We start from the raw sequence: 72,089 nt of genomic DNA on the forward strand, positions 1-72,089 counted from the left end.
CTTTATTATGAATAAATGAAATGTTATGATGAATTGTGATGATCTTCTGAGTTGATTGAGATAGCCAGTTATGAATCTATAGATTTGGCTTTTCTATTATAGCATGATTATATATTGAACTCAAATATGATAATCAGATCTTTATTGATTTTAGATCTTGATATGAGGTTATGATTGTGACGCTTATGTTAGCGTATATGTGAATGACACATCACGCCTACAAATGACTAGTTTTGACTTATTAGGTGAATAATACATCATGCCTACATAGTTTCATTGCAAATGATTGCATTATGATTGTCTAAGTAAATATATCACACCTATGTATCATGATTGATGTGTATCATGAATATCTAACTAAATTACTTATACGGTATGTGTGTGTGTTTCACGTTGGAATGATCAAATGTGATTTGACTTATTGTTTATAAGAATTACGAATGCATATTAAAATGATGCAATGATCTGAATCTCTTAGATGCATATATATATATATATATATATATATATATATATATATATATATATATATATATATATATATATATATATTTATTTATTTATTTATTTATTTATTTTATGCGATGACTTGTATGACTTTAATGCATATAGATTATCTTTATTACGTGAGTTAAGGTTGAATAGAATATTAAGTGATGAAATGCTTTTAAATGCTTTATGATCGAATGCTTGAAATGAATGACTCATAGGACGTTGTTCCCTTGTCTAGCATTTGACGATGGATGAATAATATATCTTTAGCTTTAAATGCTTGATATGTTTTCTTTAAGTTAGTTTAGGTTGCTTTACCAGACTTTAGTGAGTCTGGCCCCATTTTATGTTGGACAGGTAATGCAGGTAAAGTATGATGAGTAGTTGGAGCGAAGGGTTGGTCGAGCTGCATCCTCGAGGGTCCACTCTTACCTTGTGATCTTGGTATTCATGATCTTTTCATTTTAAATACTTGATTATGTAGAGACTGAAGTAGTTTTTCATAATCTGATTTGAAATGAAATTAAAACTCTTCATATTTTAGTCTTATATTGTATGTGGTTTGAAATGTGTATATCCCGTACATTTTAATTTGATTGTTATCTTTAGTGTAACCATGCCCTAAGTCTTGACCATTTTTAAAAATCGTTTCCGCATTATAAGATCTGATTTACTTATACTTATCAAAAAAAAAATTAGTCTCGAAATTTTAATATTTGAACTATAATTAAGGTTAAAATTTTTGGGGCGTTATATTAGGTGGGGGAGTGACCCGACCCAACCCATTGTCTAGGTCTAAAACCCTGATTTATTTAACCTCTCTTCCTCTTTCTTTTTTGCGGCAGAGCAACTTCTTCTTTTTTCTCTTACGACTTCATCTTCTTCTTCTTCTTTTTCTTCTTCTTCTTCCTTGTATTTTTCTTTTTTCTTTGTTCTTTTGTGTTCCTTCTACCTTTGCATGATGGATGGTGTTTGATGCTAATAACCTAGTTGTTTCACATCGTACAAAAAGATCTGTATAATCTTTGATGATGATTATAGTGGTTATCTTCTATGGATACATCGATATATTCATGACACATACGACTGTGTCGTATTTGTCGTGAAGTATATCGAAGCCTACACAGTATATAACGACCATAATCATCCTCAATCTTTGTCGCCATACCGAAGCAAGCACAGATATTCTGCATGATAGACAGGTGGGTGCTGATGACCATCTATTTGATCTATTCCTACTGTTGGACTCTCAATCGTTCGCAAACCATACTTTTCAGTTGAAAAAATATTTGCCTAAATCTTTGATATACTTCATGACAAATATACTAGTCGTGCGGGTTTCATTTTCTCTGCCTGTTAGGATTTATACCTTTATCTGTTGCCAATACACATCGTGAAAAAAACTTGCAAAAAGATAAGGACCTCCATTGGTAGATAGATTTGCTTTCATTCGTTCCCAGTGACTAGTGAAGGCCACTGAGTAAACTAAAAGTGTTGATGATGTTGATGATGTCTGTTTTGAAGCACATCACTATTTAGATGTGGATTGATGTTGATGATGATGTCTATTTTCTTCGATGATGATGATGGTCATGTATTGTATCTAAGCCAAACCATTGGTCATGATGTATTGTAACTAAATACTCATGTAAATGAATGTGGTTGTAATGTATCGTTCAAAATATTTATAATAACGAGTGCTAAATATCTTACGACTATTACTAAGAATGCTAACAATTACAACGACTTACACTAATGAAACTTAAATGCTAAAGCGATAACGATATGTACTAAGGAACACAAAATCCTGCAACGATCATTACTTATGAATGCAAACGATTACAACGATTTACAGTACTGAAAGTTAAATACTAAAGGCATAACGATATGTACTAAGAAATACAAAAACCTGCAAAGAACATTACTTAAGAATGCAAATGATTACTACGATTTACAGTACTGAAAGTTAAATGATTAAGCGATAACGATTTGTACTAGGGAATACAAAATCCTGCAATGATCATTAATTATGAATGCAAATGATTACAACGATTTATAGTACTGAAAGTTAAATGCTAAAGGCATAACGATATGTACTAAGGAATACAAAATCTTGTAAAAATCATTACTTAAGAATGTGATCATGCATATAATTCAGGATTAATTAACATTAAAATATGCATGATTTTATAAAATAATGTTTCAAAAAACCCAATTTTATGTTAGTTTTTGAGTAAATGTGCTAAAATGATTTAAAAATAGAAAATGCATGAAAAATAGTTTTATTTTACATTTTTATGCCTATTTTAGTTTTTGTTATAGTCATAGTAGTTTAGTTTTAGTTTTTATTAAAAATAAAAATAAAAAATGGAGAAAATAGTTTTATATTCATTTTAAGTGTTTGTTTTTTAGAAAAGAAAAAAAATATATAGTTAGAATAGTTTTTGAGTTTCTTTATAAATAAATAGTTTTGTTTTTTTTAACTTTTGAAAATTTTCATAATAAACCGATTTATGCGGTTTTCTTTACTTTTAAAAATGAAAAAAAAAATCTGTAACAAACCGGTTTACACGGTTTGTTTTTTTTTTTAAAACTAAAAAAAAATAATAAGCAAACCGGCTTGAACCGGTTTGCATTTTTTCAAACTGAAAAAGTCTGTTTCAAACCGGTTCCAGCCAGTTTGGGGTTTTTAAAACCCCAAGAACTGAAAAAAACCACGCGTCTCCCCCATACGGTTGAAGCCTCCCTCTTTCCCCTCTTTCCCTCTCTTCCCTCTCTTCTCACCTTCCTCCACCATTGCCGGTGGCTACTTCCTTTCCCTAACTTCCCCTTCTCCCTCTTTCTCTGTCTATATTCCGGCGACGGCAGTGGTGGTGGACTTTCCCTTCCGGCGATGGCAGTGGTGGTGGAGGTCGCCCTTCTCTTCTAATCCTTCCGGCTACGGTAAGTTTGTTTCTGATCTTCTACTTCTTCTTCTTCTTCTTCTTCCGATTTCTTCTTCTACTTCTTCTTCTTCTTCTTCTTCCTCCGATCTTCCAATTCTTCTTCTTCTTCTTCTTCTTCTTCCGATCTTCATATTCCCCTTCTTCTTCTTCGATTAATTCTGTGTAAAACAGAATAAAAATTTAAAAAAAATAAATAAATCTAGTGTGATCTTCATTTACTACTTCTTCTTCTTCAGCTTCTTCTTCTTCTTCAGATCTTCTACTTCATGTTGTGCTATTTCTGTAAAACGAAAATAAAAAGAAAAACTGAAAAATAAAAAAAGAAAGAAAAAAAATCAGTAGTTAATTCAGATCATCGTACAATCTTCTGTTTCTTTTATCTGTATTTCTTTAAGTCATTAGATTTAATTGTTTGTTAACATTTAAATTTCATTAGTTTAGCTCATTAGTAGTCGTTAAATCATGTTTTTCATTCATCGCATAGAGTAGATTTTTGTTTTCAGTTTTTTCTTTTTTCTTTTTTTTCCTGTCTTTTAAGTATTTTTTCCTATTTTGATAATTGTTTACTCTGAAATTCCTGTTTTGATCATTGTAATCTCCTATTAGCCTTTGATTTTCGGTTATTCATACTTTGATTTCCTGTTTACTGTCATGTTCTAGTTTTCTGTTTTCTATTGTCATGAATTTCCTGTTTTTTTTTATTTCCAGCATATTCATTCATTGAATTTCTGTTAGTTCATGTTATTTTTTTAGTTCATTCTTATGTTTTTCTTGCTTTAACATTACGGTTTCCAGTTGCTTTTATTTTACAAATTAAATTTCTGTTTTTCATCTTCAGTGAAGTCTTGTTCTGATTTTCTTTATTTCATGTTTTGTTTGCATTTTTTTCTGTTTTCTTTGATTCTTTGAGTTACTGTTTTTTTTCAAATTACTGATTTCTTGTTCTTTTAAGTCTTTGACTTTTTGTTTTTTTTTTACATTCATTTCCAATTTTAATTTTAGTTTCGTTTTTATATTTTTCCTATTTTCTTTTTATTCTTTTAACTACTGTTTCTGAAATTTTAATTTTCCTGTCTTTCATATTTCCGCTTGCTTTCATGTTGAGTGTAAATTCATGTTTTGCTTAAGTTTCTTTTGCTTTCATGTTGAGTGTAAATTCAGTTCATTTTCTTGTTTTTGTTAAGTAAGCATTAGTTATTAGTTAAGTAATTGTTAGTTAATTGTTTTCTAATTAGTTAATTGATTAGTAGATTTAATTAGAATTAGTTTTTCAATTGTAATTAGTCATTTAGATGTCTTTTATCATTTCTTTCATGTTCTAGCTCTGGTACTGCTCGTGTTCATTTGAATTGTGCAGGATAGCACAGGACTGGAGCGGAAGCGATTACATGACACGAAGTACGAAAAATAAAGCTTCTTTTTACTTTTTAGTTTAGAATTAGGAATTTAATTGGGTTTGTAAATATTATACTTTACGCCCTCTGCGAATGGTATTCATTTGTTGTAATAGTTAGTTGTTTTTACTTTTCTTGAACATTTTACATTTCAATAATTCGGCAATAAAGGTTAGTTTAGATTTGTGTACTTGAATACGAAATATTCCCGTTCCCTGAGTTCGACCCGGTCTCATCCACTAGTGAGAACCGGTTTTTATTATTTGATGTCTGGTTTTCACATGTTTTTCATATAAAAAAATCTTTTCAAAATTACAACGATTTAAAAGAAGACATAAGAATGCAAATGACTACTATGCTTTACTGTACTGGAAGTTATATGTGTAAGCAATAACGATTTATACTAAGGAATACAAAATCCTGCAACGATCATTACTTAAGAATGAAAACGATTACAATGATCTACAGTATTAAAAGATAAATGCTAAAGCGATAACGATTTGTACGAACGAAGACAAAATCCCGCAGCGATGATTACTTAAGAATGATAGACATTTCAACGATTTATACTACTGTATGATAAATGTTGAAACGATTGTAAACGATTTTAAACCATTTACCTCAATTAATTATAGACCATCTAAAATGACCTTAGCATTACTTGCTTTACATTAATTTTATACCACCAGCCGATCTTTGGAAAACCATAAATCGCAGGGCCAAACTTATGCCGCAACTTCACAATATGCTCCCACGCCCAGGTCTACAAAATCAATATATTAGTAAGATTATAACCTTTAACAATTTTTTCTTTACTATGCTCCCACGCCCAGAGCGATGTACACAATGACGTCTGTATCGATCAAGTTAACTTGATTTATTCTTTACTAAGTCTAAACATCATGTCGATTTGTTTATTTTTTCTTTTCCACTGTTTTCGAATGTCATTGTGTAAATCGCAATGGAAGGTATCGTTCCCTAGGACAAAGCTTGTGAAGGAAAATCGCAATAGGATATTCAAACAGATTTGGCTTGATTATTTGATGGGTTTAGGTGGGATGGTTGTATACATTGTGATAGAACACCTTCTATAAAAAACAAACCGCGATCTTTTATATACAACTTATTGCAAGCCAATCGTGGTCTTTTATAAAAAAAAATGTGATCACTTTTATTTATGAAGCTCGAACATTACAACGATCTGTTCAGTGGCACTTGTGTGTTACAATTATTAAAAAAAGAATTAAACAATTAAAGAATATCATGTTACAAAAAATAATTATAGAATTACAATAAATAATTAGCGGGATAAAAAGAATTGTTATCGTTTATTCAGTGACACTTGATGACTCATATGGACCATGACATATAAATTGTCTCTTTCTTTTTCTTGGTGGACTCTCTATCCTTGGTGGCCTCTTGGTTCCCTCGATCTTATTATAAACATTGGTCATCATCTCTACCAGTGACTGCATTTGTCTCCCCAAATTGCTCACATCCTTTCGTAAGTCCTTATTCTCCCTCTCCAACATCTGGAACCTTGTGCCGGAGACTACATTCTCTTTTGTGAGCTCTGTTCGCTCCTCATCGTGTATTGTTACTGAGGTAATCATTGTTGTAGCTGGAGGGAGATGATGGACGGATTTTCTATGTTGGGATGCGACATGATGGGGGACAGGAGGGAGGCATGGATTCCCAATATTCTCAATCTTCAAATTTCGATGCATGGGTTCTCAATATTTTTGGAAATAGTCGGGATCATATTGTCGTTTTTTATAATCATACGCTAGGGAACGAACACCTCCTTTGTTCCAGCTATCCAATTATTCCCTGTAGTGTTCGTGTCAATTCACGTTCCTGGCCCCACCATTATTCATCTTCCTTCTCACTCCCACAGGCTTCTTTGGGATAGACTGTCCCAAGCCAGATTGTAGGAGAACTCAACTACCATGCTGCAACTCGGCTTCATAATTGCTAAACAGCCAAATATCGCGGTCAGACAGTCTCACACCCTCAGCAACAAGCTCTTGGTTCTTGTCCTTCCCATCTTCATACGGTCTCCACACAACCTGTACATTGGAGATTATAGTTTAGGTACAGAAAACTATTCATGCTAATGAATGCTAAATATTAAAATTATTTATAATAATGAGTGCTAAATATATTACAACGACTGCTACTAAGAATGCAAATGATTACTACAATTTACAGTACTAAAAGATAAATGCTAAAGTGATAACGATTTGTACTAACGAAGACAAAATCCTACAACGATGATTTAAGAATGTTAAACATTTCAATGATTTATACTACTGAATGATAAATGTTGAATCGATTGTAAACAATTTTAAATCATTTACCTCATTTAGTTACAGCCCATCTATAATGAACTTAGCATTATTCTCCTTGACATTTAGTCTATACCACCGACCGATTTTTGGAAAACCACAAATCACAGGGCCACACTCAGGACGCAATGCGACAATATGCTCCCATGCTTCGGCCTACAAAAATAATATATTAGTAACACTACAACCTTCAACGAGCTTAGTCTATAAGTACTAAATATCTAATAAATAAATACTTGAACAAATGGCCAAAACCCCACGACGATTTTCGTACCCTTACTCGCACGGTAAAGTTGACTATACAAGTGTGTGAACATAGCAGCACCCCATGCATAGTTGTTGACTTCGTCTAAGTCTTCCAGGTACTGCAGCCACAAATAACTTATTCTCAAACCAGAACAATCAAAAAATAAAGAAGGAAGTCGCGCAACTCTTGGTCAGCTCTTTCAGATGCAAATGTAGCGGACCAACCTTCCCATTTATTACGGAAAGAAGAAAGTTCCATCCATGTGGAATTGCTTCCACCAGAAATACATTGACTACAGTCGTCCATCGACATTCTTAGAAGAGCCGTGCACTTTTCCCTTGCTTTATAGTTTGAATCCCGTAATAGGACAGCACTGTCATGGCACTTAAGGTCAGTAATTTGCGCCACATCTTTTAAGGTTATGGTGATCTCAAAAGAATCAAACTAGAATGTGTTCGTCTGATGATTCCACTTATTTACCAAGTGGTTCATGGTGTTCCAGCACGTTTCAAAATAATGCTGGTCCAGAAGGCCACCGAAGTGCATATTTTGTAATCGATCCTTTTGATATGCACTCAGTTGATCATGCCATGATAGAACTACAGGTCACTGACACCGCCCTTCGAGCTTTTCACCTAATGATCTACTTCTCTTTTGACCTCACTGTAACACAAAATAGCATATTATTTGTATCAATTGTAAATTAGTCTCATTTGTACTTATACACCTAGTTGTAGACAGTAATCGCTATAAATAATAATCGTTGCACACACACTATCACAGTAATCGCTATACATAGTAATCGCTATACATAGTAATCGATATCATAGTAATCGCTATACATAGTAATACCTATCACAGTAAATCATTCACAATAATCGCTATATATGAATCGCTATCACAATAATCGCTATACATAGTAATCGCTATCACAGTAAATCGTGATGGACAAGATCAATTTACGTACCTTGGTCACAATTTTCTCCTCTTTATCCCCTCCCTCCATCCTCTGCCTTTCTTGTTGCTCCGCCATATCTCACTGCTTTTCTACTTCTTTTGTCCTTTGCTCCATTGCCTCCCTTCTCTACTTTTCAATTTCTTCTTTCCTTTCATTTTCCTTCTCTTCCTCCTATTTTTTCCTTTCCCTTATCTTCTTTTCCTCCTCCATCTTCTTCCTTTCACTTTCCTTATCTTCCTCGTCCTCCTTCTCCTTCTTTTGCCTTTTATTCTTTTCCTCGTCTTCCTTCTTCTTCTTTACTTCTTCTTCCTTTTTCTTCCTCCTCTTGCTTTTTCTTTTCCCTTTCCTTCTCTTCTTCTTTCTGTTTTTTCCTTTCCCTTTCCTTCTCTTCCTCCTGCTTCTTCATTTCCCTTTCCTTCTCTTCCTTGTCCTCTTTCTCCTTCCTTTGCCTTTCATTATCTTCCTCGTCCTACTTCTCCTTCCTTTGCATTTCCTTCTCTTCCTCGTCTTCCTTCTCTTTCCTTTGTCTTTTCTTCTCTTCCTCATTCTGATGCTTCTTCATTTGCTTTTCATCATCCATCTTCATCATTTGCATTTCCTTCTCTTCTTCATCCTTCTTATTCAATTGCCTTTCCCTATCCCCCTTCGCCTCCTCCTTATTCTTTTTTTGCCTTTCCCTCTCCTCTATCTCCTTCTTTATTTGTCTTATCCTCCTTTGCTTTTCAAAATATTTCTGCTTCATCAGTTGCCTTTTCTTCTCTTCCTCCTCCTTCTTCTTTAATTGTCTTTCCCTCTCCTCCTCCTCATTCTTTTTTTGCCTTTTTCTCTCCTCCTCCTCTTCCTCCTGTTCCTCCTTATTCTTTTTTTGCCTTTCATTCTCATCCTCCTTCTTCCTTTGCCTTTCCCTCTCCTCCACCTTCTTCCTTTGCTTTTGCTTTTCGTTCTCCTTCTTCTTCTTTTGCTTTTCCTTCTCTTCATCATGCTTCTTCTTCTTCATCTTTAGTTCTTCCTCATTCTTCCTTTGGTCTTCAGCCTCAATATCTGATAGATAATTCTCCGCATAATACAATTCCAACGCTTTCTCCTTGTCTTTATCATTCTCAATCTTCATTATATTTTGGTACCTTTCATAACACTCATATAGATAGGACTGGCGGATAACTTCTCTAATATTCATTCCATAGAACGAAGGGTTATTTCTTGTCTGACGAGCTGTAGACATTGCTAACCTACACAACACATAAATTTAACCGCATCATTATACGTTATAACCGCCTCTCCAAGTATATAATAATACAAATTATCCCATTCGTTAAATAATCACCAACATTACAAATCGTCATAATATTTGGCTTCATAAGTAAACATCGTTGTAAGATTTAGCAAACTTAAGTACAAATCGAGGTAACTTCATAAATACATATCGCGAGTGCTTTAAATGTATAAATAGTTGTTGCTTCAAACTTACAAATCGTTGTATAAATCGCAACCTTCATATATATTGTTGTAACATCTGGCTTTATACGTATACATTGTTGTACGATTTATCAAAATTAAGTATAAATCATGGTAGTTTCATTAAATCGTTACTGCTTCAAACATATAAATCATTCATGCTTCAAACGTACAAATTATTGTAGAAAATTAGCCTTCCTAAGTACATATCGTTGAAATGTTTGGCTTTCATAAGAACAAATCGTGCTAACTGTTTTTTGTATAGGTACAAATTGATTTGTTTTAGTATAAAAATACGTGTTATTTAGCATGAAGACGGCCACCCAATTGTAAGATTTAGCATTCAGATTTACAAATTGATTTGTTTACGTAACGAAACCTTACACGAAACTCACCAAAATGATAGGAGTTTTGGTAATCCGATAGTGGAGGAGAAACACCTAGAAGGGAGACGCAGTCGATGGTGGCAACGATGCTGCCACTGTGCAGACGACAGCAAAGGATGCTCTGGCAGCAGCAGACCACGTCAAAGGGTGCTCCGACAGCAGCAGACGAAGGCAAAGGTTGCTCTGATGGAAGCAAATGACTGCAAAGGGTGCATCATCAAAGGGAGCTCCTGTTACAGCAGAAGTTGTAAAAGTTTAGTGTTTCGGGCAAAACCAGAATGTTTGGACTATTTTAAGAGTTAAGATTATCCTCCCTTTTCTGGATCGAGGACAATTTAGTCCTTTTCTTGAACCGGTGTTTCACTTTTCTAGATGGAGGGCATTTTTGTCCTTTTCTCAAACCGATGCTTCACTTTTCTAGATGGAGGGCATTTTTGTCCTTTTCTTGAACCATCGTTTCATGGCAAGCATAGCAAGAAAGAGTACTTTACAACCGCACTAGATTCTGATGCTAAGTGATGCCGACACACACGGGGATACGAGCCCCACGTGCTTATATATATGGTGCTCATTCAGACCCCCAAACACAAGATGTAGCTAACGGCCATCTTCAGGGGGGGGGGAACATATAACCTGCTTCATGCTTGCCTGGCTTGACATTGTTGTGTGGTGTTTCCTTTTTTTTTCCTGTTGGACAGTTGTGCTTCACCTTTATTCAAGTGGGTACATTGTTTTAGCACAGAAAAAAAATTGGTGACATGGGATTGGCTTTGTAGCATGGCTTTCCACTAGGAGATGTGTGGCCTCCTCAACCAAGATTTCTTCCTTGTGGGTTCCTTAAAATGAAAAAGGAAAGGTAACTGTTCCAAAAGTTGTCAGTCGTAGGATTTAAACTTTAAGAGCATGTTTGTAAGGCTTTGTGATTTTTTTATTTTTTTCAAGATCCTATGATTGTAAATTCACAATTATAACACTTTCTCAAGGTTAGTGAAATATGAGAAAAGTGCAAGTTGTGATTGTAATTGTTAGTTGTGATTGTTTTTGTTCTAAATCTTGTGAAGGTCACAAATAGACTTTGTGAGCTACTTTTTCAACTGTGCTTGTTCATTCCCACCTGTGTTCAAAGTAAACATGTAAATGTTTTGGCAAGCATTTTAATCATTTCTTTTACATTACACGTGATGTATACTTTAAAAAATATATTTATTGCATGTTAAAAAATAAATACTTTATTTCAAAGCTTGAAAGTACTAGATATGTATTTATTGTTATTTAATGAGCCCATACGAGTTGAGTCCAGTCTAGCAGAATATCTATTTTTGTGCATATGAAGTAACTAAATGGATATATTCTGTGACCCAAAGAAAGCATGATCTTAAAGATGGAGTTTCTTTTTTTATGATAGGCAAGCTGGGGTTAGGCAAACCCTTACCAGTTATACAACTATACCATTGGGTTTTGAACATGCAACGTCCCAAGACATGCAACGTCCCAAGACAAGGTGATGTGCACTAGATGCTCCTACCAAACAACTGGAGCCTTGTTGGTAAAGATGGAGTTTATGGCAAGACAAAGTTTTAAATCTCTTCCTACCTGCTACATGTTATAAAATTATAGATCCATGTGGTCAGCTGCCTAGCAAATTCGATGTGGATTGTGGTCTTATCCTTAAATGTCATAATTTTATTATTGTTGCTATGTCTTAAGTAGGGATGCTAGCCGAGTAGAAGTTCAAGCTTGACTCGTTTTTGTGGCATGTTGAGTTGAGTTCAAACTCATGGTGAGTGATGCGGTTTTTGAAGACAATAATTTTAAAATCAAGAACTTTGTATCAAATAATAATTTTCAAACCAGTTCTTACACTCATGTAGAGTGACAATTCGGATCGTCTCCTCAGAGAATGGGATTAAGGTACCCAATTTCACTTACAAACTCACTTTATTAATATCTCAAAGAAAAAGAAATTTACAGTATCTCTGAATTACAATGCAAATAAGAAAATAAAAAGCAAAAGTTAATCCTAATGTAAACTTGGGACCACGCTCATGCACAGCAAGAAACCTCAATTGATATCCACCTTAGCCCGCCCTCCTCCTTGTCCAGTAGCACGCCGTAGAGGAACCACCTGTCAATGCAAAACTATACTACCAATTAACATTATAACTAAAAACAAAATAAGAGTTAATCAATTAAATTATTCTAATCTAAACTAGAAATAACAGAAAATACAATAATTAATTAAAATAATAAATCATCTAAGTTACCACTAAAATAACTAAGCAAGAAAAAAAACACTTAGAGAAACTATAGTAAAATTAATCTAATCTAACTTGATCAACTAAACCCCTTTGGTTTTCTGACAAAAACTAGAGCATAGACTCTACTAAAAACACTTAAATAAACTAGAAAAAATGCATCAATATCAAGGCATAAATGGGAATTAATGAAAATTACTTAACTATCCTAAACTATGCAAACTATCTAAAAAATGGCTTAGACAGGGACTGTTCGGGTTGGACAGACTATGGGCAAGGTTAAAATAGATTGAAAAGATGCCAAATTTGGCTGAGATCTAGCTTAAACCTTAAACTTATGTGCCCAACTTACCTCTGTATTAAAATTTGTCAAAAACTAAGTCAAACAACATTAGAAAAGATGAAATACCCCTACTGTTATGAAATAAGGACTGTAGTTTGACAGAAAACCGGTTTTCGAAAACAAGATGTAGCCACAGTCAAATCGACTCCAATTTAGATGAAACTTTACAGAATTTAAGTCAACATCTTGATGAAGCTAACAAAACTTACTTCAGGTCAAAACTTCATAGAAAACCACATAAAATGATGACCCAAAGTCTGATAAAATTCTATCAATTTTTTGCAACTACACTGTTATTACCTACACTTTAATTATAATTAACATAATTACAAATATAATTAAATACAACTAATTCAAACTAAATTACTTCTAAAACAGAAGATTAAAGACTTATATTCTATTCTAAAACATGAAATAAATAAAAAAAAATCAATTATACCATTGAAAACAAGTAAAACTAAATTATCTATACTAACTATAATATTGACAATAATCAAATACTAACAATTAAACGTTACCAACTAAACTACTTAAAGCAATTGAAGACTAATTAATTCAGCAATTGAAACAAAGAGTAATGATAATGAAAAGCAAATAAGTAAAATAAAAGTAAACCATCTAAATTAATCTATCTAATTAAAGCTAATTAATGTCTAAAAACCCCACGACTAGACAACTCAACTAACTTAAATTATTCAATTAAAGTAATTAACAAGAAAAAAATGAGAAAGTAACTATCTAAACCAAATTACGAGGCAAATTAGAAACTAATTCTCTTCTAAAATTGTAGCACAAAACTTTCTAAAACTTAATTAACTAAATTAGAAAGTAAATATTTAAGAAAAATGGAAACTACCTAAGCACACACTACTTACCAATCAAAATGCAGGATTTCTAATTTAGCAACTTCCTAAAATTAATTGCACAACCATAGCAAATTAGCAACTAATCTAAGCTACTGCAAAAAGAACTTTTAATTACCTTAATAGAATTAAACTAAGACAAGAAACAATTTTAACTATAAAAAGACTAAAACACGATTTTTGCAAAGATTATTTTTAACTATGTAAACTCGATTTTTTGCAGGAAAAAGAAAAGAAGAAAAAATGACCTATAAAACCGACTCAATAAATAAATTAAAAATATAAACACGACTCTCTTGAATCCTAAGAAAATACAGAAGCAAAATTCACCAGAAAATTCAAAGTATTCTGTACTGGAAAAATCAGGGATCAGAGTCAGATCGGATCTTAATTCTACAGAAATTGGTTCTGTAAAATCAAGACAGAACCCTGATAGAATGTTGATATCTCTCAAATGACTGATTCAATTGATATCAAATTTGGATTATAGATTTTAGACATATATATTAGACTACTTTCCAAATTTCAGCCCAAAACATCTTCGAGATTGGCGTGGAGAAGCAAAACAATTTACAGTTCTATTTCAGGCATGTTGCCTGATAGGTTCTGGACAGATCCGGTTCTTGAATCCACCACCGATAATCTTGCCAAAGAAAAAACTCAAAACGTATTTTTCCTACAAATTAGACATATTAAACTGCTAGACAAAAAACAAAAATTAATCACTACAGAAAGAAGGCCAAAATGATTTTTGACAATGGTGCAAAAATCAAATTGTACAGAAATCTAATTATGCAGAAATCTAAACACTATTATGAAAGAAAGAAACAAATTTTCCTTTTCTAAAAACTCTTAAACCAAAAAAAAATGTGATAAAAGATCTAATCTTATATATATAAACTATGATGCAACAAAATAAATAAATATGCATAACTTTAATTATACTTTATCTTAACTACAAGCAATGGGTGAGAATACGCACCTCAAGGGCTACCCGACGAGTTTTGGGAAGAAAAGAGTGATATGAGGCTTCAAAAATTATGTCATACATATCTTAGATCTGCTGATACATGTGTTACCTTGCTCGATCTGAGGCTGGACCCGAATTGACGAGGAGGGAGATCAATGGAAAAGCATAGAGGGTTGGCGGTTGCAAAGGAAGAAGATTCTCGATCGTCGACTATGGAAGTAGATGGTGTTCTCATGCCAAATCCAAACAAGAAGCTCCAGCCACTTTGATCTGCAATAAAAACACAGCAAAGCAAACAAAACTACCGAGAAAACACAAAGAAAAACGAGAATAAAGAAAAGAGAAGAAGAAGAAGAAACGGTAAAGAGAAAAAGGATGGCAATGGAGAGAAAGAAGGGACGGTTTTGGAAAAGAAGAAGAAAGGGCATGAATCCCTAGGCTTGGATGGCTTTACCTAATGAAAAGATTAGTTTCTATATTACATATTTTAACAAAATTCTAAAACACACCTAGGTTAGAAAATATTTAGAAAAACTACTTAAATTCCAAAAAATTGCAACTTACCTCTAGGCACCACTTTTAGAGGGGATTTTCCTGAAATTTCTCACCTTGGATCTTTGGATCTAGGATTAGATTGACTTTGGGTTTGGTACAAGGTCTAAGATGGAGACTTTAGATTAGATCTGGATCCAAACCACCTCAAAACCAATCCAATTACCTTGAAATAGCTCTATCTTTCTCATTTTAAACGGGTTTTAAATGAAATTTGAATCGTGGCTTCTTTGTATTTAAAACAATACAAACATGGTATAAAAGCACATATCAATGTATGAATTTATGATAAGAATGATGTGCATTTCATGCATCATCAGTGAGCCTGAGCTTGAGCTAGCTTATTTACCAAAAAATATATTTGTTAAATAATAAAATTTGAAGTATAAACCTACTGAGCAAAGTTTGTGTTGGCTCTTTCTATAAAACGAATACATAGATGTTTTTCGATAGGAAAAAAAGTTTCAAAGTTGTAAGTAATAAGATTTGAACTTGCTTATTGACCAAACACAACCATCTATACTTTATGATATAAAATATGGGTGTGTTTGGATTCACTTTAGAAGAATTCTCATTCCACAAAAATGTGAAAGAAAGAAATTTCTTAATCATAAGAATTCTCTTGTTTGGATAACCTAGGCATGCTATAAAGAATTCTTAAGTGGGCTTCACCTTTTTTAAAATCACCCTCTTTTGCTCTGGAAAAAAAAAGTGGCATACCTATCTTTTAATATTTCTAAAGGACCATAACAGTAACTTTAGGGCATGCTTAGGAGTGAGAAAATAGTAAGAAAAGTGAAAGTAAAAAAAAATAACCCCAAGTGGGGTTGACATAGTGGGGTGAGGCCTTGGCTACTAGATAGGGAGTCAAGGTTTGATTCTCATGAGTGTCGCCCCTCTACACAAACCAACGTGTAGCATAGGCCCCGAGGGTAGGGGTCCTAGCCTCAAAGTTTTACGTTGCCAATACGATGACCATAGGTATGGTAGGTTGAGCCAGCACAATCAGGTCCTTGTGTTGGGTGTAGTTTCTTCAGGTAATAAATAAAAAAAATACATCTTTTCCAACAATTCCCAATGAGAAATTTTCTAAAAGGAAAGTTTTTCTAAAAAATATAACTTTTTATACAAAAATTTCCTCCACCTGGGGGCAGAGGAATTTTTCCTATCAAAAGTTTCCTCTCTCATATGGAACCGTCAATCTCCATCAACCCTTTGCTCATTGTTATCGTCGCAAAATTTTTTCCTTCCCTGCGGGAGAGAGGGGAAAACGTTTTTGCGGGTCTAACTTGACCAGAGTTTGAAAATTGTTTTGAAATACTCGCCTCCATTTTGAAATTGCGAAAAATACTCCATGGAATGGGACTCGAGTTGTCGGTATGAGGTTCGACCGTTCCTGGCGCCTTTACCAGGGGTAATCGAACCAAGGACCAAATGTGTGCTTGACTTAGCTAAATTATCAAAATCATGTTCTATCCTAAATGCACAGAGAATTCAGGCATGTGATATGAAATGTTGTAAAATGCCGGTTGGGAAAACATGATGTATGCTTGGAAAATGATATCTTGAAATGGAAAATGTTTCTAAGGAGAAGATGGAAATTGATTTCTCAAGGAAACCCTGATAAAAGGATTTGAAAATCTTAAGAAAGTTTCTAAAGATTTTGAGAAAATCACGAAGGAATGTGAATCCTTAGAAAATAGTGTGAATTCTTGGGAAAAGATAGGCATTTGAATGGAAAATATTCCAACTTTGAAAAGTGATTGAAGATTCGTAGGAAAACCATTTTTTGAGAAAGGAGATCAAATCCTAAGAAATTGAAATTCTGAGAAATACAGCCTTAAAGACTTGAAAATCGATTTTGAACTTTGGAAAACAGTTGAGAATTCTTAGAAAAATCCTTTTAAGAATGGAATATTCAAATCTTTGAGAAAATCACATTTTGAAGAGGTTTCAAGATATCTTTGAGAAATCGATTTTCTTGGAAAAGAATCTTTTTTATTTTATCAGAAGGAAAAAGCATATGAACTCATGATGCAAACTATCCTGAATGAATGAATGTCTTTTCATGAAAACATCTTTTCAAGAAAATATGTAATTTTAAAATTAAACTAAGGTAAGATTACCACATATTCCGACTATGGCCATAAATATGCTTGTAATTTACTTAGTTAATTCTAAAATATTTGTAAAAATTGAAGATATGCAGTGAATTTTGGAAGATAGCCTAAGAGTGTAGGCTCGGTGTGACTATTAGGAAGATGTTGAATCTGGGTCTCGTCTATATTCTGACTAGGGCCGTAAATATGGACTCCACCGAGTTCATCAACTCCCTAAGAGTTGGTGCATGTGTCATTTGTGTTCATCCATAGTGATCTTCTAAATAAAATGCATGAATCACATAATCAGGATATTGCAGAAATTCAAACTATATGATATGCATCCTAATCTAAGCGGAAAAGTAAATCTCTTATTCCAAAGTTACATTATTACATCACTAAATAAAATGAAAGAAATAAAAATTGCAGATTCCAGCTCCTTCCTTTGAATATCTCTGCCAAGCTTGAAATGGGGTTAGCTCAAATATGTGGGTTTTTTCCAAGATTTTCCAATAATATCCTGAAATTATTAGATTGAGTTGGATATAAACCTGATTTTCGTACTTCCTTGATATTTGAATGATGCAAATGCATGAAAATCATGTAATAAATAGTTTGAAATTCAGAATTGTGGTCAAAATGACCAAAATACCCTTAATATTGAGGTTATACTTTTAAAATCAAGATTTTTGAAGGAGTTTTGACAAAATTTGAGGATTTTAAAATGCAAATGGAATCAAACGATGATGAAATGCATGATGGCATGCTACTAAATATGATGGGACTGCAAAGATCAGAATTGACATTTGAAATTTGGCCAAAATAACGAATTTTGCTTGTTTTTTGCCAGGATCAGGGTCCTGAGGGAAACCTGATTTGATGATACGACTAAATCGGTCAACAAACGGTTCTCAAATCATGCTAAATTCGGGAGAGAGCATCCCTCTACCCTTAGCAACAACATAGAATGATAAAATGCATGGAATGACATGGCCTAAATGCAAAATTTCAAAGAAAACTCTAAAATAAGCAAATTTCACCTACGGGTATGAACCAAACATAGCATTTAATGCAATAATGCATAAATCCACCATAGAAATGTCTGATATTTTGCAAGCTGCTAAAGGACATAAAAATGAACATCTTTGGATTTTACATCTCTGAGATTTGACCTACGGTGAGTTCGGTAGCAGAGATTTAAATCTAATGGGACTGAAATCAATAGAATCTACTGTGAAAATAGATAAAAAATGATAATTAACCACCAAAATTTCTGAAAATTAAATGCGAAACTACTGAGATGCATATGAACAACTTTTATTTATATGAATTTGGCATTTGACTAACTGGATGAGAAATAAAAATATCACATTACACGCATAAACCAGAAGAGAAAATATAAATACCAAAATAGTAGACCGAAATAAAAAATACTAAAAGGGAATGCAGACTATTTTGAAAATTACAAAATTTTGGAATAAAACAGAGGACATTTAGAACATAAAGTTCACATTTTACAAATCAGGATTTGAAGTTATATCAAGAGAGAACCAGTTGACTCAAATCGATCCATTGTCTTAGAGGCTCAAATTGGGCTCTAACACGTGTCTTGAACTCTCAGATTTGTTTCAGATAGCATGAAAATTAAAAAAAAATCTGATAAAATCATATTACATACTAGAATCAATTCTAAGTTCAGGGCATTTTTTAGATAGGGAATTGGATCTCCCATGAGGGAGATCTCGATTTTACAAGTTGAGACCCAATGTTCTGAATGTTTCCCAGGTCATAAAACCCGACTTGGCATTTTGAATTTTGAACGAAGCAAATGAACTCAAACGATTCCGATTTTTTTGCAAATTAGAGACAGCTATACGCCCATAATGTAATGTTTTTGGCATTTTTGGAGAAAAATAAAATCATAAAATAATGAGTGGACTGACTAACAAAAACAGAGAATTACAGAAACTAAACAGAATTGAAATAAATGCTAAAGAAAATCTAACTAATTCCTAAAATATGCTAAATCAATGAAATAAAATATAAACTAAATCTAACTAATGCATGAATGCTGGAAAATCATCAAGAAAGCATGATCGTACTTAATATATGTCATTTTATGGGAATAGTTTGATCCATCATTCAGACGAATCCTTTCTTTAAAACAAAAATTCATGTGATTCAGTATGTAAATTAAAATAAGAACATTATTTTAGTAGAATCAACTCGAATGGGAACTCACCTTGTGTTCTTCTGGTATTTTTGGAGCTTCAGGTGCAAAGTTTCAGGTGGGACCAAAGGGGGCGTGGACTCAGAGAAGAAAATGGGAATTTAAAACTCAGGTTGAAATTCAGATCTAAAGAGAAAAGTCTCTTCCATACTAGGCGTGGGCTAGGGTATTTATAGATTTTGAGGAAGATTTTAAAATTCAAACAGAATGAATCTAGACCCTCCATGTGCCGCCATCTCAGAGGATGCTACTTTGGATTTTTTTTGAAATAAATAAAATGCAAATTTTGTAAATAAGACACCTCAGCAGAATTTGAAAATTTTTGAAATGAGGTTGGCTTGAATTTCTCTACAGGAGCTTCTCATGTGGCACCACTTATGTGTGGGCTCACTTTGTTATTTTACAAAGTGAAATAAATTAAATGATAAAATGGAAAATTCTGGATTTGTGCCACCTCAGTAGAGAATTTAAAATTTTGAACTTTTCCTTTTGCTGGAGGAAGCAGAGATGGACATGTGGCGCCACCTCAGGGTGGCTCCACACTGACATGTGTCAGAGGGAAGGAGCAGAGGAAGCACATGGCGCCACCTCAGGAGCCTTTTGAATTTTGGTTTTGCCTTTTCCTAAAAGCAAGCTGCAGAGCTATTTTTGAGGTGATCTCTTTTCAGAGATGGCGCCACCTCAAAGAGGGGTGTCAGCTGCAAGAGGAAGTATCTCAGATGGCGCCATTTCAGGAATCATTTGAAATTTAAACTTGGTGGGTTCTGAAGGAAGAGAGGATAGCCATGTGGCGCCACCTCAGGGTGGCCCCACATTGACAAGTGTCAAGTGAATAAGAGAGAAAGAGAATGACATGTGGCACCACCTCAGGGAGACCCCATACTTACACGTGTCATGAAAATAAAAAAGGAGACTGAGGACATGTGGCACCACCTCAAAGAGGGCCCACACTGACACATGTCAAAAAGTAAAAAGAGGGAGATGTAGGGAGGACAAGTGACAACTAATGGAGGTGCAAGGAGGAGGACATGTGGCGTCACCTCAGGGTGACCCCACACTGACACATGGTAGAGAAATAAAATGGAAGGTGAAAGAAAGTGACATGTGGTGCCACCTCTGGGTGAACCCCACACTGACACATGGCAGAGGATGGAAGGAGAGAGAAAGGGCCAAGTGGCGCCAATTTAGAGACAAGGCTCATACATTTGAGGCTTTTTGAATTTCTGTTTTTTCTGAAGGAGGTCACATGTGGCGCCACCTCAGAGTGGCCTCATATTGACACATGGCTGCAAGAAATGGGGAGACACCAGATGGTGCCACCTCAGGGGAGGCTATATATATATATTTTTTCTTTTTTTTTGGCCTTTTCAAAAGCTAAACCTGATTTGAGAAAGGCTAGTGTGACGCCACCTCAGGGTGATCCCACATCTAGGTCTTTATTGATTGAAAATCGGAATTGAAGGCAAAAGGTAAAACAAAAAATCTCTTTTTGGAATTTTTATAAAAAACTAGACTAACTAGCAGATAAGAAATAAACTTGGCCTAGTTATGAAAATCTTGAAAAGAGAAGGTGGCCCCTGTAGGGCGATTTTGTAAAAGAATGATATTTGAAATTGCTGACAAAAGGGCAAAATCTGAGATAAAATTGATAAATTCAAAGCTTCGTCCCCTTTTTCAGACAAAGTTGATCCAGTTGATAAAATTTGAAAATCCATATTAAAAACTATCCAGATCGTTTTCTTGAGAAAACTTTTCAAAAATCTAGGGTCCTGGGGTTAAAATGGAAAAAGATAGCAGTTTTGAAGACCCAGGGGTTGGAAATTGATTTCAAAAGAGTTTGAAATTCAAATCTGGATTGAAAATTTTGAAATCACGAGTTCTGAACCTTGAAATAACATGATGTGCAGTGAAATGGTATGAAATGCTCTGAAATGTTATGTAATGACATGTCTCAAGGAATTCAATGTTGCATGAAGAACTGAAGATTTCAATCTCTTGATATGAATAAGACTTTGAGATTTTGTGACTGGAGATGATTCTGAGCAAAACAATAGAAAATTTTTTAGAATCGGGGATGAAATCTGGAGTTTTTCAGGATTCAAGCTCAGAAAATGACCATTTTGCCCTCCGATGTTCCTAAAGGATGGTTCACAACAGTTGGTGGAGGTGAGTGAAAATTTAGAGTGTTTACTCATATCGGTCATGGCAGACAAAGTTGAACCAAAGGATGTGGATCCTTAATTAGGCCATGTTAGGGTACCCTCTTCCTTCCACACCAGATCCATCACCTCGACATTGAGGAGCCAGCAATCATCTCCCTGAAGCTCAATTCCATCGCAATCTAGCGGCCAGCAGATCAGGTTCTTTGATGATGTCAGATTGAAGGGGTGATGGAGGTTCTAACTGCAAATCAGAGGCCCGATTAGAAGGGTTAACTCATCAAGGATGAAGTCGCACACGATGAGGCAGCGATTTAGGAAAATGATCATGATCTTAGGTCTCATCGTAGTGTTCTTGCTGAATTGGGGGTTGTTATCCTGCATCGAACATGAACATGAATTATATGATTTTATGTTGATCGACACCCCCCCCCCCCTCATTTTTCTCACATTTTCATTCGGTTTTTCTCATGCTACACAAACAAGTGAAAAAAATTCATTCAAAAAGATATCATATCAAAACTTCTCATCGGAAAAAATTCCTTTTGCTATGAAATTTTTTCTTACTTTCAAATATGCCCTTATGGATATCATCCTCAATACTAAAAATAACAACCCTAAGCTCTAGTCTACACCAACAATAACCATCATGTGTGATGTGTGCCTGGGCCTAGGGTACAAAATTTTGGGAAGGAGGTAGGCTTGGTTAGGTCAAGAGGCTAACTTAGGTAAACAGGGATAGGTTTTCTGATAGGTTCGGGGAGAAAATTATAAACTCCCAAACGGTACCACAAAAAAAATCTAAATTTTGTGAGATGGTTCTAGACACCTTAAACTAAGTTCTGACCAAATTTGAAGGTCATAGGACTCCTAACCAGGGAGATACAATGTTTGGAAGTGGTAGATAAATTTAGGGTTAAACAAGGTAGGTTGGGTTTGAGACTAACAGACCTGAATTATAAAATTGAGTTCTTTATACAGAGATCTCATTAAATCATGAAATTCGAGGGGTTAAAACTAGACACCCTAAAGAACCAAATTGCATACTCAAATTCTTCACAGTTAGTCAGGGATGGGTGAGTACACAAAGACTGACAAAATTTTGGGTTTGTCAGAATTCACGATGGGCTGAATTGGTTTGGGTAGGTTCTAACTCAGGTTTGGATCAAGGGAAGGGCTTGGTTGACTTGTTGGGTTTAGGCAGACTCAGGTGGGGTCTTATATAGCAATTGGGTTGACTAGTGGAGGTCGGGTTCACCAGGGATTTGGCTTGAGGAGATGATGATCACCGAGAACTCGATTTTGAACACACTTGTTCAGTGAACCTTGGCAATAGCCTAAGCCCCACTTAGTGAACTATACCTACTAGAGGTCAACACACCAAGGTAAGAGAGAGGGACAAGTCCTTGAGAGAGAAAGAGAGAGGAGAGGGGCAAAGAGAGCTCAAGAGAGAGAGAGAGAGATGTCCTTAGAGAGAGAGGGGCATGAGATAGAGAAGAGAAAAGAGAGAGAGAGAGAGAGAGAAATGAGTTTTAGAGAGAGATTCAATTCTAAATTTTCATTTGATTTCATATTTTTCAAAGGGGAATAACAAGGCATATATATAAGCCAAGACAAGTTTCATAAAGTCTTACACAAATCATAAAATATTTTAAATGCAAAACCTAAATTTAGATAGACCTAAATGAATTAAAGCTAAATCTAGTTAAACGTAAATGTACCTTTTCAACAACACATGATTTGCTGAAAAATGACCAAGGGGCACTGAGATACAACCCCAACAACATTCCTAAAACTTGATGAAATCTGCATAAAATATATGCGGATTTGAGAAAAAATGCATAAAATATGTGAACTTTCTTAAGTCTGAATAAAATTATATACGGACTTTAAGAAGTTTGCATAAAATATGTGCAGACTTCCTCAAGTTTGCATAAAATATATGCAGACTTAAGGAAGTCTGCATAAAATATATGAGGACTTGAGGAAGTTCGCATATATTTTTATGCGACCTTCCTCAAATCTGCATATATTTTATGCAGACATTAGCACCTATTTTATGCAAATTTCTTTAAGTTTTAAAAATATTTTTGGGGTTGTATCTCAACGCTCCATCATTTTTCAGCAAATCAGGTATCATTGGAAAGGTATCTTTGTCTAGTTTCTATGTTCTTTTCTGTATTTTTTTGAAATCCTTCATTTTTTTGGTCAAAATGTCCTCTTAAACTACCCATTATTCGATTGTTCTAGTCTGCAAAGCATGTTTCTATTCTGGACTTGAAATCTAGTGTTTGAAAAAATTCAAGGTGTTAGTGCCACACTAGCACCACATCAGTCTGCTAGTGCCACCTCAAATCCATGTAAGGTTTGTGGGTTTCAAACGCGGCCTAAACAAGACCACAAACGTCGATATTTTCTGCTTAAAATCAATATAAACAGAAGATTAAAAGAGAAAGAGCTATTTTAAACCTCAAACCCTATTAAATTTGTCCCAAAAGAAATTGGTTATAACATTTGTCATCTTGTTGCCTTCAAAATGACTGCTCATAATTGAGAAGGATTGAAATTCCCCTTTCAATGAGCTAAGGAACATTGATAAAAAGATTTCATGCTCCAATCACATACTTTCATCAAACAAAATTTAGGTTTTGTTTCCACCTAATTTTCTCCCTCAATCTTCATCTTTTAAATGTCAAAGATCAAAATTTGCATCTTCCTCCGGATCTCCTCATCATAATTTTATGATTTTCCTCTCACGAAAAAACAAGACTACAGATTTTGTAGTTCTATTTGTGAACACCCCAAATTTTCCAAAAAAATCCAAAAGTTCCCTTTTTGCCCCTGACTTCCGTCTTCTGAGTAATCGGGTCAATTTTTAACCAAAATTCCACTCATTTCTTGGATTCGCTAGAATCCAAACTCAAAGTTTTATCTCTGACTCAGTTTTTTATCTGAATCGGATCCGAGCCCATTTTCTGAGAAAAGTTTCAAAAATAAAAGCTCGAATCCTCAGAAGACACTGCTGCCTTTGTAAATATTTCACAAAATTAGTTTTAAAATCTCTAGTTTTTAAAGCTTTTATTTCAAAAACACCAAAAAATAGAAAATACAAAGAAAAAGAAAAGAAAAATACAAAAAATGGCTTTAAAAAAAACCTTTTTGAGAAAATTTTTGAAGAGAGCCCTGTTTTTGAAAAAATTGAAAATCCTGCAACGGCTTTCGGTTGCGTTCTCTCCCGATCACGAGCTCTCTCTCCCGAGAGCTCTCGATCATGCTCTCTCTCTCTCCTGTTCATCTCCAACAAACACCACTCTCTCGATCCTTCTCTCCCCCTTTATTTAAACAACTGAAGGGCTCGCCTTCTCCTCACCGCTTTTCACACCTCCACCCTTCTGGTATACGCTTCTTCTTCTCTTCTCCTTCCCCCTTTCTTCTCCTTTTTTTTGTATTCCTTTTTCTGGTTTTCTTACACTCGTCTGAAGAAGGTTGATCTCATAGTTGAGGTCACGTTGCCTTCAACTTCCAGAGATCCAGCAGTAACAGGTGAGTAACTATCTCTTTCTCTTTTATTTTATTTTTTTTGAAAATCTTCTTCTTACCTTTTCGCATTCTTTCATTTTTCTCATTCCTTTCCCTGTCTTCTTTATTTTATTTTGTTGCAGCCATGGTGGGATCGACCTGCATATAGCAGGATCGACCCACCCATTGCAATAGTAATAGGAATCCTTAGATTTTGATATCTTCCTTCTTTTATAACAAAAAATTGTTTTCTCAGATTTGCTTAATCTTCAGCATTTATCCTTCCTTTAGATTGTTTTCCATATCATGTTTCTTTTTTTTTATCGTTTTTGATTTCTCATTTACTCTTGATGCTCATATCGGATGGTTAGTTCTATGTTTGATCCCCAATTTTAACAAGATTTGATCATTCACTTTGCCAAATGAAATTTTAATCGCATTTCAGTTTTGGGTATCTAACGATTCAGAAACTCTAATATTACTTTCCAGTTCGGCTTATTGTTTCAGTTGATTAAAGAATTCTCTGTCTATGTATTAATTTCCCCCCAGTTTTCTGACTTTTGGCTTGTGTTTTGATATATCTTGTAGCATTTTGTATCCTATTCATTTTATTATGACTTCGATTAACTATTTATATCTCGATCTCCCATTCTCTGTTTCGTTTTACATATAACACCATCGGTAGTGTAACTCATTCCTAACATTAGCATATACGCATCATTTTTTTTGTTTTTTTTCTCTCTCTTTTGTCTTTGTGGATGCATTTGTGTCGGATCTATTGTGAGATGCTGGCCTGATTACATATAAACTCATGTTTTGCTTTGTTACCGTGAAAATGTTGGGATACGCTGACATTCATAGTGAGACTCACCATGTTTTTTTTGTTGTTCAGATACTTGTTTATGATTCCTTTTGCATTGCCTAAACCCAGGAAACCAGGAATCCACGGCAGCATGGGAAGTCATTTTACTATTTCTATAAGCACTATTTCCATTGATCATTTCTCCTCTGTAACTACATCCCATTACTCAAAGAACGATAATCCTATGAGCATGTCAAAATTTGATGGTAAAAAAAAAAATAAAGGACGTTCATACAGGATCCCCTTAGACCATCTCAAATCAGGACCTCATTAAACCGGTTATGGTTTACCAGAGCTGGATCAATCCCATCACCAGCCCTTATGCCAAGATTGTCAGCTCCACCACAGAGGAAACTCCAGCTTCATCAGAAAATCTCTACATATCACTTTGCCGATTTGAATCCATAGCCAAGGACACATCAGCCATGTGTATAGTGATATCATTACCCTTAAAATGATAGAGTCGTTGTACCTGTTAACTGGAATCAATATCCTCAATGTCCTCTGAGAAATCTACTATGTTCTTCTCTGGTCATCAGCAATCATTCCTGAAAATCATGATTCTTGGTGTCATTTTGTTAATGCAAGTTAATGGAGGGCAGATTGTCGCTGGTTTAAGAGAGCAGAATCTTGTAAAAAAAAACAAAGGGGAAATGTTATTTCGTGGGTAGATCTGCAATCGGTTTTTTTTTTTTAGAGTTTTGAGTCTCCAGTGGGTTCCTACATTACTTTGGATGTGTTCATCATTGTAAAAGAAAGGGAATTAGCAGGCTGTTCATGTAGCCACAGAAATGCTCTCCCTATGCTAATTGTGTATACACCTACAGTTCTTTTACAGGTAACCTCTTGGAAAAAACAGATCTCCAATGTGATTTCAGTGGTAAGAGAGCCAAACATTCAGTTTCCTTTATCTTGAGTTGCGGCATCAACAGCTCCTAACGTGGATCCTAGATTATCAAGAGTGATTGTTTAAAATGCTCATTCTGGCAACGACAAAGCAACTCAACCTTCTGGGTGGGAGTTTTCGATGCTCAACGTGTCTCATAGTTTGCTACATTAGCTGAGGCAGTCACCTAGTTTAAAGATCTTGCCAGCCTCTGCTCTGAAATTGCAGTAAGTTATATTTTACTTGGAAATGTGAGATATAAAAGGGCTAGAGGATGCCCGGATGGATTAGCAATTGGAGTCATTAGTTCAGTAAGATCATTTTTTTCTCTCTTTTTTTTTCTTTTTCTGTTGTTCAGATGCAGGATCGTAGAATGTTGATCCTGTAGCTTCCCTACTGATCATTTAATTAGCACCCTGCTATATCCCTGCACATACTAGCATTGGTAGTACCCATGTCATTACCATACCTTCATCCCCTCTTCACTTCACTAACCTACTCCACTACAATGTCCATTTTATACCTTTCATTTCCCTTGCACTATTACTGTTTAGCTATTTTACCTGGCATACCTGTATACCCTCAATAGCATTTTCACCTCACTGCCTGCACCTCACAGTGAATGGCTTCCTATAGATCGGCTTTAGTTCTCTGTACATTTGTATATCATCTACAATATGTAATCCATCCCCTTACATGATTCACATCCCTTATCTCCCTTTGCCATACCATATATATTTCATAGAAATTTTCTGCTAGTGGCTGTAGCTTTTCTTTTTTTTTCTTTCTTCTTACATGTACATCTTTATTATCCATTTTCATATATCAGTGCTTGCTGCAAACCCAGTCTGATACAAGAGAGATATATTAAGGAGGAATTAGCTTCACAACTTGGGTTGTGAGTCACCCGAATAGAGATTATCAATTTCCTGATTGTTGATTTATCTAGATTAAATGTTAAATGTTATAATGACGTTGGGGTCCTCATATGTCTGTCAGTTAATATACATATTTCATGCATCTGTTACACTTTAACTTATGGTTTCCTTGTTCCTGATAGATGAAAGCATCCCACAGAAAGTGAATTCCTGCAATTCACATTGTTCAATACCACAGCTCCACTTAGCCCCACAATGACTATAATTTTCTAGCAAATTCAACTATTCATCCAACTGCATATCATTGTGTTTACCTTTGCATTTCTTTCTATTATATTTCTTTCTTCACTTCAGCACTCTACTGCTGTGCATTTTTTCTATTCACCACTGCTACACTTGTCTCCAGCCATCACCCACTCAGCCCTCTGCACACCACTCACCTGTCATTTTTATCTCTCACTGCACCTTACCTCCCCTGTCATTGACTATTTTCGCTGCTACAGTGCTATTTGCAGCAGCCTGGATATAACCAGCTCTTTCATTTCACAACACACACATGTGCCTTTACCACCTGTGTGCACCCCCTTTGGGTATCTCTCTCATACCTCTCCAAACCTACTGTAGTCCACCAGCATCTTTCATTCTCCACTTCAGATGTACAGTACACCCTACCATATCTCCCTTCACTATTACATTTACCATCTTCATGCATTTCACTTGACAGCACCCACTGGCTGTCACTATTTCACAGTACATCATCCCAGTCATCCCCAACATCCGCCTCTCATTATTTAGTCTACACCTACACATCATATATATGATATATGCCCCTCACAACATCTACACTAACCCACGCCCACTTGCATAGCACCAGCTGCAAACTTCCTACAAAGGCTCCTCGGTAATACTTGTTGAATATCCCCTGCAAATGCACTTCATTGGAGATTGATGTAAATTGTTTCGTAAAGGCATCTTGTGGGCATTTATTGTGTTTCATTCTCCAAAATATATTTTGTCACACCTATCATGAATCACTTCCATTTCATAATATGTTATGCAATGCCTCACTCCACAATTCATCCATACTCAAGCATCCCCAATAGCACATAATTTGCTGCATCTTATATACTTCCATTTGTTATATCTATGATTTCACATTACACACTTACATCATATATCAATCTTGCTCATACATGGCCATGTACATGTTACCATTGAATGTATGCACCTCATAGGCATTCTAAACACATCTTATTATTTCCCTTCTAGATCCAAAGAGATATTTTTCATCCCTCTCTTGTTTTATGCTAACTCTGTTTTGCAAGGAAATACAGAGAATGTTAGACTTCCTTCTTAAATTAGAAACTTTCGTGATTTTAAATTCAAATTCAAAGATGTAATAGGTATATATTAATGAGAATTTCTCCTTTCTAGAATTAGAATAGAATATATGAGCATTGCAGATATTATAAATTGCTTATCTTCATATCATTTTTTTCTTTTATTTCAAAAATTCACGAATGGGAACACGAATGGCATGCGCACCATTCTAATAAAAGGTGATTAAATCCTAAGTTGACGATTTGCATCAATGGCCATAGTCAGGGTGTGAACAAAGCTTTTTGTGGAATAACCCTGAATCCACACTAGATCCCTTTTCAAAAATCATCATATTTTTTTTCTAAATATTTTCTTCCTTTATCAGAGTTTAACTTAAAATTAGCTCAAAATATATATCAATGGTCATAGTCAGGATATATTGAGAGTTAATTTCATTTTAAACTCTATAAAGGCACTATAATATGTTTTATTCTTCATCTGAATTTAAATATGATAATTATATAATACATTTTATGACTATAGTCAGAAATGTATTATATCTTCAATCTTATTTCAATTCATTTAAAGAATGAAATATGCTTTTTAAAACCAAATTTTAAATTCTTTTAAATTCATCCATCATTTAGGATAGAATTATATCATATTTTCAAAATTATTTTCATATTATTTCAAAATCCAAGTGATTTTGAGATAATCCTTCAAACAGCTTCTTCACTTCTCAGATTAATCTTCAATTCTTATTTATAAATTCAAAATCTCCTTTCTATTCTCAAATCCTATTTTATTTCAAAATTCAAACTTCAAAGTCCAATTCGACTTTGAAATTTTAAATTCATTTCTAGATTCAGAATTCAATTCCCAATTCAAATCAAATTTCAAAGTTCATTTCAAACTTTAAATTTTCAAATTCATTCTTTAGAGTTCAAAATTCAAATTCAAACTCAATATTTCAGATCAAAATTCAAAATTTAATTCAACTTTGAAATCTCAGATTCATCATCTGATTCCAAAAAAATCTGAATTTTAAAATTAAGTTTATTCTCTCTTCAAATTCTCAAATTCTTTCTGTAATTTTCTGAGTTTAGATCTTCAAAAGTTCAATTCATTTTGGAAATCAAGAATCAAAGCTTTTTAGGTTGGCTTTAAAAATCGATTTTGAAATTCAAAAATTAAAAATCAAAATTTAATCTGGATTCTCAAATCCAAACCCATCATCAAGATTTATCTGGATTTCTTGAATCGAATTCCAATTTTCAAAGTTTCACCTTAAATTCGGGGTTTTTCAGACCAATTCCATCTTGGATTCTAGATCCAATTCCATCTTAAATTCTGGATTTCGGATCCAATTTCATCATGGATTCCAGATTTCACACCCAATTCTAAATTTCAAATCTCATCTAGATTTCTTAAATATCATTCACCTTTCGTTCTGATTTCAAATTTTAAATCTAAAATTCCACTCTATTTTTAAATTCCATCTTAACTCTCAATTCTAGATCCACTTTTGAAGTCCATATTCAACTTTTAATTCTTATTTTCTAAACTCCCTTCTTCAAATTCAGGTTCATCTCAAGCTTTGATTAATTCAAAACTCGAGATCTATTCTAAATCATAAAGTTAGAAAAACTAACTTTTCCAAGTCCATCTTCAACTTTCAAAAGTCATTTCTTCATCATATTCTTCATAATTTCAAAATCACTTGGATAAAATTTCTAAATTCTTTTCAAAAGAGCATACATCTTTTGCATTTACACAAGCATGATTCTTTGTGCATTCTAGACTTAGAATAAATTCTTAGACAATATTTTAGCAAAGCAAAAGGCATAAATTCGATTTTTAGTTCGATTACCCCTGGTAAAGGCGCCAGGAACGGTCGAACCTCGTACCAACGAGCGAACCCCGTCTCTCCCTTTTTCCCGCAAATATTTCAAAACGGAGGTGAGTATATTTTCAAAATCTCTTTAAAATCAAGGTTAAGTGAGACCTTCGCAAAAGAGTTCCTCTCTCTCTTCTTTCTTTTCTCTTCTCTCTTCTTTTCTGACTTTTATTTTTCCCTTCAAAAAGGGAAATAGAGGTTAGAAAGAAAAAAGAAGATGAAGGAAGAGAAGGAATACAAGAGGAAAAATTTTGCAATGATCACACTATTCTCAACCAGGAATTCTATAAATTAGTTCATTACCCTATTTAGTCCCCCAAATTAAATACAGTTTATGCAATTCAGTTTCTTCATGAGGCAAAAATGCTTCCTAGAAAGGGAAGAACAATTTGCCTCTTTCTTCAAAAATCACTCGGCTCATCAGGAAGATCATAGTTCCATCAAGATTTCTTGGCAAAATCTTGCACTGGATACCCCTCCAAGAAAATCATCATTTTTTACATGTTGTAAGAACAATAGGGGTCAATGTTGTAATGAGCCATGGAGCACTAAAAGTTTTCACTAGAGAGAAATATAGTTCAAACTTGGTGAATGTAACACTGCCCGCCCAGTGCGGTTACAAGAGGAAGGGGATGTTACCCCCTCTCCCTCTCCCACAAATGGAAAGTGGGAGAGAGAGAGGGGGGCATATCCCCCGATAAAGGAAAGAGGGTGTGAGGAAGGTAACGCCTGCCCTCACCCATGGCTATAAAAGCCATGGGTCCCCTCTACCTTCCCTTATCATTTTCGGTAATGAAGGGACACTCAGAGAGAAGGAGAAGGAGGCGTAGCAGCAACAAGGGATGCCACCGTCGGCCATGTAAGTTTTGTTTTTCCTTTACTTTGGAATAAAAAATGGAAAACGCCGACAACTGCACGATTGTCAGTGATTCATAGTGGCGCAGGGACAAGGTCATAGTGATGGTGAAGGCAGGGAGTGGGGTTTCCTCTATCCTCACAACCAACAACTGGCATGTTGTTGACGATGAGACAGAAAGGGGAAAATGGCAGGGGGCGAACCCTGCCACCTGTTGTTCACAGTGAGGAGGCCCAGAAGGGTTTGTCCCCTCTACCCTTACTGCCAACGGCCTAAAAAATTGAATATATATATATATAAGAATGCGGCAGTGTCGCCGCATTCAGGTGGATGACAGGGGGTTACCCCTACAGAAATCACCAGCAACCGCAAAGTTGTCGGAGGTGACTGCACAACAGAGACGGAGTTAACCCAGGCATCAGGCAGACTCGGTCTGCGTTTAACAACCGATTGAGTCGATCATGCCGCTCAGTCTGGGCATGACCCAGACCGAGCCGGACCAATAGGCATGACAGTTGGACAGACTGAGTCAGGTCTGAGTATTCTCTACATATCAACTTGGTTTGAACAAACCAAGTCGGATTTGACTTAATGCAACAGACCGTCTCGGTCTGGATAGACCAAGTCGGGTTTGTTTTCTTGGCAGACCGACTCGATATGGACAGACCGAGCTGGACTCATAATTAGGGCATACCGACTAGGTCTGGACAAGACAAAGTCAGGTTTACTTTCGACAGACCGAGTCAGGTCTGCTTTTGGCAGATCGAGTCAGGTCTGCTTTTGGCAGACCGACTCAATCCAGATCAAGTTAGGCCAACAATTTAGGTTAGACTGACTCAGTCTAGACAGAGTCGGCCAGGTTTTAGAAAATATATATATGTGTGTGTGTGTGTCTGTGTGTGAGAGAGAGAGAGAAAGCGGATATGGACATGTACACGAAGAGGGACAAAAATCGAGAAGGTGAAGACTTTGATTTTTTAATATAAGTTAGATCCAGGTTTGGATCCAACTCAAATTGAATCATGTGTATATAAAGTGAATCCAAACCTAATTGGATCCAGTTGGGTTTAGTCCAAATCCAAGTCTTTTCCATCGTTGACGTCATAGTTGTACCAAACCATCACGAAAAGGTTTGGATCGAGCATATCGGATCCAAGATTCAGTCAGGGTTATAGTTGAAAATTTAAATGATTCGTTGTGGAATAAGAGTGGATCTGAATTTGAAATTTAATCAAAAAATCCAGTTAAATTAAATCTAAATTGTAATGAATACGAATTAGGTATGGTGTAAAGACAAAACAAATCGAAGAAAAATTACATGAACCTAGGGATGGGCGAAGAGTAAAAGGACTATTTTGTCTCGATATACTCAATTAGTAAACAAGGCATAACTTTTTACCTTGATATTGGATTCAAGTGATTTTTAGATCCTTGGATTCTTCTCTTTGAGTAGGATCCATTAAGCAGGGAATATGATGACAAACTCTGAAAGAATGAAGTTAGAGTTTGGCATTAAAGTATAAGGGTATTTTTTACAAAGAAGAGACTTTAAATAATGATATGGGATATTCGGCTATTTCAGATCAAAACTTGTGAGAAGATTAAGGTTATTCCTTAGAATTGAAATTTAAGTGTTTCAGGTAAGTGAACATTTGCAAATTTCTTCTTAGTTAAATAAAATGTATGTTGATTAGTTTAGACATCCTATGATATAATTTTATATGTTTTAAGTAAATTAATTTTATTTTATTTTGAATAGAACAATTGTTTAACATGCTTAAGAATTCATAACCTTGATATTTTGTATGATGCTTAAATGAGATTATACATGCTACATGTTTATGGCTTTATAACATGATTTAAATTATGAATGTATCTTGTATAGAAGAATCATAGCATTTTTGCATATAAAATATTGTTAATGAGTGTAGAGTTTCAAAGTTTTGAGATGGTATCTGTCATGAGAATATCACGCTTATGCTTTGAAAAGAGCATTGTAAGTGTCGTGACTTAGCGAATAGATTCTGTAGTGAAATATTATCCTTAAATATACATGTATATACATGTTAAAATCCTAGGTGACCCTTAGAGGTTAAAACATTATTCACTAAACACATGTAGAATGTAGCATGAACCACAAAACCTTGAGAGCAAGTATAGTTTCTTGATACTTTGAGAACATGTATAGCTCCTTTAGTATATTTGAGGCAAGTACAGCCACCTGAACTCTTCGACTAGCTACTGATGAGTATTTTGTGGCTCTCGACTTGCAACCAGCAAGCAGCTGCAGCACTTGTGTTCATAATGTGGGCTGATTTGGACTATGTTGTGAGTGGTTTATATGTCTGGCCAACGTCGTAAATTCTAAGTTGTCTAGATGGATTGCTACGCCTAAAAAGGCTATTTCCGAAATAACCGATTAGAATCGAATGTAAGTATCTATCTTGAAAATAATTATAAAAATATAATAAAAAGAGTAAAATTCATAAACATGTGTGCTTAGTTAGCAAACCAAACTAAGATTATGATATTAAAACTCACTATAATTGTAATGATCATGTTTAATTTATAAATAAAAATTTAATGAATTGTAGACTCACCTCCTCTTTTGGTTACAACCGTAAGTTAAGGAATACGGCCAACAATTATATTTGTGGATGGGTGGACCTTTAGTTATTATGAAAAAAAAATTGATATGTTTTAAGATTATTTTATTTTATTTTTTTTTTCTGAAAACTAATGTCGATAAACCTAGGGTCGAGAGGCCCAGTTTGAGTCGTTACAGTGACCGCCCTAGGTAGAGTTGCAGCCCCCACCGCCTACCTGGAAACTCAAACATATGAGCTATTTGAATTCCGCTAGGCTACTCAATTAAAACATATGCTGCGTATAACAAAACCCACCAGCCCCAAAAACAACATTTCAATTCAGTAATAAAAAAGTGGGTTTGAATTAATTGGACGTCACATTATGCAATTTCATATCCACCTATAAACCGACAACCGAAAGTAAAAGGTAAAATTCAAAACCCAAAACATTGTTCGGATGATCTATACAGCAGAAAAAGGAAAAAGGAACACGTATTGAACCATTCCCCAAAAAGGGGGCGTGTTTGTTTCCCGTTCCTTTGGAAAGCAATGGCTCTTCCACAGGAAAGAGAGATTTTTATGTTGAAAAGAGGGTCCATTGAGAAATGACAAAAAAATAGCAACAACCCACAACTCACCGAAAGCGCATCGCTTGAGAGGGAGAGGAGAACGAGAACTTGGGTTTTCGATGGTCCATAGGGTTGCCAACGGAGAGTTCGCCGAAAGAGAGAAAAGGGCGGCGGCAGAGGTTGCGGTGGTGGTGGTGGAGGCAGAGGAAAAGCCAGAGGGTAGGGTCACCAACGGAGAGCTCGCCGGAAGAGAGAGAGGTGGCGAACTAGGGGATGCAGATAAGGCTGAGGAGGTGGAAGAAGTGGCGGTGGCGGTGGCGGTGGCGGTGGCGGTGGCGGTGGCGGTGGCGGTGGCGGTGGCGGTGGTTGACGCAGAGGAAGAGGCAACACGAGACAGAGAGTAGGGTTTTCAGATGTAGGGCAGGCAACGGAGAGAGAGAGAGAGAGAGAGATGTTCGTACTATTGGGGCCCACAAGGAGAGAGGTCCCCAGGGCGGGAAAGCTGAAAAAGGAAAAAATCTGCTCTCGTAACGTTCAAAAAATTTGAACTCCTCGCTTCTGCTGAACCGTCCATCAAGTATAATGAATGGTTCAGATGACACTGGCTCGACCAAGCCCAAAAAAGGGACTGGTCTAACGCATTTCTCATATATTAGCGCCCCCCCCCCCCCTCCCCCCCCGGCAGGCCCCATCCACCCCCTTCTTTTGTAAACGCATGTCGGCGTTTCATTTTTTTATGAGGCAGAATTTCCGACCTGAATCTAAAAGAAACGTTGATGATAGTTCCAACAAAAAAAAAAACTGGCCAACAAAGAAACAAGATATGATACAATGCTATAGCGACGGCGGTTGTGAATCTAAATTCAATGGGGGCAATCATGGTGATGGTGATATTGGTGGTTTTATAACAATCAAAAGCGTCGGTGGAGAGAGATGATAATGATAGTGGAGGTGAATGATATGATAAACAATTAAAAGAAATTACAGTTCTTAATAATAAAATTTACTGATAAAGACAGATGGCACTAACTTTTGAGCGCAATACCAAGATTGACCAACGGGGGCTCCGCTTGTTTGGTAGGAGCTGTTAGTGCACGCCAATGGTACGTCGTTTAACAGGTGGGGTCTGCCTCACCCCAGCTTGCCTTTCAAAAAAAATACCACGATTGACATTGAATTATAACATATGACAAATCTGGCCAATCAACTTTTTATCACCATCTTGTGCTTTTATCACCTGAAAAATTACGTGTCTTGGTCAAAACCATTTTTCTAAGTTTCTTGTTTGAAAAATCAGGCACCATGACAGTTCTTGTCTGAAAAAACATGCACCAGGGTAAGACCACTGAGCAAGTGGTTTAGACGAAGGCACCTGAATTTTCACACAAAATCAATGAGCAACCACACGCATATGATGTGACATCTCTGAAACAAGCACACAGGTGCATAATGAGACGCATATGCACAGCACACGCACGGGCCCAGTCCACGGGAAGAATCAATAATGGTCTATAACATGGCTCTTCTTTTTCTGCTTGTACTCTTCAGAATCTCGAGCTTTTTTTTTACAAATTTTCGTGTGAGAAATAATACAAAATCTACAGATATGCATGGAAATGTCTATACAGAAATAGTACAAATGTTACCAGTCAAGCCTTCAAAAACAGCCCCACTGCTAACCACTATGCGACCCCAGACCCCCTCTTCACCCATACAAACCTCAAGCATATTGTGAAGCACTTGGGGAAATGCTTCAACTATTACCATCTTGATACCAACTGCATAATTTCCTTATTAATGTATCAGTTAATCGAGAATGTCAGCCGCAGCAATGTCCAAACTCATCTTTTGCTTTGCAGAGGCAATCTGTACTGCCATGACTGACTTGAACATAGCCAAGTCTGCATTTCGAATGAGAGACTGTGCTTTCCGCCTCTTCAAAACAGCCATCTCTAACGCTCTTTTTGCTGCATCTTGGGCTTCCTGAACCCTGCGTGATGCTTCAGCATATGCCCCTTCTGAAAATCAATTCAAAAGAAAACACTTAGGCATCACTAATTAACCATGAAGAAGATCAAGGAATTGAGCGTCCAGCTTCATGACCCAGAGTCTTTAGACTGTGACTGTGTGTTGACTGTTCGCGCATTGAAGGACAAAGAGGATGTGAAAAACAATATTACCTTGTAAAAAAGCTTCTGGCTTGCCTAGACCTCCTTGATAGCCTGACCCAGTCCTCTTGAAAGACCTCTTCTTCCTCAAGAATGGTTTTTGAATCAGCTGTGCTCTCTTCAACGGTGGCCGCTGAAAGATGAAGCAGCATAACACTCAGAAAAACAGCCATGGCAAACAAGTCATAGAATCCAAAGCAAAAGTGATCTTACCGCAACAGATTAACAAAGTTGGGGCCAGGCAAAAGGGGAGAAAAATCAGACACCAGTGATTAAGAGCATTAACATAAGACTGAAAAGAAACACAATCTTGTTTTTTCACTGTCTAAAGCACAACATTTTGATAAACACTACAAACATGGCAAATCCAGAAACCAGTTTCACACACAAAATTTCAAGTTCAATTTTTCTGTTAACCAATGTCACAGAGTAGCAGCCATCTCCAAAAACCTTTTTTCTCTTTGTTTAGCAAAGTTGGAAAACAACCCACCAGTGGAATTCAAACCCAAGATTCCTTGTTTAAGGTTGTGCAACTCCAATCCAGCCATCACACCGACACAACAACACAAATAGGCAAGCTAAGTAATACCAGGTGCAACAGATTCAAGTAAAATGGCAAAGTACCTGGAACAGTCATAAGAAATACAGAACCTGCAGCATAGATGCCCTTAGTTGTTTTCTCCAAGATTTTTAAACTAAAAATCAACATTTGTCAAAACAATGTGCAAGCCTTCCTGCTAAATTATATTGACGAATAAACATGAAATTAAAAGGGCCAAGAGCTTCAGTTGTTAGCCAGCGAGGATCGTGGACATAATGTTGATTTTAAATACGTTCCTGTTCAAGAACCCATGCCAAAATCAGCATCAACAAGCAAAGCATGGGGTGTTCTCGCAAAACTTCAGAAGACAGCCAGAATCATAAACAGTTAATTCACCTATAAGATGGAACAACATCAACTGATCAGGACTTGTGGAATGCAACCTTCAACATTTTCAATTGGCGAGCTAATAAAAAAGCCCAGAGACTCAGAATCAAGCTGGATCAAAGTCCTGACCACCAATAGATGGAATCATGGTTTGCCAGAATATCAAGCTCGGTTGAGTACAGGTCAACTAAATCAGCAAGTCATTGGATCATTCAGGTCACTATCCAGAGCCCACCAGATATAAGATGTTATTCTAGTCTAATAGGGGACGTTCAAGCCTGTAAATTCTGGCTTTGACATTTACCTACAGCAAACACAGAACATGGTGGCATAAACCTTTTTTCAGCTGACAACCAATCACCAAGTATCTTGAAAATTGAAACATCAAATAAATGGATCTTTATAGCTTCAATAGGATGTGATGAAGGTGACAATAAGAATAAGCAGCAGAAGAGGAAACCTTACACCAACATGTTAAACATTACCAAACTTTTAAACACCACCTGCTCAAAATCGAAAAGACTTGAGCTACTAAAAAGATATAGATCTTTCTATTTGCAACAATTGACTTTTGGAACAAGCGCAAAAACCCTGCTTTAATGTAAGGGCATACACGATGAATTTGAGAATTGCAACTGATATTACCTGGACGTTCCATTCTGGCACACATACTGGTGCTTTTCACAAGACAACAATATTCTACTGAACATAATCACATTACTGACTTTTTCAATTAATTACATTAATTAATGATGGTACTGACAGCTCTAAAAACATGGAATTTGGTTTCTTTGCTGTCAAAGGAACTTTGCACCGAAAACAGAACGTCCCAGTATAGATTAGGTGTGCACTATGTAGTCAAAATCCCCTAGACAGTCGAGGCCTATGTTACCGTGACACGGAAGATTGGCCGGCGTACCCATGTCGACACGGGCGAAGGTACCAGACACGGTACCGGTACGCCACGGGTTGGGTCAGGTTTAGTCTCGGACCATATTTTTTTCAAAAAGTTAAACCGATAACCCCCTACCTACCTCTCTCTCTGATCTCCCGAAACCCTCGCCTTCTGTCCAGAGAGGAAAGGGTGTGCGCACGCGCACACACACACACACACACGAGAGAGAGAGAGAGAGAGAGAGAGAGAGAGACTCACTGATCATTGGGGCCCAGTTCCTCCTCATCTTCTTCTTCTTGCTGCAACTTTCGAGAGATAGAAAAGGGTGAGAGAGGGGAGAACTTTCGAGAGAGAAAAAACAAAAAGAGAAAGGGGCATAGCCTGTCCCCTTTTATAACACATCTTCGTTGACCCGGTCCAAACCTGGTTCAGACCCAAACTCTTTATATATATATATATATATATATATATATATATATATATATATATATATATATATATATATATATATATATATATATATATATATATATATATATATATATATATATATATAGTCGTGTCCCCGTATCCACATGTTTTGGAATTACCGTGTCGTATCCTCTGTACCCGTACCCGCACCCATAGCCATACCCAGTAAAAAGCCCAGACTTTGCAATTCCTAGGTGGGTACCTTAAAAGGTACCAATTTTGCCGACTAGGCACAGATTAAGGCACCTAGTCAGCGACTAAGCTGCCTCAGCCTAGACACGATGGCAGTTTAGTCATTTATTGTTATTATATATATTTTGTTATTTTTTGTATATATATAATTATATATGTGTCAGTGTTTGTGTGATTTTTTCTATGAAAACATGCTTAGTTATATATATGCGCGCGCGGGCGTGCGGGCGTGTGTGTGCGCTACTTTGATTTTGGTTTTTTTTTTGTGAAACATTGAAAGCTTGCACAGTTAAGTTTAATTGATTATGTTTTTTTATATGTGTTTGTTACGTTGTTTCTCATGGATTTTTCTATAAAATCTTGAAAGCATGTTTAGTATTATGAATTATGTAATATGTTATTTATATATGTATGTGTTATTGTGCTTTTGTGAAAGGTTGAAAACATATTTTGTTGATTATAATGAATATGTTATGAATAATTTATATATATATATGTATGTATATCCCAGTTATGTACATTAATATATTTTGTGAAACCATATGTAATTTTGTACTTGTGTAATGAAAGCATCCTTTTAGTAAAAGAATTAAACATATTTTTATGTATATTCTGTGTACCTTTTTATATTTTAATTGGGGTACCAACTAGTCCCACTTAGTCCTTGACTAGTCTTTTTAAGGGTTTACTGACTAGGCACCGCCCAGCGCTTTTGACTACATAGGGTGTGCATGTATAATAGGCTATTCTATGTATAAACACCTTGAAATGCTTGGATTTTGACAGCTATCGAGAAATGAAAGAAAAATCACAGAATTTGGTTTCTTTGCAAGGAAAAAGCTTGCACCAAAAACAGGTCACACCACTTCTATATATACCCCAACTTAAGTACAAATCAGTGGTGCATTACCAAATCATCCTTTGAAATACTGCACAACTTTTAGACAAAAGAAGATACAGTAAACCGAGACATGTTCAAGCATGCATGCATGTGGAACTTGTAAGCATCCGCAACCAGACCTAATCAAGTTCAACGAACCCACTGTCCATGATAAGGTTTAGCAATAGTCACATCCAAGGGAATATAACTGAACCTATAAGGAACTTTTTCGATAAGGACCTACAAGGAACTTGCTCCTCATAAAAGGAATCAGAACAATGTGAGAAGTGTGTTTCTGACAAAGCAAACCACTGAAAAAGCCTGACATGGGGAGTCGGACTGTATCATGGTCAGATACCTTCAACACTCAAAATATTACAATGTCATTATGAAATTTTCAGAAAATGAGATTATGAGATTAGAGGTACCTATCTCATTATTTTGAAAACATTTGCAACACGCAATATGCCACAATGTTACTCCCATGAGCGATAAAAACAGATGGTAAGTTCTAATAAATCTACAATAAACGCATTTAACATGCAAATCTGTGTCACATAGGTGCAGCTGTGGGTATGAGTGCTGGTGCAGATATGTAGGCTATAACACAGAAATTTCTAAAATTATGGATATGAAGTTATAGCTTTAAGTAGATCACATCTGGAGGGTCAGATGTTAAAAAAAACAGAAATAAACAAAAGTTCTACATTTTTTCACTAGGGGGTTCCTTACCCACGAGGATAGGGTGTAGATACCTACAAAAGATTCATGCCTACGGCCATCATGTGGGCTTTTGGTTTGTTTTGTATGTTTTTCTCAAATCTGACTGCACAGATGTGTTTTATATGATATTTCATAGAAACCAACCCTTGGATCATCTGATTCCGACCCGTGGGTAGATTTTTATAATGTTTGAAAATCAACAGTCTAAAATTTTCATGAATATTCAAGGCTTAATGTCATGTCCAAGTGTCGTTTCCTAGCAAATCAACCATGTTGAACACATCTGCAGGTCAGATTTGTGAAAAATGCCCTGAAAAGCCCTGTTTGCTGCAGGTCAGTATTGTCACCATATATATATATATATATATATATATAGTGATCCAAAGTCCCATCTTCATTGCTCTAAATGCAAATCTTTGTTTTGCTTCTTCAAAAAAAAATTGAAGGCCATGTTATGCCTTACATGCTGATACATGTTCCTGTGCTATAAAAAGCACTACAAAGAACAATTTGTTTTGCTCCTGAATGGTTTATCCTAGAATCAAACCCCATCCCTCCTTGTGGATTTGCTTTTACAAAAGCTTGCCACAGTGAGCTTCATGCTTTAATGTGTTCAGCCTAGATATGGTTTAAAATTTTAACCTATATAATGGTTTAGGAATTTAGAGTAGAACTTGTTGATACGGGCTTCTATCCAGACAATCCATTGACTACAGTTATGGAAAACAGATGATACCATATAACATTTTGTCAGCATAACTTAGAGCTTCCTTTACCATTCTACAACGTTATGGTAAACCCAAAGTGCCAAAAAGCGAAAAAAAAAAATTAAAAGAAACTCAATGCAGAGATTGGAACAATTATGGTTAACTGCAATGTTTATTCAAGACCTTGATCCATACAAAGTTGAATCACGTCCATTACAAGGCTGTCCACCAATGCATGGTTTTCTGGTAAGCTCTAAGGCTATGTTCAGGAGACTTGCATTGAGATGGAAACACAGTTTCCATGTGTTCCCAAAGTATTGTTTTGCCCAAATGTAGCCTTGAGGATGGAGTTGTCATTCAAAGTCTGAAGACTCTAAGTAAAAGTGTTTCTATAGTAAAAGCAGTTAAACTATAGTAAAGGCGTTGAGGCGTAGTGAGGTGCTCCACCAAAATCTGAGGCGAGGCGTAAGCCTCGAGGCACAAAGCGTAAGCCTCAATTTTTTTTTTAAACTTAAAAAAAAACTATAAAAATTATCTAAAATTATAAATAAATAAGAAATGCTTTATTGATGAAGCACCAACCAACACGAAATAAAAAATCTCAAATAAATACGAAAAAAATATGAGATTAACATGTAAAAGTAACATTAATGCAACAACCTGCTCTATGTAAGTATCTAAGAAATTAAATATGAGCATTCATTCAATAAAAAACTAACATTAACAACAAAATGCATATTAGCACTAATAACAGCATGTCATAATTAGAAAATGCATGTTAACATTAACAACCAAATGTTAATGTATTTGTCCAGAACTCTTCAAAATGAGAGTGTTAACACTCACAATTACAACTAAAAGACCCAAAAAACATATAAATGGCCAATAGCTCTATGATATGAATTAGGGCCTAGGCTCTTGTTGTGTCTCGTCATCATCAATATTTAAATCTTCAATATCATCATCTGAAGAATCCATATAAATAGGTTCTTCTTCATCTTCATTCTCTGACTCTTCATCATCTACACTTTCTTCATCCACGTCCCCAATTATTTCTTTTGCTTTTCTTTTTCCTTCAATAAAAAATCATATATTAAATATTTATGTTATGTAATTAAAAAAATACATTTATATTCATAGCTAGTTAAAAGGAATATAACTTTACCTCGATCTCTTAAAGACATGTTTTGCATAGAACCACTTTGTGAAACATGAGGTGAAGTGACTTTTTCAATAGGCACATGCTCAATGGCATTTATGTCGAAGTTCGGATCCAACCATGAATCCTCCAACCAATTGGGATCACTTGGCATTACTGGATCTTCCTTCTCCACGATCCACTCATCGTCTGAGTTTATATGATCTAGACATAGGTAGCCCTCCTCTTCATATTTTTCTCTCTTAATTTCATATTGTACATTACAAAAACCAATGCATTCATCTTCTCTTGTTCAAATATATTCTTTCGTTCGTTTTGTATGCACCTATAATTTCAAATCATTGATAATCAAATATAAGATAATTAAACTTATAAAAATCTATTTCAAAAATAAAATACAAAGTCACAAACCAATGAGAAAGTACTTCAATTCCTCTCAGAGCCCGATGCACTGCATGTCAAACTTAGAATTCGAATTACAAAATTCATTAACTCAGGATTTTCGTGCCCAAATGAACTTCACCAATCAGCTGCATTAAAATAAAATAATAAAAAATGATAAAAACATTAAGAATGTCATAATTAACAAAAACATAAAAAAATATTGACAAATAACAACATAATTGCAAACTTACTAGGACTTTTTAATTTTCTTGTTGTAACAGCTGCCTCTCTGCCAAACAACCCCTTGGTCTTTTTAAATGCATCGATTTGTGTTGTAATTTTCAACCGAATATTTGCATCAAAAACTAATTTTTCAACACAATCATAAAAGTCACTCATAACTTCTCCATCACGGTTAAAGTTGTAAGCATAATGAAAATGTGGGTTTAAATAATAGGTAGTTGCATGCAAAGGCTTATGAAGTTGCAAGTCCCATCGTGTATCAATGATATCCCAAATAGGTTCATATTTTCTTTCGACATTGTTAAGGTTTGAAGCAATTTCCTCCTTCGCTCTATCCATTGCCTCATACAAAAATCTCATAGCAGGTTCGTCAGCATCAACTAGTCGCAACACTTTCACAAGAGGTAGTGCAGCTTTAATCGCATATGATATGGCAGCCCAAAACTTATGATCATTAAGAACAATATAAGAAATGTTCTTAGCATCAGATTTCTTGTACTAATTAAATGATCTAAAATTTGAAGATAAGAACATCGACTTTAACTCTTTCTTATAACATCCAATACTATGAAGTGTAAGATATGTTGTGGCAAAACGAGTAACAGCTGAACTCAGAAATTCTTTCTTCTTTGTGAATTTTCTTATTAAATTTAATACTTATGCATGACTATAAATGTATCTTGTAATTTTTTTTGCCTTTTCCACTGTATCTTTAAAAATTGATATTTTTTCAATATCTTTTAACATAAGATCCAAGCATTGCGCTGCACATGGTGTCCAAAAACATGTTTTTCCTTCTGTTAACATATTTCCAGCTGCCACATAATTTGGTGCATTATCTGTAATGAATTGCACCACATTACTTTCACCAAATTCTTTAACAACTTCTTCAAACAACTTACACAAATTTGCACCAGTTTTTTCCATGTCGCTGATGTCAACAGACTTCAAAAACATTGTCTCAGATGAGTTGTTCACAAGAAAATTAATCAAGTTTCTTCCTTTTCCATCTGTCCAACCATCTGCCATAATACTGCAACCAACCTTTGGCCATTCTTTTTTGAACTCTTTTAAAATTTCATGAGTACAATCTACCTCATCCTTCAAAATCCACATTCTAATCTCGTGATAAGAAGGCGGTTTGAACCCTCGCCCATAATTTGCAATAGCTTCTACCATTGCACCAAAATATGGATTGTTGCAAAGATTAAATGATAAGGCATTTGCATAAAAAAATCTACCAGTGGCACGACATACATTTTTTCTTTCATCCCTTTTGAAAACAGTGTTTATTGTGGTTTGTCGTGCTTCTTTGTTCACAAAAAAGTCCATAGGACAACCTATACTTGCTTTGCATCACTGTATGATCCACTAGTTTCTTTATTCACATTATCGTCTGTTGATGATCTAAAATAAACACTTCTCCTGATATCCAACTTGTTTTGTTTTAACTCTTTTTTCTTTTGCTTCAGATCCTTTAGATGATTCTGAAAAAATCTTTTCACATTAGGTGAAACTACTTTACACATACACCATGTTTTGTGCCAGCTAAGTGATGTTTTAGCCTATAGATGCCTCCTGTAGTCACTTTATGACAGTAATTGCAAATTACATGTCCTACGAGTTTGGGATCTTTAGTAGGATTTGAAACTTTAACTCCATGATCTCATCCTACATCTTTTCTCATTGTTCAACTGCAAAAATACATATAATAAAATATATATTAACATCATGCATTCTGCTGACCACATTACATGAAAACAAATGCAAAAATGTATACCACATTCAAAACTTGTCATATTTATTCAAATTTTTAAAAAAATCTAAAAATCAGCATACAATAAGACACCCGATGCAGAGAACTATTAGTAGTGATGCAAACACAGATTAGCAACTAAAAGTAAAGATACAAGTAGTTAACTAATCCAAGAGGAACAATGCCAACATTTAGGCAGATTTGATATGTGAATCAACGATAAATTACTAACAATGCATATAGAAATATATTATACAACCCAACATCCAGTGGCATGACACCTATACCAGCCTAAGCTAATCAAAAGCAGGTTCATGTTCATGGACAGACATATCCAAGGCCTATAGCATTGGCCTGAAACAGGCTAATCCTCGAGGAGAGAGAACAACTAAAAGTTAAAAATTATACATGAAATAGAAACATCACTCTGTTTACAAAATGACAGAACTAAATAAAACGATAAATGTGGCGACCATCATCAACAGCATGAAAATCAACACATACAAAAACAGGAAATAAGAAAATCTATAAAGAATCGTATCAATGAAATAACACTTAACATAAACAACCAAATATGTATTAGAAGAACAAGAATCTAAAAAGACAGTAACAGAGAGAGAGAGATAAGAGAGCAAACCCTGTAAACAGTCGCAGTTATCAGCTTCCTTCCTCGCTACTTGTCGACAAGGCAAATGGCAGGGGGGGTTGGAGCCCCCTGCCGGCAAAGCAAGAAGGACAGGGGGTGCAGATCCCCCTGACTGCCGACAAGGTGAGCGATAGGGGGCGGAGTCCCCTACCGAAAAAGAAAGAGACAGTGGGCTTCGCCCCCCTGTAGGTCGACCAAGAGAGAAAAGCAGAGGGGGGGACCCCCTGCCCACGAGAAGCGACGACAGGGGGCACCGCCCCCTTGTCGGTCGACCCCAAAAGAAAGGCAAGGGGTAAGCCCCTGCCGACGAGAGGCAACGACAGGGGGCTCTGCCCCCTTGTCGGTCGACCAAGAGAGAAAAGCAGAGGGAGGGGACCCCCTGCCCACGAGAAGCGAAGGGGCACTGCCCCCTATCGGTCGACCCCAAAAGAAAGGCAGGGGGTAACCCCCTGCCCACGAGAGGCGACGACAGGGGGCACCTCCCCCCTATCGGTCGATCCCAAAAGAAAGGCAGGGGTAACCCCCTGCTGACAAGAGGCGACGACAGGGGGCTCCGCCCCCTGTCGGTAGACCAAGAGAGAAAAGCAGAGGAAGGGGTAACCCCCTGTCGGTTGACCCCTCACGGAGAAGAAGTAAAGAAGAGGGTTTACCTAGCGGCAACGACTTCAACATCACTGGAAAACGCAGAGGAAAGTCGGTCGAGGTCGCCGGAACGAACGACAGTGCTGGTGAGTCATTGGTGCCCTCGCAACAGAGAAAAGAAGACGGTGGTGGCCGACGGGTCACTGACGCCTTCTCAGCAGAGAAAAGAAGAAGGTGGAAGAGGAAATGACCGGCGGCGGGTGGTGGCCGGCGACAGCGATCGCAGGGGACAAGAGGGGACAGAGTGGAGAGAGAAGGGGCGAGGGCTTTTGCCCCTCGCCCGAGGCGCCTGTGTCTTTTTTAAAGACACAGGTTCTCTCGAACCTTCGAGCATACGGGTCCGAGGTCGGACTCGAGTCCGGACCCATTGATTTTCTATTGCGCGCCTCGCCTCAAGGCGCATGAGGCGTACACCTTGAGGGTTTTACGCTTTTTAAGTGTGCCTCAAGGCAAAAAGGCCCTCGCCTCGAGGCAAGGTGCGCTTTTTGCGCCTTGAGGCGCATTTTTAATAACACTGGTATGGTTAGATTCAAGAGAAAAGAACAAAAAATCCATGAGAATTGTGGTTCACACATTAGTTCCCATATTTTAGTGACTATATATATAATTTTTTGGACTTTGGATCAGGTTGGACCCAATCCATCTTTTTTTTTTATATATATATATATATATATATATATATATATATATATATATATTCTTTTTTTAAAGAAAGAAGGGGTTCTTTTTTCTTTCTCTCTTCAGCACCGACACAAGGAGAGGCCAGGTACGCCTCTCTCTTTCTCTAGACAGAGACGGGAGAACGAGAGGGAAAACCAGAGAGAGGGAAATAGAGAGAAGGGGGAAAATAGAGAGATGGGAAAACAAGAGAGGGGGGGGGGAACAAGACCAAAGGAAGAAAGAGGAGAGAAGAGTGGGGAAACTGGAGGGGTCAAAAACCCTTAAAGAATGTTTGGGTCAGGTATGGGGTGGACCCGACCCAGTGCGTATCTGCACTTAGTCTGGTACCCATACACGTGTCTTGTTGTATCGACATGGGTACGGGGGATCCAATGATGTGTCTGTGTGACATAGGATAGAATTTGTTCATATTGCAACATAATTGCTTCATGCATGTGGTTGGTGAAAAGTAATTTTACAAGATGAAGCAAAATATGTGCCAGCTTAACAAATGGTTCATCCATGCTACGGTTTTGGTTACACATGGTTCATAAATGATAATTGATCCAAAGTATCCACAGATTTTCCATTAAGTTCAAGGATTTTTAAAATTCTAGGCTTTTAGATCAAGATGGATCATTGACTTCCGCACTTCAAAACATCTTATGTCTAATTCCATAAGCTTTCATTCACAGACAAAACTTGTGCTTTACATCAATTAGTTCCCTTAGTTTTTCTTGCAGACTTTGCAAACTATTGCTATAAGCATCCAAAATGCAAGAACATATAAGTACAAGCATGTCAATCTCTGGCCCAGTTTAGGTGTGAATTTTCTTAATACATGAGCTGGCTGAATGACAATTAGAGGCATAAATAGTTCATAGAACATACCAAAGGCCCATGGAAAAAAAGTATCCTAAAGAACACCTTGTCCCTAAATAGACAGTTTTATAAAGTAGTTTATATTCTCATGGCTCCAGCAAGCTAGTCTGTAATACATGTGACTGACAGCAGATTCATGTTTAAGCTTTATCTTTGAACTTCTCTACCACAAAACCATAGAGAATACCATGTCCACAAAAGGACATTTTTATGCAGTAGTTTATATTCTCATAGCTCGAGCCAGCTAGTTCACAGTACAAGTGAATGACAATGGGTTCCTGCCTAAGCTTTCATATCACACAAACTCATCGATGGGGTTCTTTAAAAGGATTGGGAGAAAATATAAAATTATAAAATTTGCATGGATACACCACCATTGCACATGCACCAGTTCATGGATCCATCAAATTTTAATAGACTGGCACTATCATGCATGTATAAATATAGCTGATCTCATTCTTAGAAAAGCAACTGTGCAAGATGCATGAGAAGGAAAAAGCTTATGCACAAAGTTTGATGGACTTCATATCTCCACAAAATTCTGTAACATATAAAGACAAGTGTTCTAGAGTTTTTTGCATATAGTCACCATGAAGAAAACATGAAATTAAAACAGAAAATGCAAACTAAAATAAAGCTTGAACTGGATTTCACATGATTGTCTCCAAATTCATAATAAAAACTCCAAATACACAACAATATTTCTTTGCCAAGACAGATAATTTTCAACACACTTCACATATCCGGAATATAAGGTTAGAAATAAAAACACCAAAGACCATGGCCACAAAATTACAAATGGACATTTTTTGATAGACCATTTCAGGCCTTCCATCAGAATAATGGAAAAAAAAAGTAAAGTGATATTAAAGTACATATATACCTCTCATAAATACAAGATTTGAGACCATCAGTAAGTTTTATAATCAGAAGTAACCACTCCAAGCATGAAGAGGCAATTAAACAAAAGTATTTACCTGGAAAACCCTAACAAGTGCTTTATCTTTCTGATTTCTTTTTCTTAACCAGTAATCATATATGGCTTTAACTTTGTTCCCCAATAAATCAGCACAAAGAGCAGCAATAACATTAAAATCGAAAACATCATCTGGCTGTCTGAATGCGGTCTTCTCTAGTCTATCTATGATCTTCTCAAATACAAATTCATCAATATGATCAAAACTGTCAACCTCTCTATCCTGACCATTCCTGTTAAATTGTTTGAGCCATTCTTCGTCTTCAGAGTCCATATCATAGATCACACAGTCATCGACTAAAGCTCTCCCAATCTCATCATCTACATCAGTGATATACTCAGGCGGACGTATAAAATTGTTGCAGTAAGTAGACTCATAATCAGGAACTTCACACACTCCAGGAATTGGAATAAACTTGACTGGGGTTGACAATGCATTCCGTTCGCAGCATTCCTTGTATAACTCCTTGAAGATAATCCAATCCCTTCTATCACAAAACTCAAGCTTCCAACCCCTTTCACCCTTTTCACCAGTCCACATCATAGCATGTGTGTAACGATTAGACGTGCAAAGCCTCATCACTTGCGGCTTGTGTAAATACCGCGTAAATCCATGATGTTTGACAGCAAGCAACCATTCTTTAGAGTCAGAAGCCTCTAAAACAACTCGTGTGCCACTTTCTCTCCAACATCTATCATAGTCAACAATCAACATATTTGCCCTGCATGATACATTGTCAATATTTTGCTTCAGGCCTTCTAAAAGAGTTCTGATTCCCTTAATCTTCTCATGGTTTCTCTTTCTCAATGACATCTCAGACATCAGTAGAGGGGGACTCTTCCTTTCATTCATTAATACATTTAGACGATCCTTTAGAGGTGACCGCCTAATGGCCCTGAAAGAATGTGACAAGCTCCTCTTCCTTTGGTGATTTCGAAATTTCGATAAATTTCGAACCACTGGGCGGTGACTACCGGCCAAAATAGTGGTCTTAGGATCCCCAACAAGGCTTTCCAGCTGGGAACCCACAGAACTCTTTGCAGGTACCAAATCTTGAGCAGCACTCATATACAAACAGGTCATATGCATCCACAGATGACCAGAAAAACCAAAAAACATTGTGCTAGAGTGCAGAAGCATAAAAAACGTTGGCAAAGCAGCAAAGTTCAAGGACAGCATAGGAACAGACTCGCAGGCCCCAAAGATTGCACAAATGCCAGCGCCAATCAGAGGCCTAGCCCTATTCTTAAGAACCAAAAGATTCTCTTTAGCAATACTTCTGTGTGACAAAAGCAGCATCATTGAACACCAATCTAGCACACCACGACAATGCTGCAAAACAATTTTAAAAAAATAAACTAATTAATGACTGTCAATAATAGAAAAAGCTTATTCATACTGAACAACTCAAATAAACATGGCGAGAAATACTTCCCCTGCTGAAAATGTATTGAAAAAATAACCGATTCATGATTATCAGTAATAGAAAAATAATTTCAAATAAAAAACTCGGTAATAGAAAAATAATTTCGAAGAAAAAAAATCATGTAAACATTGCGGTAAATGCTTTCAATTTTAATGAGAAAACTCGGACAAATGTGGCAGGAAATGCTTACCCTCGATTTGGCTTTAACCACTCCGCTGGACGCATCACATATGCAGGTTCCTCCAGCAATGGCACTATCTAGCTCCAGAGAACGAAGAAGAGGGACAAAATGTATACCATGTTGAGAAAAGACTGCAGCGACTGATTCTAAGAACAAAAACGAAGCAAATCTGTACACTCTGAACCCTGGGCCTGGGTTCCCAATTGAATGCAAAACCGATACCAGAAAGTTTGCAAAATAGCATGAATTACTAGAAGGCTCTACTATGCAGGCAAGCAACGCATGACGAGAATTCTTCGGCCAGAAATTCAAACAGGAGGTATCCATCTTCCTTCCTACTTCATCCAGCCCCAAGGAAAGCCTTTCTGCAAAGAAGGCAATCTCCCGGATGCAATTCGCTGGAATTTCCCACTGAACTCTGTGTTGCAGCGGGGAACTGGTCCTGGAATTTCTGCAAATTCTCCTCCTCTGTTTTCGGGTGAAGGACAAACCGTACATTCTGTCTTCCGCCGGCATCGGCATTCTTTCGCTATCACTTCCTCCAAATCTGTGCCGTTTTCGACTGTAAGTAATTCCAAACATCCTAACCTTCCTGTCCACGGTGTTGGCACCCCCAAGAGTACAAGAATTGCAGCCAGCATCCTTTCCACCACCCAACTCAGGCGGCTTCTGGCATGTTTTGGATAACACCATAGCCCCAGAGACACCACCACCATCCCCCAACCTACGGAGCTTCCTAACACTCCGTTCCCTCCTCCACGGTAGCAACCTATCCCCTCCCAGATCACTCCCGTCATTCTTCCAACTCAGGGATTTCTTCTTCTTGTTCTTCTTCGTCTCCTCCGACTCCGTCTCCGATACATCGCTTGAATTCCCGAGCAATCGGATCCACTGCTCGCCGGCCACCCCCCGCGGGCTCCCAGCAGAGTCGATCGCCAGCCGCTTCCTGGACCGAAGCACCTTCACCCGCGAATCCGCGATCTTCGCGACGGTCTTCGGGACGAAGACCCTAGTCGAACTCCGCGTGCCGACTGACGGCATGGAGGCGTCGCGGAACGGTAAAACCCTGGAAATCCTAGCCTCCTTCCCACGCGAAAACGGCCCAAAAGGCGGACGCCGGCCCTCAGAAACCCCATGGTTCCTCATCACCATTCACCAAACAGAAACAGGGATCAAGACGATTCCGCATGTGCGAAATCGCGCCAAGATCGGCCATCTAGCGCTTGCCAACGATCGAGCCCACGAAACCCGAGCCGCGATCTCTCATGGCCAATAACTCATCTCTGTCTACAGAGGAGGAGAAGAAGAAGGGTGAATCAAGAAAGAACACATACAGAATTCGATCCGGAGGTCGATCAAAATCGGTACTTGGAAATTTCCTCTCTCCCCCTCTTGGCGGCGATACGGACGAGAATCGAAATTGTAAGGTTAAGGTTAGGGTTCTTTTTCTGTTTTTGGAGGGGGGGGGGGACGTTTGGGTTTTGGGGATGCGTGCGTAGTTTAAGGCGCTTCACGTTCTTCTTGTTTCTTGTAGTTGTTGCAGAGAGAGAGAGAGTACGGCGTTAGGGTTTTGCGAATCGACGGGGGAACCGGTCCCCGGCCTCAAGGACCGTCGGATGCAGAGCGGACGGACGAGATCGTTCGTCGGGGCGTGACGCGCACTTCCCCCGATCGAGGGTTTTGTAGAGGATAGGGAGTTCCCCTCAGGAAGGGGTTTTAGACATTTTTAGAATTCGAACCTCCGAAAGATTTCAGAAACGACCTCCAACTTGAACGAAATAACGATAGCATCATCGTCTTCGAGGGCCTTAAAACTGGTCGGACTCAGTCCGGACCTGGGTTCGAATTTTAGTATCTGCTTCAGTACTGGTGAAGTACGAGTTTACCAACTCAATCCTCACATGTACGTGATGTCTTCTGGTGGGCTTAGGTTTGGGGTTTAAGGTTTACATGGGTTGGGTTAGGTTTGGGTTAAGTTAATAATCAAATTTGAGTAACAAGTTTGGGTGGTTCTCGTAAAGTTTGGTAATAAATTCAGTTCGCCTAATTGATAGCAGATAAAAATGCTAAAAATTTAGGAGGGGATTTGAGACATGTCGGGCAAATTTGAGTAAAAATTTCAAGATTTTGGAATTTGTATTTTAGGATAAAAAAATTTAAGAAGTTTTGAGATTTGCTAGTTATAGGGTTCTTTTTGGATTATGATATACCTTTAGAAATTAATTTATTTTTCTCAAAATACCAATCAAAAAATCTAAAAAATTAAGATAGGCTAAGAAAAATTCAATTATAATATATGATTCGGGGTCTTTATGGTCAGGAAGATAAAAATAAGGGAACATAGAAAACAAGTTTGTGTTTAGACTGGTTCTATATTGGGATTTTATAAAAAATAAGTTACGATGCAAGATTTATTACTCATCATTATGAATGAGTTTGGATCTGATTTCTGTGGGTAAGTTAAAGATAGGTTAACTAAACTAGGGTTAAATTGTGTGTTTGCACTAGGTATGATTTTGGAGAAACATTGGGTTAAAGTTAGGCTAACTTTTAAAAATCTAAACAATAGAATGGTGTTTTTAGTTTTGGGTTTAACGGGTTTATGAGAGGCTTTAGGAAAGGGTTTCTGATGACTTACATGGTTTAGGGAGAGTGTCCTGCGGTTGGAAGAGGTCTGGTCTGTTCAGTGTTGGCCAAGGGTCCAAGTATAGGCCTTGGTTGAGTTGAGTCCTTCATGTTTGTTGATATTGTCCACGTATACTAAGTAAAGTTGAGTCTACTTCGTGATTAGGCAATTTCATTCCTACGAAGGGTTAGGATTACCTTATGTTGACCAAGAGAAAAGCCCTTATATAAAGGGTGAACAAGTTCGGGATAGAAACTCACAAAAGTAAGAAAAAGAGAGAGAGAGAGAGAGAGAAATAGATCTCCACAAGGAGAGAGGTGGATGTTAAAAGAGAGAGAAAGAGACAAATTTGATAGAAAAAGCTTCCAATTTTTTATTCTTTTCATAAATGAAGTCCCTTTTATAGGCCAAGGAACTCTCTCTTAATTACAAATTCAATGCAAATAAAAACAACAAATCACTAATAAGGTTCACTAATATAGGAGGCTCTTGGGTTTCAAGGCCATGAAGGAGGAAAGATCGAAGGTCTACACATTTTTGAAGAACCTTGAAGGCCTCTTGGGTGACGCCAATCAGGTGGGGTCCACTTGTCATGAGAGGCTTTTAGAGGGTACACCCCATGTGGGTCCCACTTGCCATTGATGAGGGAGTCTTATTCAGATAAGGTGTTTGCATGGTTGAGGTGGCAATTGAGGTGGTTGCATGACATGGTTGAGGTAGCATATTTTTGTATGTTGTCTCATGCGGTTGAGGTAGCTTGCATCAATTAGAGCTCAGGTGATGGATCCAAATCGGCTTGGATTGGATATGCAATAATTGGGTCATCAATAATTGATTGGCCTTTGAGACTTGGATTTGGGTATTTCTCATCTTGAACTAGATCTTCAACATGTGACTCTGTAGCAATGCTTGGATTCACCCAAATCCCTTGATATAATGGATATGGATCTAAGTATGCCTTACTTTGATCCATTTTTGCCACTAGATGTGGGTCGGGGTCTTCAAAACAGGGATCTAACACACGAGCCATCTGCACTTGTGAGCCTCGAGAAGAGAAAGCTCACTTCGTCGGTGATGGATCTGATGTTGGCTTCCACCTGGATCAAAATAGTGGTTGGGTTTGATCCAAACACTAAGAGCATCACTTTCTTGTTGAGGGTGATTTCATTGGGAATCGAAATCAAGCATCGATGCTTCCGCTGCATAACTCTGATCCAAGAGCTACCTTGTCTGAGTACCACACCGTGGTAGGGGTTGCTTTGAGTGATTTAAGACTTTGACACATCGATAAATTGGGCATGAGTTCCTACAATCAACCATGGTAAATGATGCACACAAAGAAGTTGGTTTGCCATGTATGGTTGTTGCACACAATGAACAAAGACCGACTCAATTTATACAATTGAGTGCGCACAACTTCCCATTGGTTGGGACCACTGGTGTCCAGCTACTCAAGTTACGATGCCTCATGTGTTGAGGTGCTTTGCGACCAAACCGACCTCTGAATTTTTAATTTTTAGAATGAGGTCGAGTTTGGTAAAAGGTGTCTCTAGGAACTTGAGTTGCACCATATTGCATGCCAACACCAAAAGGAAAGGATATGCAAAGTATATCCCTTTTCCTTGCACCAACTCATAGATGATCAAATCCTTCATGTTCTTTGGCCAAACCTTGGCACGGTTGGCGAAGTTTATGAAAGCCATTGGGTAGTTCTCAAACATTAATTGGACACCATTCTCAATATCACCTACATCAAAATTTGCAATAATCAATTTAGAGAAGTTGGGCAAAGCGAGTAAATGAGCTTTGCATATGGCTTGCTTGAGTTGCCCAAAGGTGAGTCCAACTCCTTCGATCCACACATGAGCATCCCCTTCTAATTTTGCTTTTACATAGGCAGTCATAGTTCCTTCATCCACCATGCGCCCTAGACCATCCACAATAGATTCAAGGTACACTCTTATGGCCTTGATGGGTGCAGGCTTAGGCTAAGAGGTCATGGCCTTGGTCTTCTTGGATTTTGCACCCTTGCTTTGCTAGTCCCTCATATGGTCAAGGTAGGACACTATAAGGTGTCCTAAATTGCAGAGGGTCCATAAGGTCACGAATACATGCTCTTCGAAGGGAACACAAGGATTTTGGAAATGTGAGGAGGTAAGATTGGCAAACTTATTTTCAATTTCAATGAGAACCCCCTTTCTTGGGTTGCAGACTTTCGGCCAATCGGTGGTAGACTAGGCTTGTTTAGGAAGACTGAAATTTCTAATTGTTCTTCCAACACCCCAACCTTGGGGAAATGTCCTTCTAGGGTTTGAAAATCTCAAGCCATGAGCTCATTATGTATTCCATCCCTAGACTTTCTCTCAAATGTGTTTATTGAGGTAGGTTTGGGCCAAACCTCGTGTATATTACATGGGTCTTTACACCTCAAGGGTCCAAACTCCCATATATTGACCCTAGTGGGTGTCTCAAGGCAATGCTCGCACCACTGGTCTGACTTTAATGCCTCGCCATTGTGGTATTCTAAGGCGCACCCTAAACTATTTTTGGAGATTACACTTATAATTCACTTTTTTGCATCATGCATCACATAATGAGAGTTTGGGAAAGAGGAAAGAAGAGTTTGCTTTGCTTGTTAAAGTAGAACACCTTCTTGTTGCACTTATGGGTTCACTCGCACCTCCTATGAAAGTACTTTGGAAACTGCTTTGACCTCAAGAACATTGGTAAGTTTGTTCTCTTCGATTTTGTCCACGGGTGCGACAATGAGGTTGATTTGCATGTTGGAGAATCAACAAGTTTCTCTAAGATGCATCTACCTTGAAAAACGGGTCTGATTTGTTGCCACGTGACTTAGACTTGCTGTAGTTGCTGATAGAGGGCTCATGCATCCACTTGCATTTGATGTGTAAAGTCCAACATGACTTGGATGCTCCACCCAAATCCCTTGATATAATGGATCTTGATCTGAGCACTTCTTACTTAGATCTATTTCGGCCACTGGATGCGGGTCCGTCTTCAAAACGGGGATCTGTTTTGCTTGTCTAGGATAATGAATATGGAGCAAGGTCCTCTAGAATTCATACCATATCAGTATGAGACCCAAAACAAATATATATTTGGTTACTATTGGGTCCTAGATCAGGATTGGATAAGGATAGATGGTTATTCTTGGTTGGAACTGTGTCTAACTAAATTTGTTTGACCTTTTTATTTTGTAAATCAATGGATTTTACCCCATTTATAGGTTTTCAATGGATGATACATCACAGTGGCACATATCTTAGCCAGATCTCGGATTTCATAATGATATTCAAGTAAGCCTTGTCCAAAACCAATCCCACCAAAAATCAAATATAGTATTGGGTCAAGCCTGATTTGACCCATTTGTTACCTCCCTGTTATAGGTACGTAAATGGGTCATGCTTGAGTTGGATAAATCTGATTCACATTATATGGGGAAGGTCCTTAGAAAAAACAATTCTAATTAGTCAGATATCCTAATTACACATAACTCATATATAACTTGAGTTGGATTAAGTTGGGGTCGAATGAGGCAATTGGATCATGGGGGTTGCATTGTCGCATTCATAATAGGAGGGTCTCACACTCAACTAATCCCCACAAAGCTTTTCCACCAGCTTGCCTATCAACAAAAGAGTTGGGTCAAGTTGCATCCAGCATCAAATTCTGATCCTTATTGAGATGTAAAATCAAAGGGACTGAACCCAACCTGATTAACTAATAGTATCTTATTTCTCTGACCGAATCTGATGAAAAGATTTAAATTTGGTTTAATATACGATGCAAACATGTGTCATTTATAACCCCAACAGAGGTTACATCTGCGTGTATCCTCTCAAACCTAGGTTAGGCAGCTCTGATTCTTCATCTGAATGGGAATGGACCATTTATATGGTATGTATGTACTAAATCACATTAGGTACATTAGAAGGAAAATTACATAAAATGTATAGGATATAGCCCCTTCTTTATAAACTTTAAAATCCACATCCACCATCATATATGATGGACGTGGTCAAGGAACCCCATCCATAGTGGTTTATGGAAGCTTATACTGATATGATTTGAGCAAGTCCAAGGTCTTAAATGGGTTTGGGTTGTGGAATAGGGATATAAGACAACTTTGGGTCTGGGTATTAAAATTTGGGTCTTGAATATCTTTGGATATAGGTAGGGTAAGCGGAGGGTCATTTTGGATTGGGTCAATGTAAACACCCAAAAATTTTCAGGTCCATTCCGGACATCTTCTTTCATAGATGCCAATCCCCTGTAAGGCGATATAGAGTCTCACCCCTAGGTTTATCCCAGTATAGACGTCAGTTTACCCCATTTTCGTCAATAAAATTGTCATTTTACCCCTGAGTCACCCTTAGCCCTTCGTCAGTCAAACTCAGCCAAACTCATTCTAAGTTCAGAGAAGTTAGAATATAAGTCATTTCTATCTCCACAGAGCTCCCGATGAGCTGTGTCAGTTCATTATGGCTAAATTTAGTTTATTTCAGGCGAAATGAGCTCATTTTTATTTTGAATTTTAGTCAAACTATCCCCGAGTCAGATAAACCCAGTAGATCCTTTCTCCATGAGTCTAATATGAGTTCATCAGGAGTTTAAATGGTCCAGTTCTAGTTCTAAGTCACTTTCTGCATTCTTGGACCTTCATTTTAGCTCATTTCAGCTCATTTGAGCTCAATTCAGTCAGAATTAAGCTAACTCCAGTCGGTTGAGCTAGTGTTTTAGCTCTGAATTTAGTTCATCTGAGTATAACTGACTTCCAATTCAGTTCATTCCAATTCTATTCAGTTCAAGTCAGTTTAGACTAGTTTAATACCGTGTTTTCTATCCCTGCAAGGCAAAAACAAAAAAATATAATTTCTTCAAAACATCATTTCTATCAATTTTCAAACTAGGACAAGTCCCAATTCAGACTCAAATCAATTTCTTTATATGATATTTTATCAATATCTGAGATCCAATCTAAATTTCAAATTAGATACTGGATCGAATGTTGGATCTGATGTCCATTTTTCATCCTGGACCTGAATTTTTTATCTAATTCATTATTTAATCCATATCCAAAGTCTAATTCACTTTTCTAAACCTGGAATATCTCATTGGATATCCAAGATCCAATTAGTCATTCCAGATCCATTTCCATCTGGATCCACCTTTTGATCCATTCAGAAGGATAATTGAATCAATTTCTGAATTCAAACTCAGATTCATGTGACATCTGAGATCCAATTTCACTTCTTGGAATTTGATCCAGATCCAAGATCCAATTCCAATCCAGACTTGACCCAACATCCAAACTCAAAATCCAAATCCAAATGTCATCATGAGCCTGGATCTTTCGTTTCAATTCATTTTATAAATCCATATCCAGGGTTCGAACATCGTTTAGAACCAATTCCTTTAATTTTTACCTTTAATCAAGATCTAGATCCACTTTATTCAAAATTTTGGATCCAGATCCAAATTCAAAATCCAATCTTTATTCAATTTTCAAAATCAATTCTCAAATTTCAAATCCAAATTCATCATTTTTATAAAATCTTTTGAAAATTAATCTCGATCCAACTTTTAATTCAATTTGGATTTCAAAAAATTTCGAATGGATCTCAGATCCAATTGAGATCCATTATTTTTAATTGTCAATCCCTCTTTATTTTTCACCATTTTATCTCCCTTTTATTTTCAAATCTTTCATTTTTAGTTTTATATATATATATATATATATATATATATATATATATATATATATATATTTTCTAAAGGCGCATTTTCAATTTAAAATCAATTTTCATTTTAAAAACCTCTTTCCTTTGTTAAAAACCTTTGTTTTTAAAACCCATTTTAACCTCCCCTTTAATTTTTAAAACCCACATGGGCACCCACTTGCAAAAGTGGTGCCATGTGTCAAAATTTTCTCAAACTACCATTTTGCCCATTTAAACATTTTAAAAATACCCACATGCCCCCCCCCCCCCCCCCGCCCCATGTGTGCTCCATAGATGACATGTGGCAAGCCTTGCCACATCAATCGTATTCTAACTAATTTGCATTTTGGGCATGCCCAAAATGCCCCTAAATTGCACTATAAATAGACCCTCTAGGGGGGTCAATTTTGATAACTTGAAAAAAAGAGAGAATTCCCTTGAAAGTTGGAATTCTCTCTCCCTCTCTCTCTCATTCTCCTTGAAGTTGGCACCAACCCCTTGGCGCTCTCTCCTCTTCCTCTTCCTCATTTAAAGCAAGGTATGCCTCTTTTTCTAATCTCATTCCTTCTTTGCTTTATTTTGATTAACATTTTATAATTTCTATTTTTATGAAAAAGCTATCAAGAAGATGGAATTTGATCTTCTATAGATCAAATTCCTCTTCAATTGGCAATATCAAATCAAAACAATTTTCTAAAGCATGCACCATATTTTCAAAATTAACATTTTCTGAAAATTTATAGCACAAGCAGGATTCTCTGTGCATTTTAGGATTTAGAATAATTTCTTAAGAAAATTTAGGCAAAGTAAAGGCATAAATTCAATTCTTGGTTCAATTACCCCTGGTAAAGGTGCTAGGAATGGTTGAACCTTATACCGATGAGCAAGGCCCATCTCCCAGTTTTCCTGCATATTTTTCAAAAACAAAGGCGAGTTATCTTCAAAATCTTTTTTAAAAGGTCAAGTGGACCTTACGAGAGTTCTCTTCCTAAAAAGAAGAAAATTTTTGCAACGATCACAAAAGTGGCGACTGTGATGAGACTCGTCTTCATGTTGATCGAATTGATGCCTTTGCCTGCCTTTGCCTTGTTCAAAATTATCTAAGTTATTATTCCACAAATGTCAGCTTTATTTTATGCAAACCTTAGAGCCTAGAAATCAAACCCAATTGACATAATGCATTTAGATTTAAGCATGGTTTGGTAGGACCAATTGAGGAGATTTTGTTCATGTTCACTTAGACTTAGGTCTAAATACAACCCTCCTTAATCTAGGGATTGAATGCAAATATTGTATGAAAGTGTATGTTTCTTGTAATTTCCAAAATTCTATTTTTTTAGGCCTTTACATTAGAGCCATATGATTTCTTGCATTCTTGAATCATATTTTCAAAAAAACATCCCTCACCTATATTGTCTCGGTCTTCTCGTTGCTAGGCTTTTTTCACTAAACCATAGTTCAGGACAAAACCTCACAATTGAGCCACTTATTTGGGCTACCCCCCCCCCCCCCTGCCACGTACCAAGGGCCATAGTCCAAAGTATATCGGGAGGCACTCAAGGATGTTGGAAAACCATACCTTAGAACCAGAGATATTTTTTATGCCACGTACTTCGAGCTTCGACTTGAGTATATTGACATATCTTGATTAAATTCAGATGATCTAAACCTTAGAGTTATGATTAGGGTCCTACAAGCTCTTTAAAAAATTTGCATGATAGAGTCAACTTTTAGGGAGTGCTGTTTGCGCATCCTTGTTTGTACAACTTTATGATTCTACAATTCTTATTTCTTTATTTTCTATATTTTTCTTGCGGTTTCAGAATAATTTTTCTCAAAACCCTGGATAGTCTTTCCAAAAATTTCCCTTTATTTTTGAAAATCTAGGTGTATATTTTCTTCATTTCTCATTTTATATATCAACATCTCTTTTCTTTCTTCAGAACGATTTTTCAAAACCCTGAAAATATTTTTCTAAATTCTCCTCTATTTTTCAAAAACTCCAGGTGTATCTTCTTTCCTTCTGGATCTTGATTTCTTCAATTTTTCTCTGGTCCTGCCAACTATTTTTTTTAAAGAAATCATGTATTTTTGCTTTTCTTTTTCCTGGATTTCGATTTTAATCCTGCCATCTATTATTTCCAGGCCTTTTCCAACTTTATCGCCTTCTTTTCCTAATTTTCCTTATATCTTCCAGTAACTCCTCTAATCATTGAGGTGAAAAATTATCCGCCCACCTTCCTTTTATCCATGATTTTCATTCTTTGGTTCTCTCACATCGATCGTTTTGTCAAGAGACATCCTTTTCCAAAAGTAGCATTTTCTTCATGTTTGACGACCTCGCCTAGGTAACAAGGCTCATTTTAGTTGATTACTCCTTTTCTCAGAGTAACAATGCAATTGTCACAATCCTTGTGGCAACCTCATCACTAGTAATGGGATATTCTTTTCAAATTATCAACCTGATCATCAATGTCTCCATCATCTTTTCCCATCAAAACCTTCTCTCAAAATTTTCGGTCAGTCTAACCATCTCTTTGGTTCCGCAGAGAGCTTGGGCATCATCACGTGGTTCACACGAGATCCAGGAAGAGAGCAGTGCCACCTTAGTACAACATCAACAACGAAGAAGAGATTGATTCTCCAAGATTGGCCAGAGGATAGGGTTAGCACGACAATGAGGACATTGATCCTACCATGTATGAGTTATTTCAAAAAATGATGGCCAAGATGCAATCAAAGCAAGCTGGGGCATGTTCAGAAAAGAAGCCATCTAAAAAGAAATCCAAGGGCAATCTTGCAAAGAAACACATCAAAATCACCCAAAAGAAGGTGAAGCAGGACAACGAGTCTGAAGGGGCAGATTCTATGGAAGAAGCCTCAGATGAAGAGCAAGATGCATTTCTTTGAACTCCAGAGCTTGAGTTTACCAAACAGTCAAGTCCGCAGCCAGCAGTCGATGATCTAATCCAACTTCAGCTGAAGGAAATAACCAGGATGGTCAAGGACCTATAGGCCCGGAATAAGGGTAAGAAGATCTACACAAGTGAATATTTCTATGATGGGCTAGAAGGGGATGATAACCTGGAAGATCGCCCTAAAAAATTTATCAAGTTTGATGGATCAGCCAATCTTAAAGCTCACTTGGCAATGTTCTTCACTGAATGGACTAGATTTAGAAAAGGCAATCGAGCTTTATTCCTATGCTTCCCTCACAGTCTGGAAGGAACAACAACAAAATGGTATGCAGAGCATGTCAATCCAATCGAACTACGAGAATTCAATAAGGTTGTTAACATGTTCCTCGAAAGATTCCTGTTTAACATAGAGGATTTGCCTACTTTGAATCATCTTTGCAATCTCAAGCAAAAGGAAAGTGAAAAAGCCTGAGACTTTATCCGTAGGTAGAGATCCACTTGCAACAAAATAAGAAACTCGATCCTAGAGGCGCATGCACTCCAAATCATAATGTACAACTTTGCTTAATCGCTGAGGGGCCTCATTTCTACCTCTCCATCTCGATCTTTCATTGAATTAACAAAACGAGCAGAGTGGCTCAAAATGGGGATGACAAATGGTGTGTATGAGAGCCTCACACTCTCAAAGAGCTATCAAGACACCAAGAAGAAGGCACCTGTCACCTTCCCCATAAATGCCGCTAGAAGCAACAATGAAGGCAGAAAGGAGGACATCTGTAAATAGAACAACAAGCCGTTCCAATCGAGCACTCATCATAAATCAAAAACTCAAGAAAAGCTGAAGCATGATAACTGGAGTATTACCCGTGACTTTACTCTCCTAGACCAGCTGCGCAAAGAAATCTTTGAATATATGCTGGCCAAAGAAATGATTAAGTTCCCAAAAGTTGCTGATCTTACTGTCATTAGGGGAAGGTTTAAGGATCAATTCTACGAGTTCCATCGGGCATTCAGGCATGATACCGAGCACTGCTTCATTCTCAAGAACATCATTCAAGACTACATTGATAAAAATCTTTTGGTGGAAGACAAGGAAGAGGACAAACCAGCCAGCTCATCAACGCCTTAAGAGCGACAAGGCCAATACTTTTCATTTTTTTCGTTTTGCTTTTGTCATTTTATAGGGACAATGTGGTCTTATTTCTTTCCTCAATTTGTCATCCTTTCCTCAATACATCAATGAAGTATCAATTTTTTCCATATTTCTTTTTTCAATATCTCTCTCCTTTGCTATACTAAAGCATCTTTTATTATGAAACTCTGTTTTCACTTCAAACGTCCTGTATGTAGGCAGGATCAAAATCTTTTCATCACCAATTTTATCATTTTTTATCAATTTCCTATTTTTACCCCATTTAGGATAAGGCGCAATCCTAAGATCATTCATAAGAGCGATAAGACTACTTGTAGGGGTCTGTCCAAAATCGTAAATCTTTAAAAAAAAAATTCTTTTGCAAAAATCTCCATCAGGATCATCGAGAGCTTTCAAAGCAACGATCTTTTTCAAAATCTTGGGTTGAGTCTTTTCATCAAAACCAGTTCTTACTGGTCTCTTTTTAAAATTCAGCCTTCAAGTGGAGTCTTTTCGTCAAAAAATAATCTTTTTGAAGATCAATCCTCGGGTTGAGTCTCTTACCAAAGCTAGTTTCGAACGAGTCATTCAAATCAACCCTCGGGTTGAGACTTTTACAAAAACTAGTTTTGAACCAGTCTTTTCAAATCAACCCTCATGTTGATCTTCTCTTACCAAAACTGGTTTCGAACTGGTCTTTTCAAATCAACCCTCGGGTTGAGTCTTTTATAAAAACCGATTTTGAACCGGTCTTTCGAATCAACCCTCGTGTTGATCTTCTTTTACAAAACTGGTTTCGAACCAATCTTTTCAAATCAACCTTCGGGTTGAGTCTTTTATAAAAACCAATTTTGAACTGGTCTTTTCAAATCAACCATCGGGTTGAGTCTTTTGCAAAGTCTGGTTTCGAACTGGTCTTTTTAAATCAACCCTCGCATTGATATTCTTTTACCAAAACTGGTTTCAAACCGGTCTTTTTAAATCAACCCTTGTGTTGATCCTCTTTTACAAAATTTGGTTTCAAACCGGTCGTTTCACATCAACCCTCAGGGTGAGTCTTTTACAAAGACTGGTTTCGAACCGGTCTTTTCAAATCAACCCTTTGGTTGAGTCTTTTAAAAAAACTGATTTCAAACCGGTCTTTTCAAAATCAACCATCGTGTTGATCTTCTTTTACAAAAATTGGTTTTCGAATCAGTCTTTTTAAATCAAACCTCAGGTTGAGTCTTTTACAAAAACTGGTTTCAAACCAGTCTTTTCAAATCAACCCTCGCGTTGATCTTTTACCAAAATTGGTTTTGAACCGGTCTTTTCAAATCAACCCTCATGTTGATCCGCTTTCACAAAAACTGGTTTTGAACTGATCTTTTTAAATCAACTCTCGTGTGGATCTTCGGTTTACCAAAACTAGTTTCGAACCAGCCTTTTTCAAACTCAACCCTCGGGTTCAACTTCTTTTCAAAAATTAGCTTTTACCAGCTCTTTTTCAAAATCGACCTTCGTGTTGATCATCCCAGTTCAAAATTCAATTCTCACGATGAAGATAAAAATGCAGTAGGATCGAGGCAACGAGCACTAGAGGGGGGGGGGGAGGGTGAATAGTGCTTTTAAAAATTGTCTGCGGAATATTGACGGATTTTGCAATTTGAAAAGCAAACACACAAAGAACACAATAATTTATCCTGGTTCGGTCTTTCCCGTCCTACATCCAGTCCCCAAGCAAAACTCGCTTGAGATTTCCACTATCAACCTTGTGTAACTACAAGATCAAACAAACCAAATCTGGTCCCACTTCCAGTAACACACCTACTGAAAGCAAACAACTCTTTTAAACCAAGGAATCCTTCCTTATTACAGAAAATAAGTAACAACTTACAATACAACCTATGAGCCCTTCTTTTGAATGCAAATGAGATGCAATTGGCTTTTGAGGTTATTGAAATACTCTACTCACAAATTCACTATTTCTCAAAAGAATTTGAGTGAAAAACTGAAATGAAAAATATCACGTGAGTGAGAAAATGAATATGAGTGAAAAGCAAAGAGTAATTGATTCAAATTGATTGAATTGTGGTGCTTTTGAGTGTAAAATGCACTCATATTTATAGTTGAAAGTTTCCATACGTTGAGGGTATGAAAGGGTGACAAAATAGTCCATTTTGAATGATCAAAACATTTGAAAAATGAAAAGATACGCCTTTTCAAAGTTTCAGAAAAAACGACAAAATTAGTCGACTGGAACAATAGTTGGTCGACTAATAGTTAGTTATTAGTAGACTAACAATTATCGTTGGTTGACTGATCTGTTTATCGAGCCGCTTGAAAATCTGAACTTTTGAAACTTAGTCGACTAGAGATAAAATTAGTCGACTGATAATATCATCAGTAGACTGAAAAACCTTTCAGTCGACTGCTGCTAAAATCTTCTGAAAATATACATTATGTCCGGTCGACTGATAAAAGCATTAGTCGACAACTGCTAAATTTCCACAAAACACATGTTCTGTCCATTCGACTGATAAAACCTTCGCTCGACTAATTTGACAAAAATGACTTTTTAGAAAATATGACGCGAAAGGATTAGTCGACTGGTGAGTCTATTGGTCAACTAATAAACACGAAAATTTAAGAAAAGAGTTTTCTAAAAAGCTTTTCATGAGGGGTTCTTTTAGAAAAGTTTTTCTAAAGACTTTTTCGGTGAAATGCAACCTAAATATGCACTCTAAGTTAGGCTCTTACAAGAATCTAAGACTTTTAATGAATTTAACATTTGCACACTAGTCTTCAAAGATTCTTCATCGAATTCTTCAATGTTTGTCATCTTTCTTTATCGCCTTAGCTGAAATGCAGTTGATTTACTTGTTCATCATCAAAACCTTGTACTTAAAGTATCATGTACGACTTCATTGTCGTAACAATCTCCCCTTTTTTTATGATGACAAACTTAATCAAAGATGAAACATTTAGATGCATAGATGGAGATTTTACTCCCCCTATCAATATGCTGCAAAACATTTAAAGTTAGTACATTCAAAGCACATATATCACATATTGATTGGTTTGCATTTCCATTCATCATTACTTCATGCATTTAAAAACTATTTCATAAATGCAATTTTCAATGCTTTTTGTATCTAATGCTATCTTTTTCTCCCCCTTTTTCATAATAAAAAAAAATAAGGGCAGAAATAGCATAGACAAAATGTAAATACACGTTTAAAATATTACAACCCATAAAGTATCAAAGTTTAGTAAAGACAGAACATAAAGATCAGAAAAGTGAGTTGAGCAAGTCCTTGATTGCAGTAACATCTTTATGAATCGAAGAAAGTTGTTGAGTCACATCTTCACGAAAAGTGCGTTGATGCAGCTCCAAAGCTTCCAGTCGCTGCAAAACTTCATCATTGTCTTGACTTGTAGAAAATTTCTTTCGTTTTGCTTAAGATGAAGGTGTCGCAGAAGATGGTGAGGGTTCAGAAATTGATGGTTCAGTTTGATCAACATTTAAAGGAGGCAGATATTTGATTTTCATTCATTTAAAAATAGTTTGATCAAAGAACTCCTTTTGCTCAATATATTTTTCATTAGTTAAGGGAACTTTGAAATGTCTGAAAATACGAGTTAGAAGACATCCATAAGGAAGAAATGGTTTTTGTTTCCACAAATTAGTAAAATACACATATGATTTGTAGGTTGAACCCCTTTCAAACCAGTCTCATCCTCAAAAAATGGATCTGTAGGTTGAATTTCTATTGATCCCCAATTCTTAGGTTGAACCCCTTCAGAACTAATCCCACTGCCAAAAATTTGATCTGTAGGTTGAAGTCCTCCTGATCCAATATTCTTTACAGTCCTTAGGTCGAACTCTTTTTGGATTGGTAGTTTTCAGATATTTGATCTATAGGTTGAAGTCCTCCTGATCCACGTTCTTAGGCTGAATTCCTATTGAATCCATGTCGTTCCTAGTGAACCAATGTCATTCTCAATTGAACCAGTGTCATTTTTAGGCTGAATTCCTATTGAACCCATGTTGTTCCCAATAAACTAATTTTCAATTTCGGCCTTCAGGTCAATCAATTTCAAAATTTCCAATTTCCAATTTCTAAATTCAAAATTCCAATTTCCAATTCCAATTTCCACCCTTGGGCCACCCAATTACCAATTTCAGACCTCTGGGTCAACTGATTTCCAAATTTCTAATTTCGACCTTCAGGTCAATCAATTTCCAAATTTCCAATTTTGACCTCCAGGTTAACCAATTGTCAAATTTTCAAATTCGACCTTTGGGTCAATCGATTCCAATTTTGAGCTTCGAGTTAATCAATTTTCAATTTCCAAATATCAATTTCCAAATTCCAATTTCAAATATCAAATATCAAATATCAAATATCAAATTTCAAAATTTTAATTTCCAATTTCGACCCTTTTGGTCACCCAATACCAATTTCAATAATTTCCTCTTGCGAGAGACCGTTTTTACAGGGAGAGCTCAAGGGAGCTTGTTCTTTTCGCATGCTATCCTTTGTTCACCTAGCCCCTTTTCAGGGAGAGTTTGAAGGAATTCGTGTCTATGTGAATCGTTTGCAAAACAAAATTCCAATTTCATACAAGGAACCCTTAGTTCAGGGAGAGCTTCGACGGAAGTTCGCTTTCCTTGTGATCACAATTTCATACTAGGCCATTTCGTCATGAAGGACCCTCTTTTCGGGGAGAGTGTGATGGACTCGTTTCTTCATGACCAATTCACCGACCTCACCATTACCGGCCCACTTTCCATAAGAGAAGCCTAATGTTAGGAAGTTTTGACGAAAGCTTAATTTCTCTTCGAAAGTTCGTTTTGCAAACACCTCCTCTTCAGAGAAGAGAGGAGTAATTTCCATTTCCAATTTCTGAATCTTCTACTTTGGGGAAAGGAGAAGAAATTTTTTGTCATGGATGTGTTGAGTCGTAGTTCAAATGCTCGCTTTCACAAAGGATTTCAAGAAAATCTTGCCAATTTGTCATTAAATATTTGTTGATTTCAAAATTTTTATTGCACAAAAACATTACCTCAGAATACCTTCAGTATTACTTCCGAAAGGACAAAGCTTTTGCGAAGAGGGATTCAAAATTCAAAATCTTTCAATCGTCCAACCAAAAGAATGAAGAATAAATCCTCGATATGGCTAGCAAAGAAAATACAATGTTGTTGCAAAGCCATAAGTGATCGGTATTGATAGCAGTCAATGGCACATTTTTAAAGATCATTCTTGAAAAATAAAGCAGTCGAAATATCTTGGGTGATACAGAAAAATCCATACAATCTTCATATCTCCTCAATCACCTAAGCTGCAATTAAATATCCGCAAAAGGGATCTTTCAATTATCATCAAGATGAAGGCGAATTAAGCGAGTAGACCACCGAGGCCAAAGAAGATTCGGATCATCTCCGAGATGAAGGAGTTTGTGACGGATCATTCCAGGGAAAGTTTAGAGCACCGTCGAGATGAAGGCGACTGCGATAAGCCTCCCGACAAACCCTAAAAGATATTTAATTTCCACTATCATCAAGAGATTTCCAAGCAAAGAGCCAATAACTGTCAATATAATCCCTGAGAGAAAAGAAGGATCGGAACATCTCTGAGATGAAGGAGTTTGTGACGTACTCTTTTAAAAAGAGAGAGAAAAGTCATGACATCTCCAAAATGAAGGATACAACAACAACAACAACAACTACGCCTTCATCCCAAAACAATTGGGGTCAGCGATATGAACCAAAAAAGAAATTCATTTTGGGTCTTCCACATGAATCCTAAAAAAAAATGAAGGATGATGTAATAAAATCCCCGAAAACCCAAGAGAGCTCTAATTTTGCCAAAAAAAAAGTGGGCAGAAAGATCGTCATGAGAAAAGAATCCCAAGATATCAGACTGCCGAATCTGCCTAGAATCCTCTTTAAATTTTGTGAAATTCTATTATCAATATTCTTTCATCAATGATTTTCGCAATATCAAGAATACTTTCTTTTTGCTCATATCAAGGAAATTGATAGCTTCCTTGAAAGAAAGTCAATAGCAAGCAATTTGAATTCGAATCTTGATTCGACAGAGTTAAGTCCAGTCGAAGGTAATACTTCAAGTAAAAAAGATGGAATATTTTCAAAAAATGTGCATCATTTTCAATTATTTTAAATCAACAATAATTTTCAACATTTTGACAATATTTTCTAGCTATCCTGGCGTGAAGCGAGAGCTTGAGGCTCATCTTTGATGCATCCTGACATCAGTTGTTATCCCTTTTAAGGACTTGATAATGGGAGTTTTCAAGGTTCCTTCCCTTTTGTTGGTATAATCTGAGTGCCTGGGCTCTCAGATTCACACACTTCCCTGTGTCCCCACTGTCCCACCATAGACAGTTCAATTTCGGCTTGAGGTTAAGCCACCAATCATTTTCTCGCAAAAGGTCACCAATTTCAAAAGTTATTTAGTCGCAGCAATAAGACGCCCAAAATCAAACCCCTTTTCAAGCTTTAGGGACCCCAATTTCATCCTTTTGCAAAACCCCTATCGGATTCATTGTGCGGAAGTCCGAAGGTTCCATCATGGGTTCTTCTTTTGAGAATCCCTTCATTTTCCGCCCAATCAGGATAAGGGTACAAACCTGAGTCTCCTTTGATGAGGTATTTCATTTTCCGCCCAATCAGGATAAGGGTACAAATCTGAGCCTCATTTTGATGAGGTATTTCATTCCCGGTCAGGTTAAGGGTTAAACCTGAGCTTCTTTTCTACACGAGGTATTTTTCGTCCCATCCAGGTTAAGGGCAAAACCTGAATCTCACTTCTTTTTGAAGTAAAATTTTCTTCTTTATTCTTCACTTCAAATCTACCATTTTCATCAGGGCTAATATTTTCATATCTAGTCAAATCCTTCTAACTGGGGCATTTTTATAGCCAAAATTTGGTGTGTTTTTCTTTGCCACTAAGCTCGTCTTCATGCCGGCTTAGTAGTAAAGAGGGGCATCTGTAAACACCCTAAATTTTCCTCATCCATTCTCAAATAACCCTCCTCGTGCAGTGCCAACCATGTTAGGTCAGTGTAGGAGTCAAACCTCGAGTCAATTTTAGAAAATTACCATTTACCCACTTTCATTAGGAAAATTACCATTTTACCCCTAGGTCATCCCGGACCCTAGTCAGTCGGAGTCAACAAAGCTCACTGGTCAATTCAGAACATTTAGAATACCAGTCATTCCAAAGCTCATCTGAGCTCACAGTGAGAAGACCATTTTCATTTCTGACAATTCCTGCCAAAATGAGATCATTTCTTCAGAATTGAGCTCATTTCTTGCTCAAATCCAAGCCAATTGTCTTCGAGTCAGTCATTCATAGTCAGTCATATTCCCCAGAGCCTAACTTGAGCTCACTAGAAGTTCGAGTGCTCCAGTTTCAGTCAAAACCATTTCTAAGTGTCCTAGAGCCCATTTTAGTCCATTTCAGCTCTTTCAGTTGAAATTGAGCTGAGCTCAGTCAATTGAGCTAGTGTTCGAGCTTCAATTTTAATTCATGTTAGTATTACTGACCTCTATTTCAGCTCAAACCCAGTTCAGGTTCGTAATTCACTTCGCTCCAATGACCATTCCGTACCATTTCTCTAAAAATGGCAGTTTTTCTTAAAAATTCAGTCGGAAAGGTCAGTTGAGTCAGTATCATTGGCAGTTCACTTGAGTTCTGAAACTCTAAAACCCAGCTCAATCCAACTCATTCCAGTTCATTTAAGCTCAAACTCTGATTTTCAGTGTCACTCTGACCCAGTAGAGTCCCGAAAACCATTTCTTGAGCTATTTTGCAAATTTTATCAATTTTAATGCTTTTTAAACTGGTACAAGTGTCAATCAGGGTCTGACATCCAAAATTCTTTATTCAGGGTCTGCATTTCGCATGTCATTTATCATCATTTCATATCATTTCTCAGCATTTCATAACATTTCATCACATTTCATTCCATTTTCGAAGTCCAGAACTCTAGTTTTATAAATTTCAATCCAGATCGAGTTTTAAAATCTTTCAGAAATCAATTTCAAACCCCAAGTTTCCAAAATTGACATTTTGACTCCCGTGAGTCTAAATTTGAAAATATTTTCTCAAGAAAAATAATCTGGATTTATTTCAAACTCAAATTTTTAAATTCTACATTTGATTTGCTTCGCAACGAGGTATTGAACTTCAAAATCCGAGCTTGTTTCAAAAACTGCCAAAAATAGCTCATTTCGTTTGGAAATAAATTTGGAAGTATTTTCTAGAGAAAAACAATCTGGATTTCTTTTAAAATCAAAATTTTAAATTCTATACTGGATTTGCTTCGCAACGGGGTGTTGAACTTCAAAATCCGAGCTCATTTCAAAAACTGTCAAAAATAGCTCATTTCGTTTGGAAATTTTCTGACCCTTCATCAGTCGAGCCTTCTCATCCACCGATTCAAGCAAGTCTCCGGGTAAGAATCCTTCCTATTTGATTCTTTTATAAGCCTAGCATGAATCTAGTTCAGAACTGGATTCATTTGGCTAGGAGAGCTATTTCGTGAATGGATAATGGTGGTTTCTTGTTGCTAAGGCCATGTAAAAGAAGGGGTCCATCCAACGGATGGATCAGATCCCTCATTTCGATTACCAACATCAAAAGAAAGAGTTCATGTCTCCCTAATGA

The 72,089-nt window shown here is 36.7% G+C and overlaps 1 protein-coding gene across 2 annotated transcripts; it reads right to left on the minus strand.

The window, feature by feature from the left end:
• Window positions 1-36,576: 36,576 nt before the first annotated feature.
• Window positions 36,577-52,436, minus strand: LOC149816897 (uncharacterized). Of its 2 annotated transcripts, XM_089987643.1 has the most exons (4): window positions 51,001-52,436; window positions 49,385-50,716; window positions 37,252-37,372; window positions 36,577-37,089 (listed from the first exon to the last, which is right to left on the minus strand). In XM_089987643.1, the coding sequence occupies exons 1-4, from the start codon at window positions 52,141-52,143 to the stop codon at window positions 36,878-36,880; spliced, it is 2,808 nt and encodes a 935-aa protein (XP_089843769.1). In that variant the 5' UTR covers window positions 52,144-52,436; the 3' UTR covers window positions 36,577-36,877. The 2 variants fall into 2 exon arrangements, with proteins under 2 accessions (XP_089843769.1, XP_089843770.1); XM_089987644.1 differs by lacking the exons at window positions 36,577-37,089; window positions 37,252-37,372 and adding an exon at window positions 37,745-37,890.
• Between the last annotated feature and the right edge of the window lie 19,653 nt (window positions 52,437-72,089).

The sequence above is a fragment of the Nuphar pumila genome, chromosome 14 (assembly GCF_984573655.1).
Source record: "Nuphar pumila chromosome 14, dmNupPumi1.hap1.1, whole genome shotgun sequence".
Taxonomy (NCBI): Eukaryota; Viridiplantae; Streptophyta; class Magnoliopsida; order Nymphaeales; family Nymphaeaceae; genus Nuphar; species Nuphar pumila.

Bases quoted from the DNA above. Each gene is read 5' to 3' on its own strand.
- LOC149816897 (XM_089987643.1), bottom strand. From the start codon at position 52,143: ATGGTGATGAGGAACCATGGGGTTTCTGAGGGCCGGCGTCCGCCTTTT. The intron at 50,717-51,000 runs GTAAGCATTTCC...ATTGTTTTGCAG, and splicing joins TGGTTAAAGCCAAATCGAGG to CATTGTCGTGGTGTGCTAGA. The intron at 37,373-49,384 runs GTAAATACTTTT...TTCATCTTTCAG, and splicing joins CACTTGTTAGGGTTTTCCAG to CGGCCACCGTTGAAGAGAGC.